General features: G+C 54.0%; 3 protein-coding genes across 8 annotated transcripts; all 3 read left to right on the plus strand.

Annotated features, from left to right (window-relative positions):
* The first annotated feature begins 1,543 nt into the window (after positions 1–1,543).
* Positions 1,544–35,577, plus strand: CFAP65 (cilia and flagella associated protein 65). 6 transcript variants are annotated; one of them, XM_046642936.1, is made up of 35 exons: positions 1,544–1,609; positions 2,432–2,477; positions 3,403–3,453; positions 3,766–3,995; positions 5,893–6,092; positions 9,322–9,424; positions 9,939–10,105; positions 10,302–10,501; positions 10,786–10,931; positions 11,441–11,663; positions 12,039–12,304; positions 12,741–12,941; positions 13,129–13,488; positions 14,967–15,104; positions 16,531–16,776; positions 17,314–17,538; positions 18,488–18,646; positions 18,874–19,024; positions 19,438–19,566; positions 20,724–20,937; positions 21,246–21,374; positions 25,554–25,730; positions 26,034–26,100; positions 26,248–26,358; positions 28,366–28,557; positions 28,661–28,819; positions 29,962–30,105; positions 30,704–30,817; positions 31,019–31,126; positions 32,402–32,446; positions 32,676–32,878; positions 33,334–33,462; positions 33,990–34,478; positions 35,141–35,278; positions 35,394–35,577. In XM_046642936.1, the coding sequence occupies exons 4-35, from the start codon at positions 3,834–3,836 to the stop codon at positions 35,524–35,526; spliced, it is 5,628 nt and encodes a 1,875-aa protein (XP_046498892.1). In that variant the 5' UTR covers positions 1,544–1,609; positions 2,432–2,477; positions 3,403–3,453; positions 3,766–3,833; the 3' UTR covers positions 35,527–35,577. The 6 variants fall into 6 exon arrangements, with proteins under 6 accessions (XP_046498892.1, XP_046498895.1, XP_046498896.1 ...); XM_046642939.1 differs by having other exon boundaries at positions 5,893–6,077; XM_046642940.1 differs by lacking the exon at positions 35,394–35,577 and having other exon boundaries at positions 33,990–34,496; positions 35,141–35,276.
* A 9,988-nt stretch (positions 35,578–45,565) lies between these two features.
* CRYBA2 (crystallin beta A2) lies at positions 45,566–48,339 on the plus strand. Its single transcript, XM_046642727.1, has 4 exons — positions 45,566–45,726; positions 46,512–46,653; positions 47,771–47,913; positions 48,192–48,339. The coding sequence occupies exons 1-4, from the start codon at positions 45,566–45,568 to the stop codon at positions 48,337–48,339; spliced, it is 594 nt and encodes a 197-aa protein (XP_046498683.1).
* A 4,795-nt stretch (positions 48,340–53,134) lies between these two features.
* On the plus strand, positions 53,135–56,744 carry FEV (FEV transcription factor, ETS family member). The gene is made up of 3 exons (XM_046642928.1): positions 53,135–53,354; positions 54,088–54,162; positions 56,158–56,744. The coding sequence occupies exons 1-3, from the start codon at positions 53,303–53,305 to the stop codon at positions 56,742–56,744; spliced, it is 714 nt and encodes a 237-aa protein (XP_046498884.1). The 5' UTR covers positions 53,135–53,302.
* Positions 56,745–68,720: the final 11,976 nt, after the last annotated feature.

The following is a 68,720-nucleotide window of genomic DNA, read 5'->3' on the forward strand; positions in this document are numbered from 1 at the left end:
AGGGGGACTTCCGAAGCAAGCCTGGCTTCCTCTCCCTTCCTCAGGCTCAACCCCTTGCCACGCCCCTTTCTGTGCTGTTTGTCTCCTGGGGCAAAGTCCAGCTCAGGCCTCTCCCTGGGAGTCCACGTGAGTTAAGGTCACTCACACCAGCAGAACTCAGGGAGGCGGCCAGAACTTCACAGAAGCAGAATCCACAGGACCCCTACTGAGAACCTCTTTTCATCTTCCCGAGCCCAGAATCCACCAAGAGTTGGGCATGCCCGGTCCCTGGAGAGGCATTCTCTCAGGGAAGAGGCACTGGGATCTGTGGCTCCTTGCATGAGCTCTTCCTTCTCCTTGGGGTTTTCTTGCCAGGATTCCTGAGGCCACTACCAAGTCTTGCCCCCAGAGTCACTCCTCCCTATTTCTTTTTGGCCTAAGAATGGACAAATAGGTCCCTTAGCCCCAGTTGACTTGGGCTGATCCTTTCAAAAAGAGCTTAGGGGAAAACAAACAGAAAATCATTACAGGAATGACAAAAGGCATAAAAGTCATCATGTCCAAAGTACAGGTTTCAGATGCTGAGAATGACGTTAAAACCAGTGAAAAAGCTCACTGAGTCCCACATTCTTCAGTCCCAAGAAAACTCCAGACCTAATCGTGCTGGCAGAAATTAACGGACCCCTTAGTTTCCCCTTCCCTCCAGTTCAGCCAGCCTCTGGCCACGTGGTCTCTCAGGACACTTTGTCACCAAAGGCCATCTTTCACCTTTCACAAGTAAACTCAACTTTCCCAAAATGAGAATTTATTTTCTGGGTTTGCCCCTAAACTCACAAAGGTCTCGCCCCCTAACACCCTCCATCGCTGTCCCAGAGAGGGAAACGTCTTTCATTGTCCATGAACGAACTTTGAGACTTCCAGTTTCACCCATGGAAGGAGCCTTCATCAAATGAGACCCTTCCCCCAACACACCCACACACGGACAAACGGGCTCCCCCAAATCCACATTATGTACAGCAATGCCTTCTTCACACGTTTGCCTCAGGTCCCTAAAGAGTTAGCTTTGTGTTGGGCAGGAGGAAATGCTGGAGAAAACTCCAAGGACGCATTCTCTCCCATCAGCAAAAGGAATCTATTTGCAAAGCAATATGCAGATAAGAAATAAGTACGGGCTGCTTTTACGTTAACAACTGCAATCACAGAATGAAGCTCCGGTTGAGATTCTGATCCTGTGTCACCAAAGCATGTCGGGAAGGAACAGGATCGACTCACTCAGGTGCCCAGTCCAGGTCGTCAACTAAAGTCACGATTGAGGGGACGGCACGACAAGAGACTATATGTACCATGCTAGGGGACTGGGAGACTATACATACGATGCTGCGACTGACCGAAGTCCAGTTACTACTAGCAGGTAAAGGCGGGAAATAAAAATTGAGGGTAAAGATTAAAGTTGGGCGGCGCTTTCGCCTTCTATGAATCGTGACTCCTTCGGGTTGCCGTCGTTGCCCTGGGATACCAGGGGACGCCGGCCCTGCGCGTCCTGTATCTATGGAGACGACAACATGGCGGCGGTGTGAGTTCTGAGCGTTGATCCCAGGGACCCAGGGAGCGGCGCGAGTGGCCGGGGAAGGTATCCTTCCCGGGAGACCACCCCCTCGGGAGGTGGCCAGGGGACCCCCCATGTCCTTCAGAGAGCCTCGTGGGACTGAGACTTGGGCGAGATCAATCATACCGGCGATTCTGAAGAGAAAGGAGAAACCGCTCTAAGTCTATTTTTTCTCTTCATTTTACCTATTTCTTCCTCCCTCGACTTTCCACGAGGACCTGCCACTTTTTCCATGGTCATCTTGGGAAGTTTTAGGTTGGAAATTAGGCAAGTAAAGGATGCTGATGAAATATTTTTTCTCAAGTCCTCGAGATTAGAAAATTGGATTAAAAAGCACCAGTTCCTTGCCCGGTGTCTTCACGATAATTCCAGAAGGGGGTGTCTTTTGGAAGAGTAGTGCAGGCTGGTGTGGGAGGTATGATTGGTAATTATAGTAACATAGGTTTGTCTAGGGCTTTTTCAAGTCCCTTATTTCAACCGATCTTCACCTCAGCTTGGTGAAATAGGCAGGGTAACTCTCATTTCACAGGCAAAGGGCCTGAGGCTCAGCGTTTTAGAGAGACGTGCCCATCTCAAACAAATCTGAGCAGCTGCTGGAAGCCAGCTTCCCTTGCTCCGGGGTCAGCGTTCCCTCCCCTGAGCCCTAAGACCTAATCTGGACCAGCTTTCTACCCCATCATCTCTCATCTCTTCTATGCACTCGCCGGGACGTTTCACATGTTGATGGGAGACTGTTTCAGGGCCCTGGGGCAGGGGCTGTATGTAGAATCCCCTGAGGTCACGGGCAGGACTCCAGAGCCAATCAGTAACAGACAAGTAATGGGACCCTCCTCCCTGTCTCCCCAGCTTGCATTTATTTGATTCCACCTGAACGTACACTTCACAGTTGAAGGTAGGGGCCTTGTCTGTCTTGTCCGGTGCCTAACAGGAACTCAGGAAATTGTTTGTGAATGAATGAATTACTGAATGAGTGGATCTAAGATAGTCCCCTTCAGAAGCCTTGGAGATGTTGCCAATTAGGAAAAACGGAATCAACAGAATCTTTTGCTCTAGATGGATGTGGGGAAGGGACGGGAGAGTGCGTGGTGGACATGTGTAAATTTCTAACGAGTGACCATAAAATTGTTTGCTAAAGCATAATGTGTTATAATAAGGCACTGACTCCAAAATTTGAAAAGAGTTCATTTTAAGCCAAATAAAAGGCAATTCGCATCTAATCCTAAACTGCTGTAAGGACTAAAATACATGTGAAGGCCTTACAACACTGCCTGGCCCATGATAAGTTCGCGGTAAACGTCAGTAGAAGTTACTTATTTTTGAGATTGTTATTCGGTGGAGAAGGGTACTGAGTAGTCTGAAAAATATACGTATGTTCAAAAAGGTATTGATGCTGTCCAATATGGTAGCCACCCCTGGGTGTCTGCTAAAGGAAGAGAGGATTTGAGGAGATGGAGCCAGAGTCAGTTTGGGACATTGGTGTGTCCCCCTAGGGCAGGGCCAGGCACCCTTTTGAGCATTTGGTGAAAGCTGTGGATGCTCTCCCTGGAAAAGAGTACGTATCCATACACATGACATTTTGCATATAATTTGCCTATAACATTTGCATGTATATTTGCATATGATTTTCAGCTGCAGTCCATCCACGGATCCCTCTGCTTTAGAGGGTGATTCATTTGTTCTTGGATTGAGTCATTATTTCAGTGAATGTTTCCTTTAAACCTCAACTATACATTGCATACAGTTAGAGGAAACCCAGAAGACTAAGAGCCCTCCAGTCTCATTTGCCTCTTCTTCGCCCCTTATTCTTCTTCTCACAGGAGGCAAGACACGTTCAGAGGAAACAAATAGAGAGTAAAAGCCAGATAGAGGTAATGCATATGCTTCAGTAGCACTCACTGGGGGCCTGGTGAGAAATGCCAAGTGTGGCTGTGGAGGGCCTGGCCGCATGGGCCTTGTCCCCAAGTCCCTCCTCTAAGTGCCTTTCCTGAATGCTGAGTCTCTAGGCTCCTGAGCAAAGCCGTGGATCTTGTATCCAGGCTTGTTCCTCATGGTGCCACCTCATACCTGTTGCCAGAACTCCGAAGCAGGCACTCCTCCGTGATAATGATGGCCATGGAGAGTCTACTCCATCAGCCTCTCTTCTTCATGTCCCTCCTGTCTCCCCTCTGGTCTCTTCCCAGCTCCAAACTGGCAGGAACTCCTGGTAGCCAGAGGAGTACTCCCCTTGGAGTTGTGTTCCAGGTGCCCGATGCTCTTCCAGGCAGCCCCAAGCCCCCTCAAGAGGACTAGGGGCAGCGGGGACTATACCATGAACTCTGGATCATGCCAAAGTACCAGCACGATAGCCGTTCCTACCATTGTTGGCAGCAGTGTGGCCATGAGTGCCTGCAGCAGCACCGTCAGTGTCCGGGTGAGGATGTGTTCAGGGTGGTGGAGCAGGGTGCAGCAGGGTCAGGGTGAGGGGTGGGTGGCAGGGCAGGTGGGTAGAAATCTGAGAGGACCGGACTCTCCTGTCTACACCCCAGCACTAAACCCTGCATAGATAGAGCACCAAGCTGACCAGAGCGGTGGTAGCAGTGGTGGTGACCGAGGTGGGAGGAGAACTCAAGGGCGGTGTGAGTCGGAGACTAATGGAGTGGCCGGGAGTTCTCTCTTCCTTCAGAAGCTCTTCTGACCTTGACCACTAGGACTTTATGTTTGACCAATGCATGGATGTTGCTTCCTTTTTGCAGCCCTGGGGGTTCTCTCTCAGTGGCTCTGCAGGGCTTGCGGGGGGGGGGGGGGGCCTGACTGTCTGGGGTGTGATTGTGGGGTACGACTTTGTGTTTGGTGCAGCGCGTGTCTGTGTTGTGTGAAGATGCTCATGTCTCCTTAGAGGCGAGGGTGGTTGCATTCGCCTCCCTGTGGACCGTCTCACCCTTCCATCCGTGCCATTTCGGGCCTCTTTGCTCTCAGATTCACGCACGGCCCTTCCCTGCTCTGCTGTCAGCTGGCAGGAGATTGGAAGGTGGGAGGAAGGGAGGAGCCGGTGTATTTTTCTGTCTCCTTCTTTGCTTTTGACAGTGTTTCTGTCAGCAGCTGCATCTCCCGGTGCCTCCAATCTCCACCAGACAGGCCTCTGGGCTCTGAGAACCCTCATCTCCCCTAACCTAGATGTGGTGGCAGCTATTTGATGTTTCTAAGTTTGGGGTTACTTCACTCTCCCCTGGTTGTGCATTAAATTCCTTGTTGAAAACCCAGAATGGCTTCTGTTTTCCTGGTTGGACCTGACTGATGCACCAACTGATATTTATAATAAATTACCTGGCTCACCCATGTCACCCTTTCTCCATAAGCAAATCAAATACTGTGTTGGCCATCTGACACTGTAAATATTGAAACTGAGAGTGTGAGCTCAGAGGGAGAAGGGATTTGTCAGCCTTGTTCACTATTGTAGTCCTGGCACCTAGCACGGTGTCTGGCACATAATAGGTAGTCCACAAATATTTGTTGAACAGCTGAATATGGCCTTATGTTATGTAACAATATAAAAGCAATACTTGGTCAAAAATAAAATAAAATGGCAGTGAGTTGAGCATTCACAGCAATGACTGTGGTAGGAAGAGCCACCTGGTTCCTACTCCTGTGTTCACCTTGCTGCCCCAGGGATCTCCATCCACCCCCTCTCCTCAGATAGAGAACAGTTAGGGATCAGCCCACAAAAGGATGTTCCATTATAGCCGGGAAGCATTGGTACATTGCACTTCCAGCATCATCAGGAGCAGTGCCTAGAATGGCCCCAAAGTCAGGGCATGGGGTGGGGTTGGTTGTAGGTGAATTGGCTCCTTCCTCTGCTCCACCAGCCAGATGAGGGATGGGAGACCAAATGGCGGCGTATCCATGTATCTGGAAAAGTACCTGGGATAGAGTGCCCCAGCTGGGGGGTGTTATGTAATGAAGGGATAGGACAAAGAGGAAAAGGAGGAGGAGGCAGCCCCTGAGGGGAGTGGTCCCTGAGGGTGCACTGAGGAGCAGTGCAGGCCGGCTAAGATTGCTAAGTGTGCCAGATGGAATGGCCAGATGGGGTGGCCCAGGGAAGGCTTCAGGGGCAGGGTCGCAGGAAATTTAGTTGGAAAACCATTCCAGTGAATGGTTTTTGGAAGAGGTAATGTCCAACTCCAGAGCCTGCCTGCTCCTCACCTTCTCTCTCCAGGCCGTCCCCCAGGGGCGATGGGTGGTGTAATTCCTTACTTTCTGGAGGTGGGGAGACCTTTGTCCCCTCGCTAATGCGTTCTTTCTTCTCCCCCTTCTCCCTGCCAACTGAGCAGCCCACCAGTGACATGGACACTCAGATATGTTTCCCAAAGAAGCAGGACAAAGTGAGGAAGAGGGTCGTCTGGGGCATTGAGGTGGCTGAGGAGCTGCAGTGGAAAGGCTGGGAGCTTGGGAAGGAGATCACCAAGAACCTGGTTCTGAAAAATCTATCCTTGCAAATCCAGAAGATGAAGTACAGGTACCAGTATGAAGGGTGAGAGACCCAGCCCCTGAGCCCTTGAGCCCCCAAAGCAGGCACTCTTTAAAAAAAAAAAAAAAGACTTTTAAAATGGCGTATAAAACCAGAAGAGTGTATAAGACATGTATGCTTTGGATAATTATTGAAAGTGGAACCCATGTGACCAGATTAAATAATGGAAAAATTAGAATGTCTGAAGCTCACCTTCTCCTGTTATGTGCCCCACCCCTATTGGAACACCTTCCCTACCCATAAAGGTCACTACTATCCTGACTTTCATGATAATGATGTCCTTGCTTTTCTCAATTGGATTGACCACCTATGTTAGCACCTCTAAATGACATAGTTTAATTTTACCTTCTTGCGAACTTTATGTAAGTGGAATAATATGGTATACGTTTGTCATTCTTTTATTTTGCTCAATTATGTTTGTAAGACTCATCCATATGCAGCTATAGTTCATCCTTTTTCACTGCAGTATAATATTCCAACATATGCTTGTATTATAATGTACTCATTCATTCTTCTGTTGAGGGATGTTTGGGTTGTTTCCAGTTTGGGACTGTTATCAACCATCCTGTATGCATCTCCCATTGTGCAGGTACAAGAGTTTTTCCAGGGTTGATACACAGGAGTAGAATTGCTGTGACTTAGAACATGTGCATGTTTGCTTAGTGTAGATAAAGCCAAAGTATTTTCCAAAATACTTGTATCCATTTACATTCCCACCAGCCATGTATGCATTCCCATACAAGATTTAAAATTTTTGCCAATAATGATAATTTGTTGTGGTTTTAATTTGCATTTCCCTGATTACTAATACAGTTGGATGTCTTTTCATGTTATTGATCATTTCGTTTTGAAATTCCTGCTCAAATCTGTCCCCATTTTTCTGCTAGATTACCTTTTTTTTTTTAAGTAGAGGTTCTTATTGTGGATACTAATCCATGTCAGTTATGTGTTGTAAATATCTTCTCCCACCCTGTAGCTTGTCTTTCTTCTCTTGATAGGTCTTTTGGAAAAGAATTTCTTAATTTCAAAGGAATCAAATGTATTGATCTTTTTCTTTTGTGGTCAAAAATTTCTCGTGTCTTGCTTAAGAAGTCCTTCTCTACCCCTCCCCTGAGTCATGAAGATATTCTTCTGTAGTTTCTTCTAAAAACTTTATAATTTTCCTTTCATATTTGTTTTTTGTCTATGTGGAATTGATTTTTATGAATGGTTTGAAGTAAGGATCCAATGACATTTTTTCCTCAACCTAATGTCTAATTGTCCCAACACCATTTATTGAAAACTTCATGCTTTCCCTGGTGATCTCCCCACCACTGATGTATGTCAAGTGTCCATATATGTTTGGGGCCATTTCTGAGCTCTCTGTTTTCTTCTCTTGATCTACTTATCTCTCCCTGAGCTAATATCATCCTGAATTAATTATTAGAGCTTATAGTAAATCTTGATCCCTGGTAGTATAAGTCCCCCAACTTCACTCTTATTCAGGATCGTCTTGGCCCTTTGAACTTGCATACAAATCTTCAAATCAGCTTACACATAAAAAACTTTTTCAGATTTTGACTGGGATTTAATTGAACCTATAGATCAATTTAGGGAAAATTGACATCATTACAAACAGTCTTTCAATTCGTGAACATGATATATGTTTATATGTATTTACATTTCTTCATGTCTCTCTCAGTAAAGTGGAAAATTTTCTTCGTAGATCTCTCGCACATCTTTAGTTAGCTTTATTCCCAAGCATTTATATTTTTGGCGATGTTGTATACAATATCTTTTACAGTTGTTTCATTTTCTGCGTGTTCCTAGATTTTTAGAAAGTCATTTTTTAAATGGATGTTTTGTACAGAGCCTTGTCATGTCCAGCAACCTTGATAAATCCTCACATTAATTCTAATAATTTGTTGTCAATCCTTTTTTTCTGTGTGCACACTCATATTTTATATGGAAATGGCATTTTTCTTTCTTTCTTTCCAATCTTATGCCTTTTCTCTCTTGGTCTTTGCTTGCCGTTGAACAGAAGTGGTTATAGAAACCATCCTTGTTTTGTTCATGATCTCAAAGTGGAAGATTCCAACATTTCACCATTAATTTGGGTGTTTCCTGTAGTTGTTTTGTTCCGTTTTGTCTTTTTAGACTTTATCAGGTTAAAGAAATTCCCTTCTATTCCTAGGTTGCTGGGAGGTTTTCTCATAAACATGTGTTGAAGTTTATCTAATATTTTTCTTTATTGAGATGATCATTTGACTTTTTCTCTCAATTTTTTGATGTGGTGGATCGTGTTAATTGATTTTCTATGTTAAACTAACTGTATATTCCTAGAATAAGCCCAACTTGGGCATGATTGAACATTATTTCTATATATTGCTAAATTCTTTTAGCCAATATTTCGCTTATGGGCGAGATTGGCCTGTAATTTTTGTTTCTTCTTCTGCCTCTGTCAGGATTTGGTAACAACATTATGATGGATTCACACAGAATATGTTGGGGAGTGGTTCCTCATTTTTTATTGTCGGGAAGATAATGCTGGAATTATTTTTTATCACATTCTTGGTAGGACTTGCTGTGAAGCCACCTGGCCTAGTGGGTTTTTTTTGGCGGCGGGTGCCGGGGGGGAAGATTTTTGACTACTTATTCTATTTCTTTGATGATTTTAGGTGGGGAGGCCATAAAATTTATTGTATAATTCTTGAGTCAGTTTTGGAAAGTTTTATTTTTTCTAGGAACGTGTTTATTTCATCTGAACTTTAACATTTATTGGTATAGAGTTGTCGGCAATATGGTCTTATTAATATATTTGAAGTCTGAAGGATCTGTAGTTTTGACCCACCCTGGAGCTCTGCAGCTCTGCCGAGGTCTCTGCTTGGAAAGGCAGCCCCAGCACCTCTGTTCTCAGCCTTGGTTTCCCCCAGCTAAGCTCTCAGGCATTAGGTTACATCAGGGCCGCCTTCCCCATTCCCATCCCCATCAACCCCCACATGCACCAGAGGTACCAGTGCTGCTTCCTCACCCCTGCGCCTTTTAGTTCAGTGTTCTGCCATCCTGGAGTGAAGGTCTGTGAGAAAAGTTATAGGATGAGGGAGACAGGTCCTCCCGTGACAGAAGCTCCATGTTTCCCCCTCCACGGTCCCAAGAACTCAGCCCTCTCAGCTTTCTGGTTCTTCCCTAATCTTTCTCCCCATTCCATTTTCTGAGCCCCGATTCTGAACTGCTTATGCCCTCTCTCCTGCAGGCCCCCCAAGACCAAGTTCTTCTTCACGGTCATCCCTCAGCCCATCTTCCTGAGCCCGGGCATAACCCTCACGCTCCCCATCATCTTCCGGCCTCTGGAGGAGGTGAGGTCCGCCATGGCGAGCAGAGGGTAGGGAGGGACACAGGCACAGTGACCTTGGAACAGGAGGCAGGGCAGAGCAGCAAGGAGCTCCCCACACACACGTCCTGCCAGCTGGAGCAAAAACGCCAGCTTGGGAAGCCTTGGAGGGGCTCAGATCCTAAAGTCACTAGACTTGGAGTGGTTCCCAGTTGGATGTTGGGGGGTAATGGCTGTGCAACTGAATTGGCCATCAGAAAGCCCTAGGTTCTTTGGCCTCTCTCTACTCTCAAAACATTCCCCCAAATACTTTGTTCCTCGCAAAAGAGGCCCCATATCTCTGAGACCAAGACAGTGTTGGAGCACCGGTAACCTGCCCGCTCCTCAGAGACCAAGATGGAAGGCCACGGCCCAGCCCACCCCTCAGTGGTTATGTTGGGGGGATGGCCAAGGGCTGGGGTGGGGTATGTGGTCTCTGAGTACCACCCAGGTACCACTGATCAGCAACTGCCTCTGCCCCCCGGCCCCCTGTACTGCAGAAGGAGTACATGGACCAGCTGTGGTTTGAGAAAGCAGAGGGGATGTTCTGTGTGGACCTGAGAGCCACCTTGCCTTGCCACAATCTGATCTGCCCACCGTCTCTGCAGTTGCCCATGTGTGCTGTGGGGGACACAGCCGAGGCCTGGTTCTGCCTGGACAATGTGGGGTGAGGGGAGTGGCTGAGGCTTAGAGGTGGGGACAGCAGGAACCATGAGGAGGGATCCTGGGAGCAGGAGAGACTGGCACGTCTGGTGGGGGAAGATGATGGGGGAGGAGAGGGAGCTGCCCAGCATCTCAGTCTTTCTAAAGCAGGGGCAGTGGTCAGAATGAGCCCCATAGTTCTGACCTCCACCACCATGCAGGGACCTGCCCACTTTCTTCACCTGGGAGGTCCCCAGCCCGTTCCAGATGCTGCCCGCCATGGGGCTGCTGGAGCCAGGCCAGGCCTCCCAGATCAAGGTGACCATTCAGCCCCTTATGGCTATCATCTATGAAGTTGAAGCCACGTGCTGGTACGGGGAGGGCAGCAAGCAGAAGAGCAGCATCCAGCTACAGGCTGTGGGTGAGGCCCGACCTCTCACCTGTCCCCAGAGCCCACCTGCCGCACCTCCCTGGGTCTCAAAGCCTCAGTGTGCCCCCTTCCCCACCTCCCGCCCTGGCACCCGTGGGACCTCCACCAGCCTCCCACCCTCCCTCCAGCCCTGCAGGCTTGGCTTTTTCTTTGCCCTCTTTGGTGTCACAGACCTGTGTTTCCTTGGGGACACCTGCCTTCTTCAAGGGGCTGTTCAGCTGGGGTCACAGAGGCCTTAGTGGGTTTCTCCCCAAGAGCCCCCATCTCTGCCACAGCCAAATGCGCCCAACTACTAGTGAGCATAAAGCAGAAGCGACCGGAAGACCAGGATGTTGAGGGCTTCCAGAAGGTGCTGCATTTTGGCTCCGTTGCTGTGGGCTGCACCGCTGAGAGGCAGATCAAGCTGTATAACCCATCAGTGGTATGCATCCTGTGGATGTGGGGGGCGTAGGGGGCAGGACTCAAGGACCACAGGGCTGGGTGGTCTGAAAACTCACCCCCTTTACAGCATGTCCCCTTTCTCTCCATACCTCTGGCCCCATGCCTCCCATAACCTATGTCTGATGATGCACACACGTGTCAACAGATGTGCCCCTGTCCCTCAGCTAGAAGCTGGGCTGGGGTATCCTTTGACCCCACAGAGCAACCCCAGGAGCAGCCCTAAGGTTGTCCTGACTCCAGAACCCCAGCCAGCCTTTACGGTACCTTTGGGAAAAGAAAACGGTGCCCCATCTGGGTGGTCCCAGTGCAGGGCACACAGCTTGGCCCCTTACTTTCTCCTGTTGGAGGTGGCTTTGCCCCACGCTCAAAGCTGACAAGTAGGGTGCAGGCTGGACACCAGCTGCCCTCACTCCCTCAGCTGAACACCTTGGTAATGACAAACTGCCTTACCCTGTGACAGACCCTTCCTGCCCCGACCTGGCCCCACAGGTGAGCACCCCCTTCAGGATCGAAATGGCCCCAGACATGCTGGCCAAAGACCAGGCCTTCTCGTGCCCCACGGCCCATGGCATCGTGCCCCCAGGAGAGAAGAAATGCGTGTCGGTGTTCTTCCACCCTGAGACCTTGGACGTCAGAACTATGGACTACTTGTTCATCATGCCCTCTGGCTGTGCCTCCCAAACCCTGCTCAAAGTCGTTGGTTTCTGTAGAGGTACTGGCAACCCCGGGACACAGCAGTCCCCGTGGGGACAGGAGCAGCCCACACTTAGGGTGGGAAGTGCTCCTTATCTGCTCCTAGGAGCCGATGCCTCCTTGCCCTTCAGCCTGGGTGTCTGCTGCCCCCTGGTGGGCTCAGTGAGGAATCAGTCATGGACACCTGGAGATAGTGTTGCCCTCACCTCTTCGTGGTGCTGGAGCTCTGCTCAGGCTACTGGGGCTCTTGGCCTTTCCAGCCTGGCCTCCTGTCTCTAGGCAGCACCACCTCCAATGAGTGGGACCCTTTCTGAGACATCCTTGAGGAGGCTGGTGCCCCAGCCCCACCAAGGTAGCAGGGCCCACTCACAGGGACCCCATCCCCTATGCCCAGGTCCTGCCGTGTCTCTGCAGCACTACTGCGTCAACTTCAGCTGGGTCAACCTCAGGGAGCGCTCGGAGCAGTCCCTGTGGATTGAGAACAAGTCGGACTGCACGGCCCACTTCCAGTTCGCCATTGACTGCCAGGAGAGCATCTTCAGCATCAGACCTACTTTTGGGACCCTGGTGGGCAAGGCCCGCATGACCCTGCACTGTGCCTTCCAGCCCGCTCACCCCATCATCTACTTCCGGCGGGTGGCCTGTCTCATCCACCACCAAGTAAGTGGTGGGGGAGAGGGGAGGAGGGGCTCCCCTGGGAGCTGGAGGGGCCCATCTGAGGCCTAATGATAAAGACAAGGGTTGGTGCTCACTCCTTTATATTCTGGAACTTCTGGGGCTGTCTGCTTGGGTCGTCGCCTCCAGGGCCCCAGCCCGGCTTTTGGAGCCAGAGCACGGCCAGGGCACATGAAACCCTCTCTGAGCCAGGTAGATATGTCCATCTTGCCTGACTGCTGCCAGGCCAGGGACTTTTCTGCTGCTGCTGGGCCAGGAACAGGGAGGATTGGATCTCACCCCACACAGCATGTGCAGGGCAGTGAGGACCCCAACCCAGGGCCCTGGGCAAGGTGATACAAATGGTGCCCCGACCAGCTGGTGCCTGGCCAAGGTGGTAAGCGGAGGCTAAAATCTAGCCCCACACGAACAAATATCACAGGACCCGCTGTTCCTGGACCTGATCGGGACCTGCCACTCAGACAGCACCAAGCCGGCCATCCTCAGGCCTCAGCACCTCAGTTGGTATCGCACACACCTGGTGCGAGGGCTGACCCTCTACCCTCCTGACATCCTGGGCATCATGCTGAGGGAGAAGAAGCTGGAGCAAGATAGGAACGGGGCCCTCATGATTCCCACTGAGGTATGGTGACCTCTCTGGGCCCCCGGGGGAGGGCGACCCTCCTCACGTGCATGCTTTCTTCTCTAGCAATTCTTGGGCAGTCCTGTGCCTCCATTAGTAGTTGGAGTGACCTGTAGCCTTTTCCAGAAGGGAGCGCACAGATAAAGGGCAGCGTCAGGGGGAATAGCAATTGGTCTCTCCCACACAGGACCTGGAGGACATGCCAGCCCTGCAGTATCCCTTTATCCCCCCCATGACTGAGTACTTCTTCGACGGCACCAACGACATGGCCATCTTCCCCCCGCCCGTCAGCATAGAGCCTATTGAGGTGGATTTTGGTGCCTGTCCCGGGCCCAAGGACCCCAGCCCTGTCCCCCTGTGCCTGGTGAACCACACCAAAGGCAAGATCACCGTGGTCTGGACGCACAGATCTGACTGCCCCTTCTGGGTGACCCCAAACACCTGTGATGTGCCCCCGCTCAAGTCCACGGCCATGCGCCTGCACTTCCAGCCACCTTACCCCAACACCCTCTACGCCGTGGAGCTAGAAGCCTTCGCTGTCTATAAGGTGTGTGCAGGCAAACGAGATGGGGGAAGGTGGGGTCCCTGCCCTGGAGCCTGAATGGCAGGGTGGGGTTGGAGGGGGTGGCAGATGGCTGCAGTTGGATGCCTCCTCTGCCAGGCTCTTCTCCTTGGCTAGACAGCAGCCTTACTGGTTTGCCTTCTCCCAGGCTCATGGCCTGCTTTGGCTAAGGCAATTCTTGGCCTGTCTGATTATGTCTCATTCATATGTGGCCTCCCACACCCTTCAGAGGGAGGACTCAGATGGGGTCAAGCCTTTTGGGAAAATTTGGTGCACAGGGAGTAGCTCCCTGGGGCTCCTGGCTAGGGGGATTCCTGGCTTTTCTTAGTCCTTGCAGTAGAAAGTGGTCGCTCTTTTAGAGCCATGGGTAGGATCCAGAGCCCGGGGGACAGAGTCAGGAGCGCCGATAATTAAACATGTGTGGGGAAGGGCTTCTGGTACAACTTCCTGTGGCCAGGGAGCTCAAGCACATGCTGTCTCCAGCCCAGCCTCATAGTCGCAGACACAAGTCACTCCCTCCTCATCTGTCAGTCCTCCTCCTTCTCTCCCTTCTCGGCTCTGCCCACCCTGCCGTTCTTTCCCAGTGGCCGGGGTCCTGGGGCCGAGAGGAGTAGAGCGGTGTAGTCAAGATCAGAGCCCTTCACCAGCTGTGTGACCTAGGGCAAGTCCCTTAAGGTCTCTGAGCCCTGGTCTTTTCGTCTATAAACTTGGGGTCACATCCAAGCTTTTGAGAAGTCTTTCCAAAGCTGAGTCTTTCATTGCCTGCATTCCAATACCTCGGCAGTAGCGGAATGTGAAGGTTTGTGGGAATAAGGCTGTGGACCCCTGACCTGGCTGAGGCTCAGCCCCTCAGATTTTCAGGCTACAGGCTCTAGCCCTGTGCTGTCCATAAGGCGGCCACCAGCCACATGTGGCTTGTGAGCACGTGAAGTCTGGCTAATCCAAACTGAGATGTGCTGTGAACCTAAGTGACACTGGATTTCCACGACTACGCACGAAAAGCATGTAAATATCCATGCATCATGTATATATTGATTAGATGTTGAAATGATGAGATTTTGGATCTAATGGGTTAAATAAAATGTATTATTGAAATTAATTTCACATGTTTCCCTTTGTTAATGTGGCTACGGGAACATTTAAAATTTACGTCTGCGGCTTGCACTTGTGGCTCGCCTTCTGTTTCTATTGGCCAGCGCTTCTCCAGGCGCATTCCTGCTGGATGAATGTGGCTTTCACAGCCCAGCCCCAGCCTCGTCCTAGCTGTCGTGAGGATTAGGGAGTGTGTTTGCCGGGAGCTCAGTGTTGGGCTGTGATGACTTGTTCTCCACATCGTCTTCCCAGGGAGCCCCTCCCCTCTGTGCCCAGTGCAGGACTCCTGCAGTACAGGGGGGCAAGCTGGGAGGCCCCATGCGGTCGGACACAGGACCCTGAACTCATCCATGGGTCTGGCCCCCCTGCAGGTCCTGCAAAGCTACAATAATATCGAAGAGGACTGCACCGTGTGCCCGTCCTGGTGCCTGACACTCCGGGCTCGAGGCCACAGCTACTGCACCGCCTTGGAGCACCACATCCCCCAGTGTTCCCTGGACGCCCCCAAGGTGAGTGTGGCCCCAGCAGCAGTGGGAGGTGAGACAGGGGAGCCTGGCTTCTTCCTGGGCTGCAGATCCCTCTCCCCTCTCTGATGGCCTCAGAAACACATCCCAGCACCCTCCCCGGCGGTCCCAGTCTCCCCACCACCAGCCCCGGGCCTCTGGGCCAGTGTAGGACTCTGGCTGCTCCTTGCTCCGTCTGAAATACTCTCCATCCTCTCACACTGAGGTTTAAAACTCTCCAGTTCCTTCATTTGTCCTGTTTACTGGGCGCCTGCCGGGCCCCAAGTTCTAGACCAGGCCTAGGGATGTGGCCACGCATGCCATGAGCCCCTGTCCTGGGGGACCAGCCAGGCCTTGGGGGTCAGGGAGCCAGCCCCTTGGTTTAGCCCCTTCCTCAGGGAGTCGTAATTCCCAGGCTTCTCTGGAGGGCTCCTGGTGGCCCTGTCTGACCTGAGCAGCAGGATGACCTAGGGCTTAAAGCTCTGATCCTGGAGCCAGAAGGCCAAGTTCCAATTCTGGTTTCTCCCTTGGTGCCTCTTCCCAGCTTCCGGTACCACTGTCAAGCTTTTCATCCGTCTTTACTACCCCTTTAGCTCGTGTTCCTGGGGATGTGCCACTTTTGGACAGTGTGCTTGGGGGTGATCTTGCTCCCCCCACTAGCTGCACTTCTGCCCTCCAGCCCTAAACCTACTCCGCCCACGAGGTTCAGCTCAGGGGCACCCTTTCCCGAAGCCCTTCCTGACCGCCTAGGGTTCCCCTCGCCGATCCCCTGTGCCTTTCCCTTGGCCAGTTCCTCCCAGTGGTTTGTGGCCTCTCCTGCGGTCCAGCCCATTCTGGGCCCGTGTCGCTACCCCGCCGCCTCACACAGTGCACGTGCTGGATGGGTGGGGCGCCCTGGTCAGCGATTTCAGGCCCGGAGTTTCATAGTCTGCCCGGCTGTTAGCCTGGTACTGGCCACATCCTAGATGCTTAAGGAGCATTTGGAAGCTGGGATTGTGGGGCTTTCTCTTTCTCAAAGTGGGGTTCCCCTAAGCTACCTGCATGAGAATCATCTAGAAGGAGCTGCTTACCCCAGAGCTTCTGGACCAAGATCTCTGAAAGCGGGTTCTCCCAAGGATGATTTGAGGGCACCCTAAAATGACAGAACTTCTACTTATCCTTGAGAAGGGTCTCAGAAGGCTGACTTTCCAGGGGCCACTTCCTGGGGCCACCTCGTCTCGCTGTCTGGAGGTCTCTGGACGACAGAAGCATCTTTTGGTGCCAGGCTTTGGCCTCCCATCTTTCCCTGCTCCCAGGGCCTTGGCTGGGATGCGCGGAGGCATCTTGGATCTCCTTGCAGACGGCCCCACCCAAGCCCACATAGACTTCCCTGAGTGTGTGTTGGGGGTGGGGTGTAGATCTGAGCATGAGTCCCTCTTCTCTTGTACCCCAGCTATTTCCTGCAGTGTCAGCCAGCGAACCCTCCTACCGCAGCCTGCTCCTGATCAACAGAGGTTCCATGTTGCTGACCTTCAACCTGGCCCCCAAAAGCAGCTCAGACATCTTCCTTCGGCCCAGCTCGGGCCTTGTGGCCCCCGGGGCCCACCAGATCTTCCTCGTCTGCACCTACCCCAAAGGAAACGCCTGGAAGCAGCATATATTCTACTTGCAGTTCAATTTTTGCCCCCAGTATCTCAAGGTAGGAGCCAGGGTCCTTGGGAGTGGGACACAGTCTGGTGCTTTCCTTTTCAAAGCCACGTTCTGGGGTTGGCCTCTGAAGCTGCCCTACAGTGACCAAGGGCTGCTTCTCTTTCGGGAAGTGGCAGAGCGGGGAAAAGACCCCTTGGCCACATTTGTGAATAGCTCTCCCTCAGGGCCCTGCCCATCCACTTCAGGGAATCTGGGACTGGAAGAGGGGTGCAGAGGTCCCAAGGAAGGAGTGAGGGTAACAAAAGACTGGCATCTGCAGGTTGTAGAGGGTGTTTGGAGCCAGGCCAGGGCCCCAAAGTAGTCTGTACATCTTCTCTCAGTCCCTGAGTTCTTTTCAAGAGCCATCTTCTGGGTCAGTCATTCCTTACTCTGCCTTTGACAGAAGCTGCCCAGGCCCCAGCTGGCAGAGGGCCTTTTCCTGCCCTCTCCAAGGGGAAAAGCTGCCCACCTGTGGCTTCCTGGACATCAAGGGGAGCCAGGGCTGTGGGGTGAGGTCAGTGCACTGCCCTCTCTCCTCTGGCCCCAGGAGGTGAGCATGCAGAGCCGAGAGGAGCCACTGCAGCTGAAGCTGGACACCTGCAGAAGCGTCTTCTTCAAGCCCACCTGGGTGGGCTGCTCCTCCACCAGCCTTTTCACCTTCCGCAACCCCTCGCGTCTGCCCCTGGAGTTTGAGTGGAGGGTCTCCCAGCAGCACCGAAAGATGCTGGCCGTCCAGCCCGCCAGGGGGCTCATCCAGCCCAACGAGAGCCTCGTGAGTGCCCTGCCCTGCTCTGAGGGCTGGAGGGAAGGATCCTCGCCATCCTCACCATTGCCATCATCTCTTACTCCTGCCTATCAGGGCCCAGGCTTACTATGAGCACCCTCCCATTCAATCCTAGTCACCTCCTTATGAGGAGGTACGATTGTTACCATCATCAGTTTACAAAGAAGAATTGAGACTTAGAGAAGAAAATGCTGCTTATAAAGATTATAAATTAGGAGGCGCAGAGCTGGGACTTGAACAGGGTTTCTGATGCCAGTGTCCAGAGGCGAGTCCACTCTCCATCCACGGTCCCCACAGCTGTGAGGCGGCTGGGAGGTGGTGTGGAGCAGCTGGATTTGGGGCCAAATTGGTGGCTATCATTAAGGAGTAAGGAAGGGGACTCCTAGAGGTCCCAGCAGCAGCCTAGAGGGGGCATGGGCTGGGACCCAAACTAGGAGACCCCCACCCCTATACGGTCTAGGGCCTTATAAACTAGCTGGAGAGGCCAAATTTGGGCCAAGAACCACCAAGACATGGTGTCTGTAAGAACCCAGGGATAGTAATCAGTGAGGTGAGAGAGTACACAGACTCTGGAGTCAGTCATGAGAGTTCACACCTCATCTGAACTGACCTCATGTGAAGTCAGTTCATGAGAGCTCCCACCAGGTGGCCCTCACCAGCTGTGTGACCTTGGGCAAGTTACCCCACTTCTCTGAGTGTCCAGGTTCTCATCAGAAAATGAGGCACTAAAATAATACCACTTACCTCGTGGGGATAAAGGATTGAGGGGCTTAGGGAGATAACATAATATGTGACATGTGTGCAGTGCCTGGCACAGCGCCGACACTCATAAAGAGTCACCATAGCTTGATATCCTGCAGTGGGACCTCAGATGGCCAGGAACCCGGGTGGGGGGTTCCCAGAGACTCCCATACAGGGATAATCTCTGGGACCCCAGACGCTGACGTGGACCTTCAGCCCTCTGGAGGAGACCAAGTACCTGTTCCAAGTGGGGATGTGGGTCTGGGAAGCCGGCCTGCCCCCAAACACCAAGCCCCCTGCCACCACCCACTACATGCTCCGGCTGGTGGGCATGGGCATCACCAGCAGCCTCTCTGTAAGTGGGAGAGCCCTGGCGGGTGGGGGCGGGGCCAGGGCACAGGTGGGAGGGAAGGCCCCAGGGTGCCTGACTCCAAGAGGGCAGGGGATGGGAGCCCTCTGGCCCTCCGTTCCACACCTCTGCACCTGCCCTTCCTGGGGATTCTCTGAGGCCAGGGGTGGGAAAGCTGGCGGCATGGTCCTGGGGGAGCCCCTCAGCCTAGGCTGGCTGATTCTGGCCCTCAGGCCAAAGAAAAGGAGCTGGACTTCGGGAACATGCTGGTGAACAGCAAGCAGTCCAGGCTGCTGGTGCTCCTGAACGAGGGCAGCTGCACCCTCTACTACCGCCTCTTCCTGGAGCAGGGCAGCCCCAAGGTCGTCGGCGACGATCCCCTCGGTACACAGTCCTGGGCCAGGGCCGGGGCTGGGGCTGGGGAGGAGGGCCGTGGGGGGCACTGGTTCAGACTCGTTGACCATAGCATGGTCTGGGGCCAGGCAGAGCACTTGGTGCTTCCGCTTTCTGGATGCTTGGCATTGGGTGGGTGACTGTCTTCTCTGAGCCTCAACTTCCTCATCCGTAAATGGGGCTACGGGTGAAGCAAAAGACGTAGCAGGTGCCAGTGACACAGAGACAGGTCCCCTCTGTCTGGGTCTGGGAGGAGGGACTCTGCTCCCCATTTTCTGGCTCAGGGCCTGCTCTCTGGCCCAGGGGAGGGTGTCTGGGAAGGAGCAGGAGGAGAGGCCAGGCCGCTCTGGCTTTCACTGAGGGCCTCCTCTGCCCTTGACTCTACCCGGGTCATCCCTGAGCAGCTTTGCAGCTGGACCGCATGGAGGGGAGCGTGCCACCCCGGTCCCAGGACACCATCTGCCTGACTGCCTGTCCCAAACACCGGTCCCAGTACTCCTGGACCATCAGCTACTCTCCCCTCTCCCACAGAGGTACCTGGGCCATGTGTCACGGAGAGTCAGGGCCAGGGAGGAGAGGGGGAGGGCTGTGTGAGCAGGACTTGAGGTGGGAGGATGCTGAGGGTCCAGGCAGCGCTGGCAGCATGAGTGCAAGTGTGCCAGGGTGTGCCTTTGCGTATCTGGTGTGTGTGCCTCTAACTACCCACGTCTGTCTGTGGGCGTCCATGTATGTGTGTGCCTGAGCTCTCGAGGACTCAATGTGAAGAACTTGGAGCTGTGCTAATTTACTGCGGGATCTTAGACAAATCCTCAGACACCCTGGGCCTCACCCTTCTCCTCTGTAAAATGGAGTCATTACCAGCGCCCCCGAGGCCAGCTGGGAGGAATCCAGGGCGGCACAGAAGAGTGACTGAGAGTGTGGAGTCCAGCCAGACTGCCTGGGCTTGGACCCTGGCCCCAGTGCTGATTAGCCATGTAATCTAAGTACGTTGTTTAACCTCCCTGTGCCTCAGTTTCCACATCTGTAAAATGGGGATATTAACGGCGCACAGGCAAGAAGAAGGAGTGAAGTACTGAGACATGCTCTCACGTGGATGAACCTTGAGAACGTTACACCCGGCGAAAGAAGCCAGTCCCAAAAAGCCACATGGCGTATGATTCCATTGATGTGACGCATCCAGAATAGGCAAATCCACAGAGACAGAAAGTAGATTTGTAGTTGCCAGGGGTGGGGGAGGGGTGATGGGGAATGACAGCTACTTGGCACCGGTTCCTTTTGGGGTAATGAAAATGTTCTAAAACTAGGTAGTGGTGATGATTGCACAACTCTGTGAATATACGAAAAACCGCTGAGTTGTATGCATTAAAAGGGTTAATTTTATGGTATATAGATTATACCTCAGTAAAGCTATTAGTAAGAATTGCTAGTCTGAAGACAAATAACAGAGAACATTCAATACAGTGGTGTAGGGGAGAACCCAGGACAGGGCCTGGCACGGAGAAAGTACCAGATGGGGTCGGCTACTGTTGGTTATTGTTGGAAACATCCCAGAGCCTGGGAGACACCTGCTGCTCCCAACAAGGGTCCCGGGGCAAGTGGCCCAGGGGTCCTGCCCCTCAGCCTGTGCGCCTTGCTCCGAGGGGGGCTGGGAGGTGAGCTCACTCCCCTCTTGCACATCCCTTTCCCCCAGACAACAAGGTCGGGGAGAAGCAGGAGCTGTGCCGCGTCTTCCTGACGGCTGTTTACCCCTTACTCTCCGTCCTGGACGCCTGCTCCATGGGCAGCGCCGAGGGCATCACCCGGAAGCACCTATGGCGCCTTTTCTCCCTGGACACGCTCAACAGTTACTTGGAGCGCGACCCCACGCCCTGGGAGCTCACCTACAAGGTGCCCACCCGGCACAGGTGAGCTGGGCCCGGGCGACGACCGGGCCTATCTGGAGATGTTCTTGGAGCTTTCTGCCCACACATCCAGCATCAGGCCATGTCCAAGAAGTGGCTCCCTATCTCCCCTCAAATTCTTGCCAGTCCCTGGAGGGGCCCCGAGAAGGCAGGGATTGGCTTGAGGTGGGAAGTGCCAGCCTGCCCCTCCCCTGAGGCCCAGAGTCTCCAATTCCCGCCAGAAGGGAGATGAATACCAAGCCAGCCACCCCTGGGAGGGCCCCATCCTGTCCCCATCCCTGTCTCTGAGCCCGTTTCTCTGTTCCACACAGCACAAACCAGATCCCCCCCGTCTTCACCCCTCTGAAGCTCACCTTCAATTTTGGGGCAGCCCCGATAGAGGCCCCACCCTCTGTGGTGCTCCTGGCCCTGAAGAACAGCGGAGTGGTGCCCCTGGACTGGTATGGCTAGCCGGAGGGGCCTGCCGGGGGGCCCGGGAGGCAGGTGCTGGAGGCTTTCTCTTGCTGGTGGTAGGCCTGGCTGCCTGGTGTCTGGAAAGAATGGGCCCCCCATTGATGGAGTGTGGAGGCCTGGGTGGGACTGGGGTCGCTTAGCTGGACACCAGAGCTGTCACTGGCTGAGACCTGTTAATAGCCTCAGCAGTGGTGGAATCACCCTGATGGAGGCTGGCACGGTCATGTTAGTAGCTTCCTGAATGAGAAGCAGCCACGGAGCATCTGCTCGTGCCAGGCACTGTTTACAAGCCCTTTCTCCTCCAAGCCTCACCCTAACATGGTAAAACATCCTCCTCTGCTGACTTTCCTAAATGGGAGGCTGAGGACTCAGCCAAGACCCCTCAGCCATTAGCACGCAGAGGCAGGTTCAAATCCAGATTTGCCCACCTCCAGAGCCCCAGCCTCCACCAGCTAGTCAGCAAGATGGCTTCAAACTGCGGCTGCGTACCAGGCACCACGCTGGGTGCTGGGGCACCCCTGACGGAGCCCCGGTCCAGTGGGGGCCGGGCCTGCACGGGGGCGAGTTGAGGGTCTCTGGTGAGGGACGACAGGGATTTGCTGCCACTGAGCCCGTGTCAGGAAGGATGGCATGGCTGAAAGAAGCTGCACGGGGCTGTGGGAAGGGTCGAGGCTGTAGGGCAGGCAGCACTTCTCCAGTCACATGGGGCCCCGGCCTGGAGACCTGAGGCCGCCACGCTTGGCCCTTCCTGTGCTCCCCTTTCCTCCCACTGGGGCCCCGAACTTGTGCCCAGTAAGCATCTCATTTCCATGCCAGGGCTTTTTCTTGTGCTTCCTCCCTACCTCCACTACACACCTTGATTTCCTAGTTGACTTCTTTTTGATGACTTCCAACTTCACTTGGCTAAAGGGAGGTGAGAAAGATGTGTCCCCATCTGGGTCAGGCCTGGGAGAGAGAGCTGGGGGCCCAGGCTGGGCATGGCAGTGGGTGGATGGGAGTGAAAATACGCAGCTGGGGGCAACTGTAATCTCAGGAACCTTCCTGCCTGAGCAGAGTCTTGGCGTATCCGGGGTGGGGGAGAGGTGGGGTGGAGGCTGCATCATCAGGGGTACTGTCTGGATTGTCCCACCCCTCCCCGTGGTGGAGGGCGCTGGGAAAGCTGCCTCCTTAGGTGGCTCCTGTCTGAGACGTGCTGGCCCTGAATGACTGAGGCAGCTTGGCAAGCAGGGCAGCCGGCCGGTGGGGAAGGCCAGGGCCCGCCTTGAGCTCCGGACCCACCATTCACTGGGCTCTTTGAGTGGCCAGGAGCCAGGCCCTACAGGGGTCGGGGGTGGGGGCAGGAACGGCGCGTTGGCCTGCATGCCGGCGTGCAGCAGGGTATTTTAGTGGATTGTGCGGGGGTGTGTTTGTGTAGGAGCAAGCCAGCTCACACTCTCCATGGAGAGGGTCCAGGTTGCTGGAAACGGAGGCAAGAGGAAGCCCAGGCAGAGTGCCCGCTGTGCCGGCCCGTCCGTCGGGGATCATCTGAGGTTCAGGAAGGCCGTCCGTGCTGCCTCCAGGATGCCAAGCGCGGGCAACCTTCCTTGGAAGGCCCGACTCTCCTAGGCTTTATGTGTTGTTGTGTTTCCTTTCCATTTCTTAGAAGGCTATTTTTGAAAATTCTAACCGGTCTCTGCTGAGCTCATAAAGAACAGACTGAAGGTTTTATTCCTGCCAGAACCAGTAAGAAATGGGGAGTGTGGACTTGGCCTGGAGGCACGGCAGCAGGCAGGATGGAGTGAGAGCCCCAAGTGGGAGGGAGACCAACAGAGGAAATAGGGCTGCCCCACCCCCTCCAAGCCTTCTCCTCAGCCTCCGCCCTTGGCCCAGGGAGTGTAGGGTCTTGCCTTTCAGCAGAGATTCCTTACAGCGTCAGATACCGATACTGGGTAATGGCATTTGTTCCCTCATGCACTCGTTAAGTCGTTAGCTAAACATTCACTGGGGGCTTCCTAGGTGCCAGCTCAGGCTTGGTCCTCAGAGTAGAAATGGTGAGGAGCCCAGGTCCTGCCCTCCAGGGTGCCGGGTGATGTCTGCTGTGAGAGTGTGTGCAGCACTCAAGGCCACTTCACTCCATCTTGCCAGGGATGGTGGGGGGCATACCAGAAAGGCTTCCTGGAGGAAGCTACAACTAAGCTAGACCTGCAGCCTAGAGAAAAGAGAAAGAGAAGCTGCGAAGGGCCTTCCAGACAGAGGGCCTGGCATGAACGTGGGTAAGAGAAAAGGGCCTTCGTGGCTGGAGTGCTGATCCGGGAAAGAGAAGAGTCTAGGATGCAGCTGGGGAGGCCGGCCAAGGCCAAGGCATGCAGGGCCTCAGACTCCTCCTCCTTCTGAGAGTGTAGACTTCTTCCTGAGGCATCGACGGGATGGGGGGCAAAGACATGATCTATTTCAAGAGCTGTCACTCTGGTCTGGGGTGCAGGGAGCGAGGAGGGAAATGGATTAGCAGCTTGAGGCAGAGGGACGAGGTGGCAGGGCGGGGGGCGGGGGGAGGGTCCCACAGTCCCAGATGGGGGACCGCGCCAGAAAAGGAAAGGGGGTCGGGAGTATTTGGAGGGAGACTGACTGAGGGCCACAAAGGACACAGAGGGGTTGAAACTACCTGGATGACCCCAGAGGAGCAAGATCTCTAGTTTTGCCACTGATCCATATCCGCAGGTAAAACGACAAAAGCAGTTTATTTACCTGTAACAAGTCAATGAAACAAGGGTGATGGGAGAGAAGTAAGAAATGGCCAGCCCCTCTCCAAGCCCGCTGGGTGTGGTGATGGGGGATCAGCGTGCGCTTTACTCTCAGCCCTCACACAATGTAGACACATGGACGCAGCCACGGGGTTACCCTGTTTCTCCTCATTTTTTCTGACAGTAACGGCACAATACTATACCTATTACTTCCTGCTTAGCATTCTGTCAATAACATTTTCACTCTGCATTATACCAATCACATTCCCTTTAGGTCAATACAGATCAACACACACACACATCTCAATCATTCTTTTTAATAGTCACATAATATTCTCTATTATGAATGGACCTTAAGTTATTAAACCACTCCTTTATTGGATGGCGTTAGTTGTTCCCAGTGCTTTTTTTTTTTTTTGCCACTACAAGCAAAGCTGTGATAAACATCCTTGTGTCTGCGTGAGTGTGTGTGTGTGTGTGCACACATGCTTGCATTTATTCTTGCAGATCCCCCAAAATAGAATTTCTGAGTCCAAGGGCATATACATTTTTTATCCTAATAGATGCTGCCTAAATTCCTACAAAAGTGGCAGCAGGTCCTTCTCTCCCTTCCCATGTTTGAGGGTGTCTGTTCTTTCTAAACTCACTGGCATTGGATGTAGCGATTTTTTCAGGGTTCTGACCTGATCCGAGCGAGTTCCCACTTGCATTTCCCTGACTGATCGTGCCTTTTCCGATGTGTTGGCCGTTTTCTTTTCCCCTTTTGGCTGCTCCCTGTTCATACCCTCTGCTCGTTTGGAGGCCAGTTCTGTGCCATCTCTCTGAGAGTGAAGGGCCATCCTTTTCCGACTGCGACCTTGGGACCCCTGTGTCACTTGTGTTGTCAGCTTTTTGGAGGGCAGCATTTGCTTCACTACAGCGTGAGGCATTTCAGGGGCATTAATTCTACTCCAAGTCTTGCTGCAGTTTCCAGAGTGCTGGCCCTGCTGGGGTGTCTGTTCTCTGCCCTGTGCCCAAGCTGGCCTGGACACCTCCCTCTCAGGGACCCCTGGTTGATGCTGCTGGCATTCCTAGATGCCTCAAATGGCTCTTCCTAAGGGCTTTGTCATAGAAACCCCTCCCGGGTTAGTGGCCAGCTCAAAGTGACCCACATATACAAGCACCCCCCTCAATCCTTGGCACCCACTGTGAGGGTCCTGGTCTCCACTTCCCTTGTAGTCACTGTGGCCTTGCTCTGTTCCCAGGCTTTGAGGCCATTATGGAATGAGAATCCACGACAGCCACATTTGCTCAGCCATGCATAGGACAGCTTGCCAAATGGGGGGATGAAGTCGGGGGGGGGGGGCATGGAGGAGGGCTCCATCTGCCCCACCCAGGGCCTCAAGCTCCCCCCTTTCTGTTCTGACTGAGGGGCTCCACTCCCCCTGCTTTGTGCCCCTCTCCCAGGGCCTTCCTCTTTCCAAGTGACCAGCAAATCGACCTGGAACTGTGGGCAGAGCAAGCAGAGTTTGACGCCACCGAGCTACACCAAATGCGCGTGCAGGACAATTGCATATTCTCCATCAGCCCCAAGGCCGGGAGCCTGAGTCCTGGGCAGGAGCAGATAGTGGAATTCAAATACAGGTGATCCCCCTACCACCTGGCCTGCCCTTCTGGTCCCAGAGACCTCCTTTCCCCTGGTGCCTGGAGAAGACTGGCCTTGCACCGTGTAACCCCAGGGTTCCCTGAATGGCCACCACCCTGGGAGAACCCCAGCTTCCCACCTATAGGGGAGGTTTAATTCACCTCTTGCCCTATCTCAACTAAGGGCTTTCCGCATGCTCCCAGAGGCTAGCCAGCTCAAAGCCACAAGCATGCCTGACCATTTGTTCTCCGGCTTGTACCACGGCTCCATAACTCATCTCAGACTTGTCTCCTCTCTTCCAGCCACCTGTTCATCGGCACTGATCGTCTCCCAGTGCTCTTCAAGGTGTCCCACGGCCGGGAGATCCTGGTGAGGCCTAGCACCCTGGTCCCGTCCTGGACAACAAAGAGAGGAGCAGAGAACCGAGCTCCCCACAGAGCTGGGGTCCAGATCTCTCTGCTAGGTGCTTCAGTTCCCCCCAGGAAGGGGTGCTACTCATGGGCTTTCTATTTTCAGCTGAATTTCATAGGTGTGACAGTGAAGCTGGAGCAGAAGTACGTGCACTTCACCTCTACTAGCCACCAGTTCACCCCTGTCCCCATCGGCGATACACTGCCCCCAAGGCAGGTCAGTGGTCGACATCGTCCTGGTCACCAAGAGGCTTAAGGATCAATCTCCCTGTGTCTGCACTTGCCCTTGACGGGGTGACAAAGACCCTGCCATTCAGCAGCCCTCACCCCAGGAGGTGGGGCTGCAGATTGAACCCCGAGATTGAGCAACTGGGAGACACCAGAGGCGAGAAGCTGCAGCTTCCTGTGCCTGGTGCTAAGCCCTGTGCAGCCTTCAGTGCCTTTCCCCTGGCACAGGGCTCTGCAAACTTCTTTGACTGCGAACCACACTAATGTATTTGGGATAATAACCCAGTACTTACATACACATACAACCAAAACAAAAGTATCACAAATCAATATGTACGCTACTACATGCAAAGCACTCTGATGTTTTCCTTTTTATTTTATTCTTTTCTGCTTTTAAAATGCTGGACATGACCCACTCGATTGGTTTCATGACCTACTCACTAATCGGTCTCAGCCACTGTTTGAAAATCACTGCTCCAAAATCAGACACTGGAATGGGAAAAACTGGAATGTGAATCCTCATGAAGCTATAGAACTTTCTTTATTAATTGGAGGGAATCAATTTCCTTTGCTCTGAAAATGTGCATTGGAAATCTCCAAGAAGGGGACATGGTGTTTTTCCAAACATTTCTTAGCTCTGAAATTTCCCACTTAGAAGTCCTTGTGTTTCTGGGCAGGAGTCTCTGGCCATTCAGCCTAGAGGCAAAGGAATGGACCTTCTGGACCTGAGAGGAGGTCCCCCAGCCCCGAGGTCTGTTCACTTCCCTACACTACCCTATACCACCCTTTACCCTGTGGGCTTCGCAGAATGCCCTGGGGCTGGCCATTCCCAAGCCTGCAGAAGCCCAGACTCTTGAAAAGGAAAGCAAAGACTCATGTGCCCCCCGGAGAGCTTTCCAGAGAGACCAGACCACTCCCCTGTGGCCCTGAACATAGACAATGGAAAATGCCCCCAGATCCAGAGCCAGAAGACCCAGTCATGCCTCCAACCAAACTCCACAACTGTGGCCAAGCTTCCTCTGTCATTTTTGAGATGATGACACATGGTGGCTTGGACCTGCAAAAGGTCGGTGGAAATAGAGAGAAGTGAACAGATGTAATTTACATTCTGGAGGCAGAATCATTGGGACTTGCTGGGGATTGGATCTGGGAAGAAAGAGAAAGGGAGGGATTAAGGATGTAGTGGATTCCTAGTTGGATCTCCTGGGAATATGTAGTACCTTTTGCCGAGAGGAGATAAACTGGGGGTAGGAATAGGTTTTAGAGTGAAGAGTTTGGTTTTAGCCAAATTTGAGATGCCTATGAGACAACCAAGAGGGGTTGTCAAGTGGAAGTTGGATACAAAGTCTGGAGCTCAGAGGATGGTCCAGGCTAGAGAAATTAGTCAGCATATTCAGTGCTGAGAAAGATGAGGGGGCCAGGCCTAAATCCAGGTGAAGTCTTTGTTCCTTCTGGCTTCCATTTTCTCATCTCTAAAGTGGAAGATTGAACCAGAAGATCTCTGGTTTCTTCCAGGACATTCTGTTATTCCCAAACTTTGGAGTTAGTCTCGGGACCTCAGACCTTCCTCTGCTCCCTTATCTACCTTCAAGCAGGACTGCCTCTAATGGCAGACTTGGAAAGTGGCAGCCTCATGGGTGATTAGAACAAGAGCCTAGAAAGCGATGAAGGGTCTGGATGGTGCGTGCATGGACATTTCCGTAAATTCCAACACTAGGGACACGAGCATTAGTGTCCCCTTATACCTTGACAAAGGTAAGTTGAGAGCAAATAAAATAAGGGTTGTAGATTATCCTAAAATGTCACAGCCTGAAAATACAGTTACATCCTTCTTGGATGATCAAGCCATTGGGGAAATCAGAGGTATTTGGGAGCTCTGGGACTGTAAAGGTGACATCGTGGAGCTCAACCTGTCCCACAGTGGACATGGAACCCAGGCTCTCTGCATTGCAGCTCTGAGCTGGTATGGAGATTTCCCCATTCCTGCCCTCTGCAGATTTATGAGCTGTATAACGGTGGTTCCGTGCCCGTGACATATGAGATCCAGACCAACATCCTGTCGCAGGTTCAGGAGAAAAATTTCAATCACCCCATCTTCTGCTGCCTCAACCCGCAAGGGGAGATCCAGCCAGGAACGACGGCTCGGGTCTTGTGGATCTTCTCGCCCATTGAGGCCAAGACCTACTCCGTGAGCAGCAGCCTGGGCTAATGTGGGGATGGGGGGTTGGAGTTGGCCTTCTCAGCAGGCCTTGCTCTGACCAGTTCCTTCTCCTAACCTCCCAACTTCCCAGGTGGATGTGCCCATACACATCCTAGGATGGAATTCAGCCATCATCTGCTTCCAGGGAGTGGGCTATGACCCCCATGTCATGGGGGACACAGCCCCATTCCACAACATCTCCTCGTGGGACGACAGCTCCATACCCTCTAGGCTGATGGTTCCTGGACAGGTAGGGGGAAGGGAGCTGGGAAGGCCTGAGGCCTCAGAGGAGGCTGAGGGCCCACAGTGGCCAGTGCAGAGGGATGGGGAGGCTGAGAAGGAAATGAGATGGAGATGAGAAGGGAGGGATGAAGAGGGGAAGCCTGGACCAGCCCTCCTCCAGATTGAGGAGGCAGCACCAGCTCCATGAGAGGCTTACCCTGCCACCTAGTGCCCACAGCTGTTCCTTCTCAAGCCACGCCACCTGCTTCACGGTCCTCTAGCCACCCTCTTCTCTGGGCATTGGGATGAAGGTATTGGAATGAGTATAAAGAGGCTCCCCCATTCTAGGGCTCTGACGGATTATCTTCATGCAGAATAGCCCCTCTCTTAGACATATATGGGTGGTGCTGAAAGATATCTAGGGTCGACAACACTACTTTTAGTTCACACACTCCTAACCGTTGGGAGATCTGATGCGTTCCCCCCATCCATCCATCCATCCATCCATCCATCCATCCACCCACTTCTCCATCTATCTTTCTGTGTGCCTATCCAGTCACTATCCACCCATCTTTCACCTGGCCACCCTTCCACTCCTACCCTCGTTGGACTTCTACTGCAGGATGAGCACTGTGGAGGTCGTGAGGACACAGACGAGAGCCAGACAAAGCCCCACTCAGTGGAGGCACTCAGGACCTGGACAGAGAGAAAGTGCCCCTTCCATGTGGGCTCAGTCTTTCCAGACACGTACAACACAGCTCCTGTTCTGTGCCCAGGGAGGATGCCAACAGCCCATCACCTATTAATTTACAACCATCCTTCAGGCACTCAAATTATGTTGGCTTTTTTTCTGTCTTTTCTAAATGAATTCTGAGTTCCCATTTTAAGGTCAAAATCATAGGCTTTAGAGTGAGAATGTCTAGCTTTATCCCAGCTGTGCCTGTGAGAGATCTTTGGAAAAGTTATTTATGCTCTCTGAAACTTAGCAGCACATCTGTAAAATGAGGATAAGAATAGGACCTATGTCATAGGCCACTGGGAGCCTCAAATGCATGTAAATTGCCTACTGTGGTGCCTGGCCTGTTGAAAGTACTCAGTAACTGGTAGTGGTTGCTATGGTTATTATTTCTTCACCTGTTGCTGTTGCTGTTGTGTTGTCTCCAACAACAGAATGTCTTCCTGTCCCAGTCTCATATCTCCCTGGGAAACATTCCTGTGCAGAGCAAGTGCAGCCGCCTGCTATTCCTCAACAATGTCTCTAAGAATGAGACAATTGCCTTCGTCTGGCAGCTGAGGCCTCTAGATTTTGGGGAGGTAAGAGTCCCCTGTGTCCACAGAATCAGAACCTCCATCAGGGCTCCAGACCCACCCCACCCCATTACATTGTATTCCATCTCATCCCATCCCATCTCATCCCATCCCATCTCACTCCATCCCATCCAATCCCACCACATCCCATCTTACCCCATCCCACCCCATCCAATCCCATCTCATCCCATCCCATTTCATCCCATTCCATCTCATCCCATCCCATCTCATCCCATTCCATCTCACTCCATCCCATCCCATCCCATTCCATCTCATCCCATTCCATCTCACTCCATCCCATCCCATTCCATCTCACTCCATCCCATCTCATCCCATTCCATCTCATCCCATCCCATCTCATCCCATTCCATCTCACTCCATCCCATCCCACCCCACCACATCCCATCTTACCCCATCCCATCTCATCCCATCCCATCTCATCCCATCCCATCTCATCCCATTCCATTTCACTCCATCCCATCCCATCTCACCCATCCAACCCCACCCCATACCACTGCATGCCATCCCATGCCATGCCATCCCATCCCATCTTGTCCCATCCCATTCTTATGAAGCTCTAGAGTCTCCTTCCCCAAATCAACAGGTGTCTGTGAGTCCTATGAGAGGGAAGGTGGCTCCTGAAGAGTCAGTCCCATTTGTGGTGACCTTAAAGGCCTCAGTGCATGCCAGCTTCTACAGCGTGGACCTGGTATGCAAGGTAAGATCAGCCCCAGAGAGAAGCTTGGATGGAGCATAACTCCCAGCCCTGGGGGTGGGGATAGGCTATAAGATCCCCAGACCCCCAGGGAGAGGCAGGGGCCAGCCCCTGGAAGAGTGAGGGGCCCATGGCACAGGGCCCGGACAAGGCCTGGCTACAGGCCCACCAATCCTTGGTCTTTCTCCTTGTCCTGGGCCACAGGTGTACCAGCATGAACTCCTGAAGCAGTACAATAAGGAGCTGCAGGAGTGGAAGGATGAGAAGGAGCGACAGGAAGTGGAGTTCACCATCACAGATAAGAAAGTGAAGGTGAGGAGGGCAGAGTGGGCCTTGAACACTACAGATCCTTCTGACTCACCTTACCAGAGGGGACAGAGGTGGCGATCCAAGGTGGTCCTACATGCAACACTGGCCAGCCTGCCGTAAGAGACTAGATTTCTTTCACTAGATTAAGCATAGCATCTTCCCAGGCGACTCTGGATACAGAAGGTGGCTGACCATCGCCTGCTTCACGTATTTAAAGAGTTCGTACTAAGTGCTGGGCACTGAGGGCCCAGGGAAACAAGGCAGAGCTCACCTTCCGATGGAAGGCAGTGTGGTATAGTGGTTTCTGGTGTAGGCTCTGGACACAAATTGCCCGACTTTGATTGCTGGCTTTGAGGATTTTTAGTTCTGCGATCTTGGCCAAGTTATTTAACCTCTCAGTTTCCCTCAACTGTAAAATGGGGGTGATATGACCCCTGGGCTTGGCTTCAAGATGATCCAGAGTGGGGGCATAGACGAGACAAGCTTCACTGGGAGTTGCTGATTTTTGGAACTGGATGGTGGGTTACAGAGGATTCTTTGTAGCCATCTCTCCACTTTTGTATACATTTGAAATTTGCCATATTAAGAAGGTTAAAAATAAAAGTTTTAAAAGTATTTTTAAACGCAAGTCAAGTAGTATCTGCTTCATAGAGTTGTGAGGATTAAGTAAGCTAATACGTGTGTCTACAGCAGTGCCTGGCACCTGGGCATCCACGAAACATGGGCTATTAGTATTTGTGGGGGAGACCAATAACAGACATGAGATAAAGCATCCGTATTGGTCCCCCCTACTCCCTTTTCAATATATCCCTGTGGATATTCTTGCACCTTGATCACCTCTGCATCCACCACGCTGAAGCCCCAGGGAGGCACCTCTCCCCTCTGAGGCTCTGGCCCAGCTGTGAATGCAAATCAAGCCTTGAGGGGATGGGAAAAGGGATTTTCAAATTAAGTCTTAATAAGGAAGGCTGTTTCCTTGTCAAACCAAACCACAAAGCTCCAGGACACAAGCTCCAGGGCATTGGGGCAGCCTGTACAAGTCGATGGCATCTCCTTCTCTTTCCTTCAGTTGGGTAACCACATTTTCCTTGTCTGGGGGCAGCAGTTCCATAGGGAAGTTTCTGGAAGAGGGTGTGACTGGATTTGGGGCAGGAACAAGAGGGCAGCAGGTCCCAGCATTGGCTTCAGGCCCTCTGTGGGCCAGCAGGAAGGGTAGGAAGAGGGGAGTCCCCCCTCAGGCTTCTTGTATCCTAAGCAAGGGTCTCTTTGCTTCCACAGAGAAGGGCCTATTGCGCAGCCTGTGAACCTGTGAGGAAGTACAAGGTGAGGCCATAAGCCCCAGGCCTATCTCCTTGGGATAACTTGAGAGAGCTCACTCTCAGAGATGCCTCCAACCCCGGGGAGAGCCTCCTGGAAGGGAGGGACAAAAGTGCCAGTGGGTGGGGTCACACCCCTATGTGGCCCAAAAGGAACTGGTTGGGGGCTAGGGACCCATCGGTGATAAGAATATGGTCCCCAAATCTTGGTCCTCCATGTCTCTCACATCCCAAAGACGCTGCCCCCCATCAAGAACCAGCAGTCTCTCAACCGGCCTGCCAGCTGGAACCTTAAGATCCCAAAGGAGGAGACATCCTGGCCGTGCCCCCAGCCACCCTCGCCAGGCATGCTCTGCTTGGGCCTCACTGCCCGCGCCCATGCCACCGACTACTTCCTGGCCAACTTCTTCTCTGACTTTCCCCGTCACTTCTTGCACCGGTGAACTCTCAGGGAGGGAGGGATCTCCTTCCTCTGCTTTCTGCCCCCTCTCCTCCTCCAGAACAGGGGCTGCCCAGACCCAACCCTTGCTGAAGGCTTGGAGCAAGTGCAGTGGTGATGGGGCTAATGGGGCTCTGCTGGGCCCAGGATGTCCCCATTACTGCTTAAGCCTTTATGAGAATGGGGACAAAAAGCCAGAGCTCCCTGGGGAACCCACTTAGGCCTCTGCACACCTCACTTCCTCCCATCTCCAACTTGGAGCCTCTCAGGTTCTGCACTGACTCTGGGGGTTGGGCTTGGTCCCCTGAATGCAGTAGCACTACATATAGTTAAGGCTGGGTCTGCCCGAAACTCATCTATGTCCTCATGATTGCACGGCCATCACCATTGCTTGTGCACCCAACCCCAGCATGGTGGCTTGCCCAGGCTACTCAGAATGTCATGGCCTTCCCCAGGGATCTGCCAAAGAGGAAGCAACCCAGGGAAGAGTCAGAACCTTCTGAGGAAGAATCTCCTGACAATTGGACCCATGTCTCCAAGCAGAAGAAGCAGCTCCTGGTTGACTGTCTCACCACCATCATCAGGTGACCCTGCACCCTCATCATCACCCGCCCCCCATGTCTCCAGCTCATTCAGTCAACTCTGGGTGTACCCACCACCTCTGAAGTCCCAGCCCTTCCTTTCCTGAAAAACAGAACTTCCTTAAAACATCCTTCCACTGATGACCCCAGGCCCTCCAGGATGGAGCTGATTGGAGGGATCCTCAGGGCTGGGTCTGGAGTTCTGCCCTGTTCATGGCGGGGAGATCAGGTCTGGAGCCAGTTCACTGTCTCCCCAAGCCTCCTGCCTTTCCTCTGTGCAACTCTCACCTCCTGGCTCCACCTCCACCATATAATGTTCACCTCTAAGACTTCATGGGGCCCAGAGATGCCTTCCTCTAAAGAAGGGTTGGGAGGGGCAACTGACCAACAGCTCCAATCCATCCTGCACCTAGCACCTGTTTGTAGACACACTAGGCAAGAATCACCCTTTGGGGTACCCCAGAGCCAGAGCCCTACAGGAAGCTGCCAGGCTTCTCATCAAGGATCTTCTCCTCCTCCCTGCCACCCAGGGGCCTGCTGGAGGACAAGATCTTCCACGAGGCTGTGGACCAAAGCCTGGTGGAGCAGATACCTTACTTCTGCCAGTTCTGGAGTGAGCAGTCAGCCAGGTTCATGGCCAAGAACAGCAGCCTGCACTTAGCGCCAGTCCTGTCTCCGTCCTCCAGTAGCTTTGAGGACAGCAGGAGCAAGGAGCAGGAGGAGGACAAGCTGAAGCCAGGGAAGAAGGAAGCGGGGGAAGAAAAGAAGGATGAAGAGGAAGAAGAGGCGCTGGAGGAGGAAGAGGAGGAAGAGGAGGAGACGGAAGAAGAGGAGGAGACGGGCAAGGAGGAGCTGGAGGAGGAGGAGCTGGAGGGGAACGAAGAGAAGTTGGGCTGGGTAGGGGTTGGGCCCACGATGCAGCCCATGTCCCAAGAATCCCTGAAATGGCAGTGGCAGCAGCAGCTGAAGGTCATAGTGAAGGAGGAGCAAGAGCGGGAGGAGAAGGAGGCCATCAGCCGGTGAGCAGCCAGACCCAGGTGAGGGTTTGGAGGGGGGCTGCGTGCAGAAGGATCCTGGGAGGCATTGGTATGCTGGGGCCAGCCTCTGCCTGTGTGCTGGTCTCTTCCCATTGACATCGCATTTGTAGCTTAAGATTTCCATGGGAGTATTTACAGAATGGCGATCTGAGCTTTAATTTTTTCTTCAAGACCCTGCTATTGACATTTACTAGCACACCACTTCCAGGAGGATAGGTATAGTCTTCAAAGTCTCTTAAATGGGTTTCTAGAGTCAGGAGAGAAGTACCACCTTGCCTTGGGGCTGTTCTGTCGTCGCTTTCTGTCTGTTGGGATTCCTTGGGCCCCACCCAGTACCTTCTGCACCCACTCATCGCTGGATCGATGCCCTTCCCCAAACCTGGCCCTGGGATGGGGACTATGATTGCTTGGGTTCGAATCCCACCACTTGTACCAGCGGCTTGAAGTTTGGCAACTGGGTCTCTAAGCTACAGTTTGAGCGTCTGTAAAATTGGAACAAGGATGCCTCAGAGTGTTGGGAGGGCAGGAAGTTAAATGAGAATCCACGCAGAGCACGCGGCACAGGCTAGAGCACAGAGGAGGCCAGCGGAGAAGGTTAGCGCGCTGGGTGGCCGCGCTGACACCGGCGCCCCTGCCCGCCACAGGCTCCCAGCTTTCGCCAACCTGCAGGAGGCGCTGCTGGAGAACATGATCCAGAACATCCTGGTGGAGGCGAGCCGCGGGGAGGTGGTGCTCACCTCTCGGCCACGCGTCATCGCCCTGCCGCCGCTGAGCTTGCCCAGGTGGGGGCGCCCGGGCCACGCGGACGACGCGGGAGGGGCGCGAGGGGCGGCATGGGCATGCAGGCTCAGCCCAAAACCTCGCCTCCACCCCTACCTGGGGCTTTCTGTCTTCCAGCGTTCCGACTCCCGACCCGCCGCCGGTGGCGCCCCTGGGGCCGCAGCAAGCGGAGGCGCCCCACCCGATGGCGCCGCCCCCTACCGACTATTTGCAGACCTCAGGGCCCAGCCGCTCCGACTTCCTGCCCTAGGTTCCGCCCGGCCCTCTCTCCACCTCCCCGCCAGTAAATCATCTAGCCTTTTTGTTATATCTGCCTTGACTTTATTTCCCCAACGCGGTTGGAACTCGCGCGCGCTCTCAGAGGGACAGATGGTGGAAGAGGCCGAGGTGACCGCAGCGACTCATTGAAGGTTTAGGGGCTGGGAGGTTGCGCCTCTTGGCTTCACACCGCAGCTGGTCTGGAGGTCTCGCTGCTCGCTGCCAGAATCCAGTCTGGCCAGTGGAGGGCGCTGCGAGCGGGGCCTGGCTGGCCTTTGCCCCAGCGTAGCCTGGTGGACAGGAACTCAGTGCCAGGCCTGGTCTGCGCGGCAGGTGGCCACCCCTCCCCTTTCTCTGCTGCGCCGCGGCGCCCCCACCGCCAGCCTTTTCTTTCAGCATCTGCTGAGTTCCCTGGACTCTGCTAAGAAGTTGGGAAGGAAGGGAAACCGAGGCACGTCGCCGAGGGCCAAGATCTAGACTCTGGGACGCGGGTAGAGGCCACCGTTAGACAGCAGACCACAGACCCTACTAAGCGACTCTCATCGTGCATCTGAATCCCCAGACCAGGGATGTCCCGCCCTCCCTAAGATACTCACCTCCCTGCTCCCCCTAACCTCCACCCGGGAGCCTCTGTCCTCTGCTCCTCGGCTCCTCCCCCTCAGAGGCAGGTGGGTGGAAAAATGACATCTGGTGTTGTTCCAGAGGGCCCAGGTCCCCTCCACCCTCCCTCCACCCCTGCTGCCAAGGCCTGCGAGGAGCTCCGGCCCCAGAGCCCGGGCGCAGGCAGGGAGAGGGTGGGGGGCGCTCCGCCTCCTCTGAGTCAATATTTGCCCCGAGCAAACGGGCGCCCGGACAGGTGTGAGTGTGTGTGTGTGTGTGTATGCGTGTCTAGGGGCGGGGACTGAACAGGCCGTATAAGAGCGCGCTGAGCCCAGGCTCCGGCACAAGCTCCGGGGCGGGGGCTGGGGACGAAGCCAAGCAGGGCCAGGCCGGGTGGAAGGTGGCCAGGAGGGGAGGGGCGGACCAGGCTCGCACCTGTGGTGGCCGCCGAGGCCGCCGACGTGTCAGCCGCAGATGCACGCAGGTGAGGGCGGCGGCTAGCGGAGCGCTGTGCGGCACTGCGCTCTCGGAAGACCAGGACCCAGTGATCGCCGAGGGCCACAGCCAGTCCCCGGGCCCTCCGCTCCCGCCCCGCGACGAGCCCCTCGCACAAACCGGACCTGAGCGTTTTGTTCGTTCGGCTCGCGTGAGGCAGGGGCGGCCTCTCAGCACTCGCCCGGGGGCCCGCCCGATCGCCACGCAGGCACCTGCCACCGCCGCCGCCATACGGGTCGGAGAGGCTGTGCGCCGCTCCCAGGGGAGATCCGGTTCCCATCTGGCCCAGCCCGCCCTGCCTTGTCCTGCCCGCAACTCCGGGGCAGCCTGACTCGATTCCGGGTAACAGGGGCCGGCCGAGCAGGCTCCACTAGGTGGTATAGGGGCTGTGGCCGGAACAGGGGCCCTTCTGGAGGTGGACAGCCAGCTTCCAGTCCGGCTCTGTCCCAGCGACTTCTGTGGCCTTGGGCAAGTCATTGCCGGGCCACTCCTGGGTTTTCCTACTTGCACAATGAAGGGGGTTGGTCTGGCCACCCTCTCCTCCTCAGTTGCCAAATCTTGGTTTCTGGGCTTCTAGCAATACGTTTGAGCCCCTCCCCCCAAACCTGACGGGAAGATGGAGGTCCCCAAGGGGTTGGAGCAATAGCTGTGAGGGGTGGAAAAAGGGGGGGGGGGGGGGGGGCTGGAACCAGGATGGACAGCAAGTCCTCTCCTCCAGGTCTCTTTGGTGCTGACATCCACAGGGTCCACTCCCTGCCATCTCCCTGGCCCTCTTTCAGTCTTCCCATGTCTGAGACAGACAGACTGTCAGACTGACTGAAAAGGACAAACACAGGGTCTGGGGGAGCCCTTGCCTGTTGGGGTCCCCATGCACAGCGGCTTACCACCTTTCCCGAACCTCATAATCCCAAAGCCTCTTGTTTCAGCGAGCTAGGGTGGGGGTGAGTCTAAGTGGCCCTCAGCTCAGGCAGAAGTCCATGGGTTATTAGCCACAACCCAAACCTGGGACAGATCATCTCGCTTTCCAGTGACTTGGATCTGACAAGGGGGAGGGGGAGGGAGATTACCCTAGACCCCTGGCCTCTGGCTGGGAGAGCCCAGAACTGAGGGCTCCCCACAAGGGCTGGGGTCAGCTGAGCCCCTAGCTGAGTGCTCTCCTGTCACTCCAGGTGTCCTTCATTCCTCCTCCCAAAATTGATGGTGATGCTGAGCCAGCCCCAGAGGGAGGGGCCAGCTGTAGGCTGGGGTGGAAGGAAGTCTCCTTGGACAGCAGTAAGAGCTCCAGTTTCCCCTTAGGGTGAAGAAGTGTCATGGGGAGGGGCTGTACCCCGCCCCCCCCACCCCCGCACACCCAGGCAGAGGGAGCCCCCAGGGTGATGGGAATGAGGGTTAGGAGTCACTGGCCGCCTCTGGCTCCAATGTGGATGTTCCTAGAGGTGCTGTTTTGTCCCTTCCACACCTCCCCCCACTGCCACCCGTCACCCACCTACCCCAGGCCCCACGGGGTCTACTGAGCCCTTGGTACAGAGAGAGGGAGGGGGAAGGGATGAGATGGCTCTGACAGATCCCAGGCAGGTCTGGGGAGAGGGCGGACTGCAGGTGGGATCTGCACGCAGCAGCCCTGGGGAGGGGGGAGATCCATGGGTCCCGGGGCTTGGGTGTGTGCAGCCCCCATCCTGGCCTCCCCGACCAGGCTTCCGTCGTGGCCCAACCCTGTCCTCCTTGCCTGGCACTGAATGATTTGCCTGTCAGGGGCCTGGCCTGGCGCTGGCCTGTCTCCCCTGTGTCTTTGAGGGCTTCCTCTCCCTTCCGCCGTCAGGGAAGGGGGCTAGGGCTCCCCCTCTCTGGCTGGGATTCCAGATCTTGGGGCTGCACAAGGAAGATGCCTCCCTGGAAGGACCCCTCACAAGCACATGCACCCAGCAGCCCTTGGTGGGGGGAGGGAGAGAGGAATGAGGCCATTGTTGGGCTGGGGTCTGCCCCTAGGACGGAGAGCCACTGCCCCTTCCCCCCAGGGCCTAAGTTCCCCAGACCTCCACACCCCCATCCCCAAGGCCCCACATTTCCTGACTGTGGCCAGGGTTTGGGCCTCTCCTCCGGGTCCCTCCTCCCCTGCCCGGCCAGGGGCGGAGTCTCCAGGCGCCAGGCAGGCCTGCAGGTGTGGGGCTTGGAGGGGGGGGGTGCCCAGCAGCTGGTGTTCGAGGTGGCCCCCTCCTCCCTCCCCTTCCCGCTGAGCCTGCTTCCTGTCATCCCTGTCAGCACCCGGGGCGGGGGAGGGACAGGTAGTAGAGGAAGCAGAAAAAGGGACTGAGCAGTTGGAGTGAGGGCAGTGGTGTGCCCGGGAAGCAGCCAAGGAGAAATGGAGAGAGGAGAAAGATGAGAATGAGGGTGGAGAACACAAGGACAAGGACAGAGGGGGCAGCCCAGAGGGGTGTGAGAGCCACAGGGAATTTCAGGGCCCGGAGAGGCTGCAGACCCCTTCCCCCAAGACAGTGAAAGCAAGAGCGAGACACCAGAGACAGGCAGAGACAAGATGCCAGGGTAACCGAGGTGGAAAGCACAGTGTGTGTGGAGGGAGGTGGAAGCCGGGTGAAAACAGCCTCCACCCCACCCCACCCCACAGTGGGATGGGGAAATTACCCCCAACGGAGGAGAAAGAGGTGGCTTCTGGGTGGGCTGTAAATGGGACAGCCAGGGCTGGAGGAGGGGGGCATAGCCCTATCTTGGGAGACCCATCTCTCCCCTTTAAAGGGTAGAGGTGAAGAGGGGCACAGCTCAGGCCCCAGGTGGACACGGGGCTGCGAGCAATGAGGGGCATGCAACTGACTCCATCTCTCCCTTTCTCTCTTGGCCACAGCTGGACAGACGGACAGGTGTGCCAGCTGCCCTGCCCCACTAATTCTAGCCCAGCCTTGGAACTTCTGCATGTGGAGGCCACTCAGGGTCTATGTGAGAGTGGGGGGGCTCGGAAGTGGAGGCCCTGGGGGGAGCTCATACCCAGGTGCTAATCCCCATCCGGCCAGGGCAGAACCAGGGCCTCACTGACCTTCTTGGAGATTAGTCCCCATGGCGACAGTGGCAACTCGCCCCTTCACTCTGGCTCGGCCAGGTGTGTGTGGGGGAGCAGGCAGGCAGAGGCTGGGTGGGGAGGGGAGGGAGCCTTCCTGAGGCATCACAGGATCACAGGAGTCGGGACTGGGAGGCTCCCCCAGGATCAGCAGTTAGCTTAGTTTATGGGTACATAACCGAGGCCCAAAGAGGGGAAGTGACCCTCCCGAGGCCGCATATGAAGCCAGGAGCATCACCAGGACCAGAAGTTAGGCCCTGGGTTCCACTCCCAAGGGTCCTTTCCAGGAGAATAAAGGAAATTGGGATACCTCACCCCCACCCCTGACCTTCCCAACCCTCCCAAAGTGAGATCATTGGCAGAAGGGCTCAAATGGGGTGAAGCAGGAAGGTTCCCCATCCTGGGTGCTAGGCTGGCTTCCAGAGGGCAAGTGGGGAGGGGGATGCAGACCCCAAAGCTGTGCCAGTGGCCTGACTCCTCCCCCGACCCAGCCCAGCCCCAGGTGAGTGGAGAGAACCACTGGGCAAAGCCAATTATAAGCACAACCACAACTACAGTAATAGCCAAAATGTTTTGGGCGCCTACTGCAGGCCAGTTTCACATGCACTTAAATCTTCATGACAGTTTTTAAAACTATCATACCCATTTTACAGAGGGAAAAACTGAGAAGTAGAGTGCAAGTTCATCCAACTCATAAACAGTGGAGCTTTGATTTGAACCCAGGCGGCAGTGTGACTCCAGAGCCCACACTCTCAACCCTTTGCTGTCTGTATGCTCATGGGTGGGTGGCTGAGGCGATCCTCCTTAGGTGACCATGGAGCGGGCTGTGTGCCCGTGAAATGCATGAGGGCATACTCGTGTGTGACACCAACACCAAGCACCGTGCCTGGCACATAGTGCATCTTATTAAATGTTTGAGGAATGAGTGAGCAGATGGCTGCCCGTAAATGAGTGTGATGCTGAGGTGTCTATGGAATCCTAGAGGGAGACGGTTCAATGGGGATGCATGCAGGACCGTCCTGGTGCCTGTACTGTGTGAACGTGTGTATGTGTGTGCCCTCTCCCTGCTTCCCTGTGCCAGCCCCGTGTCTGGGTGAGTCGGTGGGGGTGAAAGCTGCCTCCCATGCCCCTGGATGGTGGTCAGTCCTCCAGCCCCACTCCGGACAGAGAAGAGGGGCTCTGCTTATAGTGGGATGGGACAATGGGTCTGTGCAGGTGGGGCTCCCACCCCCTCAGGAGCCACCTCTTTCGGGCCCAGCTGTCAGACCCTGCCTGAGCTGAGCTGGTCTCTCACCCGCCTTATCTCTGTCTCCCAGGAGACCAGCCCTCACAGCCCCAGGGAAGGTGCTCCTCTGCCTGTTCCAGGCTCCAGACCTGGAGTGGGGGCGGGGAGTGGAGGAGCAGGGCTGCAAAGGAGGGCTGGTGATGGTACCAGGGTGGGGGAGGGTGCCATTCACAGAATTTGCATCTTCAGCCACCAGAGCCCTGGCTGATTTCCCAGTTAAATGAGGGGTGAAGGGTGGGAGCAGGCCAACTTGAGGAGAGGACACTGGCCACTGCGCACCTCTCAGCTGCCCAGCAGTACTGAGAAGGTGGGCTGTTCGTGGGCTGGGGCTCCATCTAAGGGAGAGGTCATTTCTCTGGGGATTCTCAGGTCCCTTGCCTGACGTGGAGACCTGGGGATCCGCATGTCCTCCATATGGGATAGGGGTCTGAGTGGGATCTAAAGAAACAGGACTGAGTCGGAGGGTTTCTCTGGGGGATCTTAGGGTGCCCTATGGGGTGGGCATTTTGGTAGAATCACTGGGCGGTTCCTGAGGATTTCTCTGTGAGACCAGAGGTCCCTATATGAGATGAAGGACTCTATGAGGTCTAGGGAGGGGGCATTCTCTGAGGGTGATGAGACTCCTATGGGATCTTGAGGTCTCTTGGAGCTGTGGATTTGGGGATGCTGTGTGTGTCTACCTCTACCTAACTCCCCGCTCCACGCCCAAGGGCCGAGGCTGTGAATGTGGAGCAGGTAGGGGTGAGGGCGCTGAGCTGGCAAACAAAACCACCTGTGCATCCTTCCTTCAGGAAGCTCAGAGCCAACTGATCTGGGAAAACAAACAGGACCAGCTGCTGGGGGGTAGGAGGGGGCTAGAAGGGGGTTGGGTAAAGGGAGGCTGGGAGGCTGGAGCTGGACCAGCCTGGTGGAGAAAGGAGGCTGGGAGGGTGTCCATAGTACAGAGAAAGGACAGGGATCCCGGGGTCTCATTCTGGCACACCAGGAGGGCCTCCTGACAGCCCCTTCCCTGCCCCTTTCCTCAGTGGCTCCTTCTTCCCTTTCTTGGTGACTCAGGGGCGCAGAGCCAGGGAGGGGCTTGGGGGTGGGGGGACTCTGAGAGAGGTCTAGAGGTCCTCTGGGAAAGTGGCTATTGTCTGTGTTGGTGAGTGTGCCCATTTCTGAGAGAGCTGGTGGAAGACAGCCAGAACTATAAGCCATGACAAGACTGCGGGGGCGGTATGACCCACACACCATTGTCCTGATGAGGAAACTGAGGTGCAGAGGAGGGGAGAGGCTGGCTAGTGCCACACGGCTACTTAGTGCAGAGCCAAAGTCAGAATTTAGGGCTAGAAGAGGCCCTGCTCACACTCAGGGTCTCCATCCCAAATCCAAGCCGGACTCCTCCTAATTTGGATCTCGGCTGTCCTACCTCCCCACTTCCCCCCAGCCTTAGAACACACACACACACACACACACACACACACACACACTCCCCTCCTGCGGATTACGGTCCTCTGACCAACACCTGGACTGGAAGCTGCCCTCCCAGGTGGAGCACCGGCCCAGACCCCCAGCCCCAGCTCCCACAAACACAGTGTCCCGCTTCTGACAAGCCCCTGCACCCATGGGACGAACACCCAGCGTCCGCGTCATGGACCAGCGCAGACGCACAGCCTGACGCACTCCGCACCCGCGCCCGCCGCCCCTCCAGATCTCAGCCTCCCACCAACTCCCCCTCCCACGCAGCCCCACCGCGCCGCTTTCCACCCAGCGCGGCCTGCCAGCGCCCACTGGTGGCCGAATCCAGAACTGCCGGAGAGAGACGGGGGAGGAAGGGAGAGGGGACGGAAGGAGAGATTTGGTTCCTCACCTCCCACTCCGCTGCCGCAGCCCCGACTTGTGAGACCAAGGCCAAGGACCAGGACGCGAAGAGTCCAGGACTGGCTTTTGCCTCCCTCCATAGTTTGTATTTCCCCCTGTGGTTTAGGGGAAATTATATCCTACTTGTGGATGTCCAAACCCCCGCTAGGGTAGGGAGTCAGGGGAGTGGGCATGGTTCTGACCCCATCCCCAGTCAAACCTGGTTGTCCCTGCTCTGACTCAAACCCTCCTAACTTGGGCTTTACTCCCCACGTTCTAGGGCCCCATACTTTTGGCCTTCACCTTCACACACGTCATGATCCTCAACAGCAATTCCTCGCCCGTGAAAAAAGAGACCCAATGGAGGCTCTGGCTGCCCCCAGTGCCTGTTCTCAGCATCCCAGAATTCAGGGGTGGGGAGGTTGGTAGGATGGGCAAACCGTCACCCCTCTCATTGGAGAATTTCCTCAGTCTCATTGGAGAATTTCCTCTATCTTCCCTGCGCAGGGACATGGAGCTCCAGCTCACCACGTGCGGTTCACTCACTCATTCAAGTTTCATTGAGTGCCTACGATGTGTCCAATGTGCCCTGTGTGAGGTTTGAGGATAAAGATTGAGAACAAGGCTGACACAGCCCCTCTCCCCTTAAACAGAGCTGACGCTCTGGTATAAAGAAAGACACTCAGTACACCCTTAAACACCCATAAACAAAAGGTGAAAAAGAACTTTATAGAGTGATAAACAATATAAAGAAAGCAAGGTGATATCATGGACGGTAAATGCCAGGAACAGGGTCACCCAGGAGGTAATAAAGGAGCCAGCTGTGCCAAGATGTGACTGAGACACTCCAGGAAACGGGAAGAGCAAATGCAAAGACTCTGAGGTGGGAGCAAGGTCAGTATTTGGGGGAAAAGATGGAAGGCCACCTGGCATGGCTAGACTTCCAGGAGCTGGAGTGCTGCCTGCGGTCTGGGAGTCCTTTTACTCACAGGAGGTTGGGTAACTAGAGCACTAACTTTGGAGTCAAAGGTCTAAGTTCTAATCTTTTTCCAGCACTGGCTAGCTATGTGAATTTGGACAGGGCCCTGCACCTCCTTGAGCCTCACTTTCCACATCTGTATACCCAAACCTACCTCACTAGACTGTTGTTGAGTCTATAAGGAAAGCATCTGGCTCATGGGAACAACAAAATATTAATTCCCTTCTCATTCGCCCCTTCCACTTCTGCCGGGAATACCTTTTCCATTAAGGAAAACTCACACTTTTGCCAAAGGCTTTTGTGTCTGGAAAATTCTGCACGTTATGAGGAAATGTCCTCCTTGGAGCTTGCCTGGGAGCCTCAAGCCTTTCCCCCTCTTTCTCTCCCCCCCCCCCTCCCCCCCCCCCCCCCCCCCCCCCCCCCCCCCCAACACACACACCCAGCACTGGGATTGGGAACAGGAGCCTAGGACCTTCAGTCAAAACAGAAGCCCAGGTTCACATCTCAGTTGGGCCACTTCTCAGCTGTGACACCTCCTCGCCAACGTTCCGGAACGCTTCTGGGTCGCCGCATCTGTGAAATGCAAGGCAGTCGCGGCGCCTGCCTCATCGGCTGGGGGCGAGAATGAGCCGAGCGCACGCACGTAGAAGCTCTGAGCAGAGCGCCTGGCCTGAACTTCAAGGCGCTCAGTGATCAGCCGCCGGCTCTCAGCAGACGTCGGGACCGAGGCCCCCAGACCCTGGAGCTCTATCTGGCGGCTGGCAGCGCCGCGTTCCGGCCGCGCTCGGGTTGAAATGGTCTCCCTAGCCACGGTGGGGAGCCACTCCCTTTGTTACTATTATTCCTAAACGATTTGTAAACCCGCGCTCTGCCTGGGGCGGTTCAGGTTTCCTGCGCTCAGCGCCGCCTTGCGGGAAGTCCTGGTCCTCGCTTCCTCCCGGCCCCTCCACGACGGAAACTCCGGGAGCGGAAGCGCAGCGCAGGGTCTGTGAGGAACGGGGCTGCGATGGACCGATCCTCCAGGAGAAGAGGACTGAGGGGCTTGAGGAAAGTGGCCTGCGAAGAGCCTTGTCTACCTCCGCTCTAGCGTCTCCCCCTCGACCGACCTAGGGCTGAAGGAGAGGTGTTGTTTAGACGCTGGAAAGAACTTGCGCGCGCCTCGAGCTGGGAATGCGCTGTCTTAGGCCCCAGAGTGACCTGGTACCTCCGTCCCTGAGGGTCTGGGCCAGGGAGAGCGCTTTCTGTCCCGAGGTCGGGTGCGCCTTTCCTGGGTCAGGCCCCTAAAAGAAAAAAAGCGGAGTCAGCCTTGGCTGCGGCAGGCGTGGGACGTGTGCCTCAGCACTTTCCATTGTAATCCCCGAGGGCTGGGGCCAGATCGGCGGCTGCGGGAAAGGCCTCTGGCTCCCCAGGGGACACCAGAGCTGACCGCAGCCAGCCCGCTGACTCAGCTCCCCCCACCCCAGCGGAAGAGGGTGCGGGGAGAGGGGCGAGGCCTGGTATAAAGGCCCGCACGCCTGGCCCGCGCGCAGCCTCTCCATTTTCCTTCTGTACCGCGCTCACCCACCTGGTGAATACGCAGTGCTTGGGAGGGGTCTTTTCGGGGCGGAGGAGGGTGAGATGAAGGGGAGCCTCTAGCAGCCCAAGTCCAAGCCTGCCCGGGTCCAGCGTTCTTTACCCCCGACCCGCGTTGGGCGGGCCTGGGCCGGCGAGGGGGCTCGCTAGACGCTGAGCACTTCGTCCGGTCTTTCTCGCCCCGCAGCGGCATGAGCAGCGCCCCCGCGCCGGGCCCCGCGCCCGCCTGCCTCACGCTCTGGGACGAGGAGGACTTCCAGGGCCGCCGCTGCCAGCTGCTGAGTGACTGCGCGAACATCGGCGAGCGCGGAGGCCTGCGCAGGGTGCGCTCGGTCAAGGTCGAAAGCGGCGCGTGAGTGATCGCCCCAGCGAAGCTGGGCTGGTTGGGGGGTGCCGGGCTCCCCTGGCCCAAGCTCCTAGCCTGGGACCTCAGCTCCCAGCTCTCCGTTCCCCAGACTGTAAGCCCTGTGAGAGAGCCACCAAGACGGAAAAGCCCTTGGTCTCCCCCGAAGTCCCCAGACGCCGCAAGACAAATCATGGGAAAGAATGTATCCTCATGTGAGCTAAAGAGATAAAGATGAGGGGCGATCGTTTGCGAGTCTCCTGTGGAGCCAGCCTGAACTCCGAAGGGGTTCCCAGTGTAGTTTTGTCCTCCCCAAGTTTTTCTCTGTGCAAAATTAGATAGCTCTGCGCCTCGTTTAACAAAAGAAGCCAAGTCCCTTCCGCTCTCCCACCCTGGTCTCCTAGAGCCCAGGGCCCTCGGGAGAGCTGAGGCCGCCGAGCCATTGCAAGTTGCTACTGCAGGCTAGAAGGCTGCTGCATGTGCCTTTGCAGGCACCTAAATCCTTGAGGTAGGAGCGCTTAGTGGGATGATCTTCATTACCTGAGAAATTCTATCCAACCTGGGGGCCCTGAGCTGGAAGCCTCGGCCCCTCAAACTCCGGATAGCAGCCAGTTTAGGGTCTTTAGCCTCTGGAGGAGCTTGATTGCCATGCAGTGGGTACATCAAGGGAGGGGCCTGGGGTTGGAGAAAAAGACCAATTTCTCCGTTTTTCCAATCACAGCAAGCAAGGGGGAGAGGGAGGAAGGAATGAGGCTGAAGCAGATGCCTCCCCAGGGCCCCTTGTCTTTCCCCAGTTGGGTGGCCTTTGAGTACCCAGACTTCCAGGGACAGCAGTTCATTCTGGAGAAGGGCGACTATCCTCGCTGGAGCGCCTGGAGTGGCAGCGGCGGCCACCACAGCGACCAGCTGCTGTCCTTCCGGCCAGTGCTCTGCGCGGTGAGCACAGCCCTCCTCCTCCCCCTCTGCCTCCCAGCTCTTAGCTCCAGACCCTGGCCCCGCCACGGCGCCCCGGGAAGGCCGTTCACCCACTGTGTAGACACAATTCCTAGATGGGTGGTAATGGCATTACTTCCCAGAACCAGAAGGGTCTCGGAAAGTGTGGAATGTGGGCGTGAGCCAGGCGCGGGGAATCAGCACCACGGACAGCGCCGAGACCACGCCAGGCCTGAGCACCATCTGTTCCTCATGTCCAGTTGTCCACACGCATGAGCGAGCGCCACTGTCATCACGCAGCCCTGTGAGGTCGGGGTGGCTGCTGGTAGCCCCATACACAGGTGTGGAAATGGGGCTCAGAGGGGCAAAGTGACTTGTCCCAGGTCACAAGGGTTAACATGAAGATGAGAAGAGGGTCAGTCATTGTGTGTGTGTGTGGTGGGGAAAGGACTGGTAATGAATCAAATACACTGGAGGGGAGGACCTCACTTCCCATTTGTGCTGGCTTGGATACCGTACTGGTGAGGCCTGGGCCTAGGGAGCAGAGTCCAGAGAGTAGGTGCTGACTGGGCCCAGCTTCTCCATTCCCTCCAGGAGCCCTGCAGGGGGAAGGCCCTAGAACTATGGAAGCCTGGACCCAACCAATACTGATGACCTGACCCATCTGTTCTGACTCTGCCATCCAGCATCCCTTGGCTAGGCCCTACCCTGTGAGAGGCTGTGCCCAGGGTGCGGGGCAGGGGATTGGGTCGTCAATGAGGCCCTTAGAGAAACTGCCTTGGTGAATGGACCAGATTTCTCTCAGGACCTCGAATCTTCCTCCTGCAAAACAGGTCCATGTTACCAGATACCCTCTAGCCCTGACCTTGGAAGGATCTCTGGGAATCCCCGACTCTCACCCCTCCAACCAAAAGCCATAGAAGGGACCAGGCTGGGGACCTCTGAGCATTTCAACTCCCCAGACTGATGGAGCTGAAGGAGTGAACCCTGAGAGTGCTTTTGGAGCTTAAATGTCTGCACAGCTGGTGTGGGGCAGTGAGATTTGGGGAGTGGGGCTGAGAATGTATCAACATCTCTTTGGAGGGCCTGATCTGTCCATCCCCACCTGCCTATGCCTCAGAACCACGGTGACAGCCGCGTGACACTGTTTGAGGCGGACAACTTCCAGGGTTCCAAGTTTGAACTCACTGATGACTACCCATCCCTGCCCTCCATGGGCTGGGCCAGCAAGGATGTGGGTTCCATCAAAGTCAGCTCTGGAGCGTGAGTCCTGGGGCTGGAAGAAGGGAAATGAGAAGAGCAAGAAGGAAATGGGAACCAGGGAGGACGGAGGGGAAAGTTCATGGGGGTGCTAAGAGACATGTTAAAGAGAGATTTGGAAGACCTGGAGCAGTGGGCAGGGCAGGGAGAGATCCACATGGGGAAAACTGAAGCAGTGGTTTGGGGCAGAGGGGGGAGCTGAGAAAAGAGAACTACTAATGGAGAACAAAGGTGGGAGTGGCGCAGAGCCTACTTACCACCCTGTGCCTTCACTGGCTTAGGTGGGTGGCCTACCAGTACCCAGGCTACCGGGGCTACCAGTATGTATTGGAGCGGGACCGGCGCAGTGGGGAATTCCGTACCTACAGCGAATTCGGCACTCAGGCCCACACCGGGCAGTTGCAGTCCATTCGGAGAGTCCAGCACTAAGTTCCACGGCCCCAGCACCTCCCCAGAGGACCCTCAATAAAGGCTCCTGAATCTGCCTGCCCCTCTTGCCTGCTTGGTGTCTTGCTTTGTGATCTCTATCCTCATACTTCTGAGGGTCCCTCCCTGCCAATCTGATCCTCCCCTCAGGCTCCAGGACCTTTGACTATAGAGCATAAACTGGCTTAGGATGTACGTAGTTAGACTCTGATGGAGCTCAGAGGAAACTGCTGGTAAGAATCTCAGAGATCGGGCTGGCTTGTGGATGGTGTAGCAGTTAGGTTCGTGCACTCCACTTTGGCGGTGTGGGGTTCACTGGTTGGGATCCTGGGAACGGACCTACACCTCGCTCATCAAGCCATGCTGTGGCAGCCATCCCACATATAAAATAGAGGAAGTTGGGCACGGATCTTAGCTCAGGGCCAGTCTTCCTCAGCAAGAGGAGGAGGATTGGCAGCAGATGTTAGCTCAGGGCTGATCTTCCTAAAAAAAAAAAAAAAAAATTACGAAAAAAAAAAGACAGAAAAATGTCTCCAGGATCCTGTTAAATAGAACCAGTTTCAGCCCTCTCCTTGGTAAAAGCCCATCAGCTTGGGGCAGGGGTACTGCCAGCCCAGATGGCAGCTTTGCCATCCTTTAGTTGGGGTGCACACAGCCACACAGCAGGCTTATAGCTGAACTGCAAACTCTGCACCCCCCCCCAGGGCCAGGCACAGCTGGGCAGAGCCTTCTTAACTCTATGCAGGAGCTCTCCTGGGTTCCTCTCTCACCTCCAGGGCATTTCCAGCCTTTATCTTGCCCCTGGTTCTCTATCCAGCCCTGGGAAGTCTGTGCCCCTTTCCCAGCTTTATAGAATCTCTGCCTTGAAGAGGAGCAATGGTGTGAGAGGAGGAATTAGTGCAAGGTCCCTCTGCCTCCCAGGGCCCTCTGAGGGGGAAGACCAGTACCTTTCCTGTCTCTGAGCCAAGCCTCCAGACCTTTTGGCTGAACTATAACAATCCTTTACACAGTCTCAAGCTCCAGCTTTTGCAAAGCATTTTCATACCCCTCCTCTCAGCTGTTCAAAACAACCTCCTCTTCAGTCTTCCTCTCCTTCCCTAGTCTTCAGAGGATTAGTGAGCTGGAGAGTTACCACTCAGCCACTGACCACAGTGAGCCTGGGTTCTGGGGGAGGTGGCAGAAGCCCACAGCCATGGCAGGGCTGAGTGGTAACAGCCAACAGAGCCCCTGGCACCAGTGTAGTTTCTTCCCATTTCTTTCTTTGGCCCAGTTAATGATACCCTCATTCCTACATGGGCGTGGCTTCCAAGGCCCTGGGGGTCCCTTCATCCTGTCCCTCAGGGATGTTTATGTTTTCAAGCCCCCAGTGGACCTATCAATGGGGAGAGATGGCCCAGATCATCGCCTCAGCACAGGGGAGGCAGGACCATGTTGGAGAACAGTTGGACTTGGACCTGGAAGTCCCCAGGGGCCCAGTTGTGCAAAGTCAGGCAGCTGCTCCCTTGGGAAGAGCCCTGGATCAGAAGTCAGAGAACCTGGGACCCAATCACACAGCACCCTGAGCCTCAATTCCCTCGCTTGTAAACTGGGGCTACTGATCCCTGCCTTGTCTATCTCACAGGATTGTTGTGAGGATTCAACGAGAAACCCCTGAAAATGCTCATGGTGTCATGGAAAAGCACTGGGGCTGTCAACCTAGGGCCCTCCTTCCCCAGCCTCTTCCCGTGGATCCTGAGGTTGGGTTGGGGGACCAAGGGACAGAGCTCTAGGTGGGAAGTGAATTCTATTCTATACCTGGATGGGTTTGAGAGCCCATGGCCCCTGTTGCATTTGATCTCCCTAACATCTTCATACTTCAGCCCTTTCGTCAATGAAGAAACTGGGGCTCCTCTGAGAAGGAGAAGCCTTGATGAGGTCATACACTTAATTTGTGACAAAGCCAGGACTTGAACATGGGGCTCCTGACCCCAAATCCAGGCTGTTAAGTGGAGGCTGACCCAAGCTGTGGCTAAAAGCCTCAGGCCTCAGCAGAGCCCCAAACCATTGTGGGCTCCAGAGGCACCTGGGGTTCCTGCCTGCTCACAGACTCCTAACTGTCCCTTTGGGGGATAATAGTAGCAATAGCTAAAGGCACAGAGCCTTGTCTGAGCACTCAGAACGCCTTATGTAAGGCTTATAATTCTGTATGGTAGGTACCATAATCCCAATTTTATAGATGAAGAGATAATGTACAGAAGTTATGTAACTTCTCCCAAGGTCACACAACTAGGAAATGGGGGTGCCGGAGTTGAACCCAGAACCCAGAAAAACTAACCTCAGAGTCCAGCAGCCCATCTCCCCACTGCCTGCTCTGGCGGGTGGGCAATGGGCAAAGAGAAACGTGGTGTCTGCTGTGTTTGGCTGAGCTGCCCTCCCTCCAGAAGGATCCGTGGCTGCCTAGAAGAGTCAGCAAGTTGACTTCGGGAGCTGGCAGTGTGACCCTGAACAGGGACTCCCCCATCTCAAGGTCTCAGTGTCCCCACCTGTACAACAGAGGGGTTGAGGGAGCTCATATATACTGCAGCTTTTGCCAGCATGAACCTTCTAGGTTTTTCCAGACTAGGAAGTTGGATTCTACTCCCCACCCTGGCAACTAAGGAGTGGAGACACAGATGCCAGGCTGGGCCTGGTATTTTCACCTTCCCATCCTCTTCCTATTCCTGGCAGGCTGATGGTCTGCAGAACCCTATAGGACTTGCATCCACCCAGGTAGGGGGAGGATGGAGGCAAAGCTGCCCGGGACTCTCCCGTTGGCTGCACTCAGCCAAAAGCCAAAGGGCATGGAGGAGGTCGTCTCATTTCTGGCACAGCCAAGATCCAGGTAGGGTTGAGGGGACACTCCTCACCCCCACCACAAACTCTTCCTGGAACCCACCCACCCCTTCAGCACCTGAGTCCTCAGGGAGGTGGGGGCACAGAGCTGTTGATCCTTCACCTGTTCAGAGCCGGGATGTTGGATGGATTCCGCACTCTGAGCGCCTCTCCCTTCTTCTGCATCAGCCTTCCACTGAGAGCATTAAGTGGGTGCACCTCGCTGCCTCCCCATGCTCACAGCTCTTACATTGTGCTCCTCTTTTTCTGTCTGGGAAAGCGATAAGAAGGCACAAAGGAGAGGGATTGGAACCTTGGCCCCACCCTCAGGGACCTCCCCTCATGGGAAACCCTGAGTTTGGTCCCCAGGGAGCATCCTAACCTCTTATCTTTGCTCCCACCAGATTCCATGTCATCTTGAAGCCTGCATCCCTGTCCCTTTAGGATCTTCTGGGGTCCTGGGATCCCCTATTTCCCCCTAGACCCAGCCTCCCACACTCCTCCTTGGCTTCACCAGCAAGGACAAACTCTCCAGTAGTTACAGCAAGTAAGGAATGAACCTGGGCCCTGCAGAAGGCCCACAGTTGCACTTTCCAAACATCTTCAGTCAGGCTCCCCCAGGACCAGGGTCGTACAGGAAACCTGCCCACTCCAATGCATGTGCCTGGAGTCCCAGGCCTCCTCACCTCCTGGGCTGAAGCAGTGGGACAGAAAGGCCTTGAAATGACCAATTCTGACAGTAGCCACCTGGTGCTGCATGGTTGCAGGTGGGCTGCAGGCTCAGAGCCTCATCTTCAGCTAGCATCCCTCCTTAGCCAGCCTCTCCAGAACCAGGAAGCCCTACAGGTACCCAGAGACTCCAGGCCACCTGGGAACCACTGTGTTATTGCTAATAACACAGCCAGCATCTTTGCCCCTTTTTCAGAGTGGATTTCAGCCTCCACTCTCCCTGGGTTGGGGGCTTTGGACAGTACACATTTGTATTTTAACCCTTCTACTCCTGCTGGAGCAAGGTGCCAATTGCAGCCTGGTTAAAGGCCACTCAGGGTGGGAAGTTGTGATGGTGGGTAGTAGGCTGGGATGACAGGGGATGGGGAAAGAAGGAGAGCAATAGATGCGGGGCCGGGGTGGGGCGGGGGGAGTGGAAAGGAATATGCCACAAATTAGTGGGGAACAAAGGAATGAGAAAAGGAAGGGAAGGAGCCAAGTAGAACAGAGGAGAGAGGAGACAGGAGAGGACGTCGGAATAGCTGAGACTGGATGGAAGAAGCAGAGATCTAGAAAGGAAAAGAGGGGCAACCCACTAGAAGTTGTGGGGAGACAGGGAAGGGGATCGTGTCTCCAGGGAAAAGCGGAGAGTGGGAGAGGAGGAGGGAGAAAGCGAGGCCGGGCGGAGATAAAGGGAGCAACGGCTGCCCGGCCGGAGCGCCGAGACGGGCGAGAGGGAGGGAAGCGGAAATTTAAAAGTGAAGATGCAGATAACGCAGCCTGGAGACGGGAACCCGGGTGGAGGTGGGGGGAGAAGGGGGAGGAGAGCAGAGCGGTGAGGGGAGCGAGAAGGGGCGGGAAGGAGGGGGCTGTAGCCCCGGGGGTCTGAGGTGGGGCCGGGTACCCCGCCCGGTCGCTGTTTGCTGAGAGTCAGGAAGGCGGAAAAGAAACGCACTCCCGACCGGTATCAGTGAGCGAGGCCCAGGCCCATCCCCCGCGCGTCTCCCGGGCTGCGGGGCGCGGGGGGCTGCCGGGTGCGCTTGGCTGCTGCGCTGCTCGTCGGAGACTTTATTGCGATGGGGCGATAAGAGGGACGGGGGCGGGGTCCGGGGGGCCGAGGCGGCAGCGCTTTAATTAAAACGGAAATTGCGGCCCCTGCCCGCGCTGGGGGCCGGAGGGTTCCAAGCAGCACGGTCGCTGGGAGCATCGCTTCAGGACCCCCTCCATCCCCCGCCACACCCGGGCTGCCCCCTCCCGCCAGGCCCTACCGGACCGGCGCCGTCTTCTTCTCCCTGTCACCCGCAGTCGCCTGGGGCGGGGATCGGTGCCCCGGAGCGCAAAGCCTGACGCGTCCCCCCCCCTCCCCCCCCCCCCCCCCCCACCTCCCACCGCCCAGTCCCTGGCTGCGATGAGACAGAGCGGCGCCTCCCAGCCCCTGCTGATCAACATGTACCTGCCAGGTACCAGGGACCAGCCGGGGGCTGGAGGCAGCAGGACCCGGGGCGGGAAGTCTGGGTTCAGGCGTGGGAAGGGGATGCTGGGGTCTAAGGAAAGGAGGTGCGGTCCAGAGACTCGAATTGCTGGGAAGACTGAGCAGTTTAGGGCATTAAGGGACCTTAAAGGCAGAGGGAGAGCTTTGGGGTTTTAGTGTGGGGTCTAGAGGACTCGAAGTGAGCAGATTGGGAGGCCGAGAGCGCCGGCTGAGGGGCCAAAAGAGCGTGGTAGGGGAGCGGGGGTGTTCTGAGTGGCGGGGCATTCAGTGCGCCTGCAACGTTGGGAGGCTGTGGTCCGCCGGGCGTCGCCCCTGCGCCCTCGTGGCTCCTCACCTCTGTGTTCCGAGTGTTCCCACCGGCCCAGCCCTCCAGGCACCCTCCTATCCTCTCCTCTCCGATGGGCTCCGCGCGCTCCCGCTCGGCTGGCGCAATACTGGCTCGGCTTTATAAGGCTCCCGCCGGCCCGTTCAGAAAGCGGATTTCCTTTTTCCTGGACGCGTTTCCTGACTTAGGCGTTATGGAGGGGCTCCGCGCGGCGCGCGCCCGGCCCAGGCTCCAAGAGGAGGAGCTGGGCGGCTCGGGCTCCCAGCCTCACGCTCGGGGACCAAGGCACCCGCGTCGAGCCTTGGCTGGGGGCCCTTTCCGTCAAGGCCACAATCTCCGCCCGGGTCCGCCTGACTGTTTTCCCCTGCCGTCACAGATCCCGTCGGAGATGGTCTCTTCAAGGAAGGGAAGAGCCCCGGGTGGGGGCCGCTGAGCCCCGCGGTACAAAAAGGTGAGCTGGCCCGAGGACTAGGGGTGGGGGCGAGGACAGTGGACAGGGGGCCAGGGCACCCACCCCAAAATGACGGGCACCACCACCGCCCGGACAGAAGGTGGAAGCGATGTGCACCCCGGCTCTGGGAAGCGGCGGGTAGGGCATGATTCTTGGGAGACTGGCCGGGAGGGACATTCACCTGGCCTTTGGCTCCTGCATCTTCTGAATCCCAGGGCTGGACTTGCAGGCCTGGGCGGATGGAGAGGATCATTGCTGCAGCCCTTTTCGGGTGCAAATGGTTTTCCCCGCTGTGGGGCCGGGGCTGAGATGCCTGGCTTCCTTTCTCTGCTGGCAGCAGGAGTGCAAGGCTGTGGCACCGTCAAGAAAGGGGACCTGGATAATTACTCCCTGGCCACTCCAAGCACTGTCACCACTAGCTCCGGGGCCAGCACCTTCCTGCCCCACTGGCCCACACCCACCGGGCTCTGTGGGCCAAGTCTGCTGGCCAAGCCACTGCAGTGGCTTCCCAGGTTCACCGCCGGTGCTCTCAGTGTTGCTAAATTACCCTCGGCTTTGCCTTGCTGGTGACGGAGCCTGGCTGGCCTTTCAAGCAAAGCCTCCCCAGAGCCCCATACCCGGCCGGCACCCTAGATCTCACCAAGTTATGGCAGCAGTAAAAACAAGGTCATCAACTGCTTTATCCAAAAGGGACCACGAGGCCCCACAGGAATGGGTCTCCAAGCCTCTGATGTCGCTCTCAGTCGGTGCCAGCTGCACATTTTTACCCAAACCTTCCCTTGCTTCTGACCCTAAAACTCAATGCTCCCAACCTGCCGCCGGGCAGCTCCTCGCTGGGCTGGTGTGGAAGGATTGGGGTTGCCATTATGGTGGAGGGCAGCTTCTGGGTTCTGAGTGAAAAAGGAAAAGAGGTTCACCAGGGCGGATTTGAAGCAATGATCAGACAGCTTCGAGGAAAAACCATTTTATTCTAAAAGAGAGTAGGGAGTGGGTGGGTAATTGTATCAAGATTTTTCTCCACTTGTCTGATTGAGGCTCTAAGACAGGGAAGCGGGAGTTCTGGGGTGTCCCACTCTCTCACCAGCGGCATATCCAGGAAAACCTCCTTGCCGCCTCCAGCAACCCCGAAATCCAGATGGGGCAGAAGAACCTGGAGATCAGCCCAAGATGGGAGGAGGCAGGGAGCCAAGCATGGCCGTTTCCCCATCTCATCTCCTCTGCTCAGAGCTGTGCATCGCCCCCAGGGAAGCATGACACTTTCCTGCGCTGGAAATCCCGCCTGTTCCGAAAAAATAGAACGAACCCAAGTAGCGCCAGCGCAGTGCCCTGCGCACCAGACAGTGGCAGAGGTGGGGAGCCTTCAGAAGCTGCCCTTCCTCTTCCACATGGGGGGCACTGTCCCCATCCCTGTCTGACGTGGTGCAGCAAAGAAGCCAGCCACTACATCTTCTCCACCTCAGGCGGGCCTGTCCCGCTGTATGCCTTTGGGGGTCCTGCTGCATGCCTGCCTCTTTCCTCTGGACCTCTGGATGTGGTCCAGCTGGCATGTGGCGGTCCAACCGCCTGCCCAGGCTACCCTGTGGGGTTGTGCAGGCTCTGTGCTGAATAAGGGCGCTCAGCCGCGGTGGCAATAGGGGCTAATATCCAGCTCTTGCTCATCCCTGAGAGCCGTGCGCTTTGGTGCTCCGCTGCCGCCGGGCAGAGGAGGCAATGCTTCGCCCTCTGCCCACAAGTCTCACAAAGCCAAGCAACTGTGGGGTTGTGTCCTCCTAAATGGGAGCCGTGTTTCCATTGTACAAAAGCGCAGTAACGGCTAGAGACAGCTTTGCCTTGGCCAGCCGCTCCAGCTGCGCCCAGCTACACTCCTGGATGCGTCCTTTCCCTCCCCCGCCTGTGGTTCCCGCCGCCGGGCTGGGTGGGTCTCCCACCTCACCTCTTTCCCCACCTCCAGCCTCCCCTCATCCCGCCTGTGGCTGACCGCCCCCCTCCCCACAGGCAGCGGGCAGATCCAGCTGTGGCAGTTTCTGCTGGAGCTGCTGGCGGACCGCGCGAACGCCGGCTGCATCGCGTGGGAGGGCGGCCACGGCGAGTTCAAGCTCACGGACCCAGACGAGGTGGCGCGGCGCTGGGGCGAGCGCAAGAGCAAGCCCAACATGAACTACGACAAGCTGAGCCGCGCGCTGCGCTACTACTACGATAAGAACATCATGAGCAAGGTGCACGGCAAGCGCTACGCCTACCGCTTCGACTTCCAGGGCCTGGCGCAGGCCTGCCAGCCGCCCCCCGCGCACGCCCACGCCGCCGCCGCTGCCGCCGCCGCCGCCGCTGCCGCCCAGGACGGTGCGCTCTACAAGCTGCCGGCCGGCCTCGCCCCGCTGCCCTTCCCCGGCCTCTCCAAACTCAACCTCATGGCCGCCTCGGCCAGCGTCGCGCCCGCCGGCTTCTCCTACTGGCCGGGCCCGGGCCCCGCCGCCACCGCCGCCGCCACCGCTGCGCTCTACCCCAGCCCCGGCTTGCAGCCCCCGCCCGGGCCCTTCGGCGCGGTGGCCGCCGCCTCGCACTTGGGGGGCCATTACCACTAGGCGGGGCGGCCGGGTGCCGGGCGGCCTCCCCCAGACGCCAGGGCCTCGCCCAAACCCATCCCCGTCCCGGGGAGGGCGCCCGGAGCCTCCCTCACTGTTCCTCTGACCTCAGATTTACTCCACCCGCCGCGCCCAGCCCCAAGGGAGGGACCAGAAGCCTCTTCCATCTTCCTTAACACTGGATTTCCTCCGCGTCACCCCCTAAGCCCCGGAGGCGAGGGGGTGAGTGACTGTGGCCTCCCCCCACCCTATTCTTTAACCTCCATCTGCTTCTCGGCCCCAGCTCCCTGAAGGGGGGTCCCGGACCTGCCCTGTCTTTTTCTCCCCTCCGCCTGTACTTTGGCCTGGCTCCTGGAAGCCCCCTCCATTTTGACGCCACTTTTTTGAATTCCAAACCTTTTCTCATTTTTTCTCTCTCCCACGGAGCTGCCCCATCCCGGTATGGTGGAGGCCTGCCCAGTCCCCTTTCTTCTCCCCGGCACCTCAGCTGGCTTGGTTAAGGGCCACTGGCCCCCATGACACATGTAGGTAGCTTCCAGCCCCCTTCCTCCCGCCCCCACCTTCTCTCCCCCACCCTCTCGCAGGACGGCCCGGCCAGATGTGTCCCTATTCCTTTCCAGACCCATTAAAGCTCACGAGCACCCCGCTGCCTCCTCTCTCTGTTCTTTGCTGCACCAGAACCTTTTTGAAAAGGGGGAAAGAAGTGAGGTGCCCAGCTCAGGCTTGAGCAAAAAGGCCTGCCAAGTAAGAGCTGGAGAGAATGAGGGCAAAGCGGGCTTGGGTGATGCTGGAGGGGAGCAAGGAGCCCTGGTGGGTGGACTCAGGCGACACCATCCTGCCTCACCTTGCCTTCCACCCGCCCCTCACCCCACCCCATCCCATCCCCACTTCCATCTCCCCGCACCGGCATCCCACCTCCCCCCATCTCATCATCCTTCCACCTGCCCCTCACCTCATCCTAACCTCCATCCCACCTTGTCTCTTTTTCACACCATCTCAACCTTTCCTCAGTCTCTCCATTTCATCCTCTTCCCCGCCTCCCCTCCCCTCTCCTTTCTTCTCTCTTTGAGACGTTCTCACAGACTGCCCTCCCCTTCCCCAGCATCTCCATCGCTATCTTTTCTCTGCATCTGCCCCCTCGTTTCCCGAAGGAGGGAACCCCCACTTCCGCGCCGGCTGCTCCCAGCCAGGCCTTCCTGCGGCACTTTCCTCTCGCGGGTGGCGCGCGCCCTCTGCTGGTCAGAGGACGGTAAGCCAGGGCCAGGTTTTGCCGCTAAGCCTGGGAAAGCTTTGACTGGTGGAAGCCCCGGGGTCTCGCCCGACCCAGGGCCGCAGGACCTCGACGCTTCCAGGCCTCCTTTTGCCTTCAAAGAGGAGGGAGAAAGGAGGAATCCCGGCCTTGCATCCCTCGGGAAGTCCGGGAAGTGGGTCATTCCCCTGGCGCGGCCCTCTTCTTCACCACCGGGAGGCCCTTCTGAATACTGTGCCCTTAGGGACCACAGCCCTTATGCTCTCTCTGCGCCTCTTTCAAAGTCTATTGGCAGGAAATCTGCCTTACACACGTTCCGTTAGCCGGAAAGAACGCCGGGAAAGGTGCCTGAGGGGGTAGCCGCACACTCGACAAGCTGGGTGTTCGCCCTCCCCGTGGTCCTGCTGGTTCTCTCCCAGGGGCACAGATCTTTCTGCACCAAAGGTTCCTCGCTGACTGGTAGGAGGATGCCTGGGCCCCGCAAGCAGTTGAGGAGATTTCCCTGTGCCCAGTGGGCAGAAAGGGGAAATGCAGGTGGAAGGCGGGGCAGTTAAGTGCAGGGAGGGCTGAACGCCCCTGCCCTAGCCGTGCGGATGACGTCATCGAGGTCGGCCCAGGGAAAGAGTCTATTCCCGTTCATTTATTTTGCTTTTTTCCTGGTTTTCCAGATAACACATACGCAATATAGAAAATTTGGAAAATATGCACCTAAGGCCTCCATTAAATATTAGCTGGATGAAGAGTATACTGAAGCACGGGAAAAATCATCCATAATCCCATTAACACAGAGGCCACTATTCATAACTCTGTTCTAATCTCCCTCCTCTTCTCTATGCCTTTTAGAATTTAATGGCATCCTGCTTTAGTCACCGAATATCCTGGCATAAGCATGTGGCATGTCACTATGCCCTATAGACATCATGGGGCGGGAGCGGAGCTCATGTGTTCCACCCAGAAGATGAGCCAGGGAGGAGTGTGGCTTGGTGAGGGCCTCAATGACTTGGAGAGGGGCAAAGGGCCTCTTTGCAGGCGCCAGGAAGCTGGGGTTGAGAAGGGATGCACTGGGGAGACAGGAACCAGGTTCCAGAAATATCTGGGCTGCTAAGAATTGTGGGCCAAATATACAAAGATAAAATTTCCAGGCAAGGAGTGTGAAGCCTTGCCTTTAGATCTTTAAATGAAAGAACAGGACACCAGAGAGTGAGGCGTAGCTAGGGTGGGGCTCAGCAGGGCCTATGTGGAAATTAGTGGTGTCTTAGTCAACACAACGTTAAATGGGAACCTAGCGGGTGAAATGCAGAAAAGTCGGGATGTGAGGATGTATTGATGGTGCTAAGGCACCTAGGATGAAGGAAACGACCCCCGTGCTCTAATGATCGTGCCCCCAGCATCTTGTACGTGGTGTTAGACACCTTCAGAAGACCAAATGGAGAACGCAGAGTAGTGGATCCGGGAAAGGGGCACGGGAGTTGTCCTCGCTATTCAAAGAGCTGTCCTGTGGCCGAGGACCGGGATGCGTGGGACTAAAGTCAGTACTGAGACATGTGTTGGGAGGCGGCAGTAGGAGAGATATGTCAACTGATCCAGTGGAGAACCTTCTGCTGCGGAACACGTCAGAGGAGGAGTGCTCTGTCATGGAACCTCAGCAGAACTTCCCTGGGAGCTGCAAGAGGCGGTGGACTAGGCAACCTCTCCAACCTTGAGACTCTTGAAATCCTGGGAGGGAGTCAGTAAAGGAGGGATTTCAGTCATCACTGGGCGTCTGGGGAGGTGGTGTTAGATTAGGGGGTCTTCTTACCTACAAAATCACATCCTAAAAGCTCACCCCACCCCTTTGTTCTCTCCTGCACACAGAGCCAGTTTGAGAAGCTAGAATACAGGACTGGGAACCAGAAAACCAGAGTTCCGGTCCCAGCTTGGCAAATAACTTGCTATGTGACCTTCAGATAATCTTCTCTCTTCTCTGGGATTCCATTAGCTGACTCTACCCCACCCAAGCCCTGAAGAAGCCACACTCTACCACACTTAGCTTCCTGATGATCCAGGCCCATCCTCATTGACCCTGAACCCTTTGGTCCTTGGCCCTCCAAGGTATTGATCCCACCGTCGCTTCCCTCTCCCAATCCGGGGTCCAGCCCCTCCTGCATTCCCTGAGGTTCTGAGCCTTTTCTCTATCCTCACTCACGTCACTGGTGAAAATATGGCTCACTCCCTCGCCCCCTGCCATATGCTTACATGACAGAGTTTACAAAATGCTTTCACATCCATTGTTTTATTGATCCCCTCCAAGGTCAGGGGGAAGACAGGGCAGAATTGCTTCATTCACTTGGAGGATAACTAAACCAAGGCCAAAGATGTTGAGAGACTTGGCCAACGTCTCAAGGCTTATTCTAGGACCTGTGTCTTCTGCTTCCTCTCCCACGCCCTTTCCCACTGCTCTGAGTGCTTTCTCCACAGTCCTGAGCGGTCACTGGGTTTATAGAATCACACCCTCCCCAATCCCATCCGCCCCTGCCAGGATTACACAAACTGCGTCTCTAGGAACATGTGCTCCTTGTGACAAAAGTCTACTTGCCTTCACTTGCAGATGGAATCAGAAGCCTGATCAGCATGTGGCTTGGGGACATCTGTGTCCACACTGCCTGAGACATGCGTAGTCACAGATCAGTGATGCCACCTAGGGCACCGAGGCTTGCAGAGCACTTTCTCCTACATTAGCTCATGTGACCGTAGACAGACATCAAAATGAGCTGCTGTGATGCACTTTTCTCAGAGCCTTTTGCTTTTCTGGCTTCAACTTTCTTTCAACGTGTCTTTAAAATGCACTTAACTTCAGCTTGTTCCTCAACCAGTTTATAATTCATATCAAATAGACCTGCTGGTAATAAAAATGTGCATTACCATTCATTGAACCTGACTCTGTGCCAGGCACTGCCTAATGCTAATGCTTTACGTGTGGTATCTCCTCTGACCTGGCCACAGCCTTGCCAGGGATGGGCTACCTCCATTTTCAGGTGAGGAAACTGAGGCTTGGAGAAGTTGAGTGACTGGCCCAGCCTGTGACCTCAAATCCCGAGTCCTCACCATCACGCCAGACCCCCTCCTGCTGGGCCTTCCTGGAGAGCCTCTGCCCCAAGCACCCATTTCAGGCGCACACTGTCTGATTGACTGATTATAGCAGAAGATGCTCAGTTATAATGGACAAAGTGACGGCTTATCTTAGGAGCATCCTAAGTTAGGGCCCCATCGGATAAAGAACAAATCAGACTGTTTTGTTGCTCCATTGTCTTGCAAGCCTTCCTATTCCTAATTGTGTTCCTACAAGCTTGGAGGAGATCACTGTACTCTGGGGAGGAGCTGGGGGTCTGACTGCACTTTGACTTTGCTGGCAGTTCCTACCTCAGTTTGGTCACTGGGATTTCTCCCTGACTTTCCTCTGTCTTGGGATGGTGGGTCTCATGTCTAGAGACAAGGGGCCCAATGTCCCATTGACTGGGATTTTTTTCTATTTCTGAGAATTCTCTTCCACTGGATCCTGTTTGCTATTTCCTTCTTTCTTTGTAAACAAAAGGCAATGTAGCATGATGGCTAGGAGCAAGAGCTCTGATCTGAACTTCCTGGAGTCAATTGCTGGCTCTGTCACTTGCTAGCTGTGTGATTTCAAGCAAGTTACTTTCCTTCTTTGTGCCTCAATTACCCCATCTATAAAATGGATATGATAATAACAGAATCTACCTCATAGGGTTGGCCGATTAAGTGATTATATAAGTACCTTGGTACACATACCAGTGTTTCCTATTATTGGACAACAAACAAAAACAACACCAAACACGGCAAGCACCTGCTCCTTCCCTCTTTAGTCCTAATCAAATGCCATCCATGTGCCCTGGGGAGAAACTTGACTGGCTACCTCCAGTCCACACCTTGTCCTCGACCCACCTAGTGAGCTTCACCAAGAACCAGCCTCTTGACTGGTTATGGGGCCAAAACCACCATCACAAGGGTCAGGCTTCTATACTCAGGGCATCCTCCATTTCTTTACAGGGTAACAAGAGAGTGTTCTGAATTTAGAATTATAGGATCTCAGCTAGTCACCAGCTGTGCGACTTTGGGAAAACGTCTACACCATTTGAAGACTTCATCTTCACCTCTAAAATGTGGATAATAGTAATGCTCCCTTCCCATGGCTATTGTGTGGATTAAATAAAAACAATATTAGCAATAGCACTTAACACACTTCTCACACTTAAAAATACCCAAACAATAGCCTAATATTATTTCTCTCAAGGTGGGAGACACAGTAGATCTCCCCACAACTGGCATGCTCCTCATTTCATATGGTAGAGTTGCCACTGGGAAGTGATCGTCCAGCCGGGGTCTAATTTCCCAGCCTTCCTTGCATGTTGGTGGGAGCCTTGTGACTTGTCTCTGCCAATGGAATATGAATGGAAATGACGTGTTGCTTCCAGGCCAAGCATTTAGAAGTGGATGTGCCTTCTTCATGCTCTTAATTCCCTTTCTGCTACCTTGATTTAGAGGAGGACTAGTTCCTAAGAGATGGCAGAGCTAAATATGGAAGGATTCTGGTCCCTAAAACATCGTATGGAGAGAAGTCATCCATGATCATGTGTTGGACTATTATGTGAAATTTGGTGGTTTCTTGTTACAGCAACTAACATTGCCATAACTAATACTGAAATCACTCAATCATTACAACTTCCTCTGAAGTAGACAGTATGATTTTCCCCATTTAATAGATGAGAAAACTGAGGCAGAGAGGGATTAAGTCTAAAGTCACATGGTGATAAAGGGCAGAGCAGAATCTGAACTCAGTCTGATTTCAGAGGCAGTGAGTTCTCCTAACGACTAAGGATGCGAAAGAACTTTATAAGCTAAAGCCTCCTAGAAGTAATCATAATAAGGGCTGATACTTATTGAACACTTACGAACCAGGCACTATTTAAAGAGATTTACATTCGTTTAATCTTTACAACCCACTGGAGCTGGTTCTAGTATGATTCCCATTCTATCGATGAGGAAAACTGAGGCACAAAATGTTAAATAACGTGTTTGGGGTCACAGTGCTGCAGGTGTAGAGATGTAATCCAGATCCTGGCAGGCCACCTTTCCCTCCCTTCCCCACTCTTTATTCCCTCATCATCTCCCATGAAGGAATGAGCCGATTAAGTGACAGGACTATATCCCAAACCCCAGGCTGACCCCTAGACAGGTTCCCAATTCCAATTCTCACCATGAGTTCCAGACAAATAACAGAGCAAGAAATGCATTTTCTAAGTCTCGTGGCCAACTGTGTCCTTTGCGTTTATCTTAAATGTCATTATGGAGTAAAAGGAGCCCACGTGGACACGGGTTCAGATCCAACTTCTGCTTATTCGCTGTGGGACTGAGAAGGCTACTTACTCTCTCTGAGCCTCATCTGTAAAATGGAGATGCTGATTTTATCCATCTTGTTGGTTTGCTGCAAGGGCAGAGCATGTACCTAGAGAAGCCAGCACAGAAGGCTGCCCCATAACTGTCGTTCCCTCCAGCATTGACCAGCCCAGAACAGAGACCTGCCCTGTAAGCTCAAACCATCTCTTCCCAATCTAATCCTCCATCTCTGCACCCCACTTCTCCTTCCATGAGTCAGAGAAGCTCCTTCCTTGAGTTTTCCCTGAGGTTGGGGGAGGAGGAAGTAGCTAAAAGAGGCTGGAAGGCCAGACCCTGAGCACCGGGTTCCTTTTTCTGGAAGAGGAGGCCAAGTTGCTTAGCAACACAGCAGGAAGTTGTCAGGGAGGCTCCAGGCAGCTCTGTCCTTTTTTACACTGCAGCATGGAGTGATCTGGAGAGATCTACACTAGATGGGGAGATGAATAGGAAAAGAGGGGAAGGGTCCCAGGCTCTGATGGTACTCTCTGGGCCTCACCCTTCTTTCCTGTGATCGTCTTCCCAATCAATCCCCCGACTCTTTCCCCTTGGTTTTCCACCTTTGACACACAATGGCAAACTGACAAGTTCTAGGGTCCATCTTGCATACACATCTGTGCAGTGATCACAACTGTGACCATGCATCTAAGGGCCAGACTCAGGCCACCTTATATGTGTACTGTGCTTCACAGCTTAAAAAGCTCATCCATACATATGATTTCACCTGATACTTACAACAACCTCTCTAATTCCTATAAAAAAGATGAGGGAAAGAAAAAGGTTCAAGGCCCCATAGTGAGGAAATAGCAGGGCCCAGATTTCCTATAAATCTCAGTGCATTTCCACCATATGTTGCAGCATGGATGTTAGCATAGGCATTGACACACACGCGTGCATGCACTTCCATGTCCTCACAGTTTGAGGGTTCATCATGCCTAGTGTCCCAAGATGCACCCCTGGTCACAAAGCAGCTGAGTTGTGGAGGCGGAGTTCACTTGTTCTTCCCTGCTGGCCCCAACCATGCTGCAGCAGGGGATTCCTGGAGGGAGGTGTCCCAAGAGGGACCTGGGCTGCTGGCCCAAAGACCTAGACTCAGAAATGCTGCTGTGCTGGGCCAGGCTGGCACAGCTATCTGTACACCAGCACCTGAAGCAAGCCCCCTGGCTGGCATTCCAGAGAGAGCCGCATGAGCCCCACTGGGGCCGAGGCCCAGCAGCGAGGAGTAAACACATGTCACCCAGGTCACAGAAAGCTCAGAGGAGGCCCAGGCCTCCATGGCTCCCCGCTGCTGCAGGGGTTGCAGGAGAGCTGGGCAGAGCAACCCAGGGCCCCATTCCGGACTCTGTGCCAGGCCCTTAATCCCTCTGTTAACATTTATTACAGTGCTGACTACCATAGCAATGGTTGGTACCCCAAGAATAGTAATACTGTCATTCCTATCATATAGATACAGCAAATGTGAGATCCTTGTTTCTATCTGATAGATGAGAAAACCGAAATTCAGAGAGGTTGAATAGCTGTCTTAGATCAATAGCTAGTAAGTGGTAGCGCAGGAACTCAAACTTCTGACTCCTAGTCTTTTGTTCTGTACATCACATGACACTGCCTTCAAATGTCAGGAGGAGAAAGGAGTCCCAAAGAGACATTCAGCCACCTGGTTGTCTATCCTCAAATTGCACATGCCCAGGACCACATAGGCTGACACGGCTCAGCTGGTGTTCCACACAGAACAGGCAATTGTAATAATTATCTTGATTAAAGTTTTATCAACTTCCAAAAAATGATCTGAGATGCCTTACTATATGGCAACATACATAAAACAGAATATTCAGTTTTAAAAGACAAAAAGGTAATTGGTGAATGTGAGAAGCATTCCCATAAGTCAGAGACAAGGCAAGGATGTCTTTTTTATCTCTTCTAACCTTGTCATCATTGCCACCACTGAACATTCTACTGGAGGTCCTAGTCAAAGCGATGAGACAAGAAAAGATACATGCTATATGTAAATATTGGAAGTGAAGATATTAAAATGCTATTGTTTGCAGACAATATGACTGCCTACCTGGAAAATCCAAGAGATTCAACTGGAAAACAATTAGAACTAATGAAATTAGTATAATGAGTAAGATACAAGATTAACATACAAAAACTTATAGTTCTTCCATAATTCTGTAAAAACAAGGAAAAGAATTGGGAATAATTTATGTATAACAGCAATAAAAATATGCCCCCATTCCAAAAGTCCCATGCACCCCTATGTTCATCGCAGCATTATTCACAATAGCCAAGTCATGGAACCAACCTAAGTGCCCAGCAACTGACGATTGGATAAAGAAGATATGGTATATATATATATATATACACACACACACACACACACACACACACACACACACACACACACACAATGGAATACTACTCAGCCATAAAAAAGGACAAAGTCGTCCCATTCACAACAACATGGATAGACCTTGAGGGTATTATGTTGAGTGAAATAAGCCAGACAGAGAAAGACGAACTCTGTATGACTCCACTCATAGGTGGTAGTTAACATATAGACAAGGAGAACTGATCGGTGGTTACCCAGGGAAAGGGGGGGTGGGGGGAGGGCACTAGGGGTGAAGTGGTGTACCTACAACATGACTAATAACGATGTACAGCTGTAATTTCACAATGTTGTTAACCATCATAATCTTAATAAAAAAAATATATCCCCCCAGATAAACCTAGTGAAAAATGTAGGAAACATCTAAGTGAAGAAAATTATAAATTTTTAATGAGGAACATAAAAGAGGACCTGAATAAATGGAACACTTAGAATGTTCCTGGGTGGAATGACTTAATATTGAGAAATGTCAAATCTGTCCAAATTGATGTGTAAAAATCATTCAGTCCCAATGCAAGTCCCTAAGGAATTTTGTGGGAATTGACAGGCTTGGTTCTAAAGTTCTTTGGACCGTGTTTGAGAACAATGAGCGTGCTACAAAGCTACAGTTATTAAAGGTGTGGTTCGGCACAGCAAGGGTCAAGTAGACCAACGGAACTGAGTAGAGCCTTGAAATAGACCCACATATCTGTGGGAATTTCATAAAAGATAAAGATGTCATTCATTGGGGGAAAAGGAACACGGTTCAAAGGTTGGTACAACTTGCTACACATTTGGGAAAAATAGTTCTCTCTCTACTTCTCACCGCATAGAAAAATCAATTCCAAAATGGATTAAAGAATAAAACAAAGACACCGTAAAAGTACCAGAATAAAATAAAAAACAAAACAAGACAGAACCTAACCTTCAAACCCAGCGTAAAACAAGAACATTCAGAAAGAGAGGAGAAATATTAGACATCTAGGAATAGTTACCACAGCTGTGTCCTGACGGTATGTATTTAGTTGCACACTTATTGACAACCAAGACAAACATGGGAACTGTCACTATTTTAGTTCATTTATCCATTTCCCATTTATTGAGACTATCATATGCCAGGCACTGTACTTGTTCTCTTTGTTTAAAGAAAGGACATGAATAAGTTAATGTGAAGAGAAAAATTTCCCCTAGCTTTATTATTTGAATGAGGGACAATGGGTCTTCTATGACAAAAGATAGAGAAGTGTCCTTTAAAAGGTCTTGGATGGATCCTTGTAAGAGTGTGTACATGTGTGTGTGTTCATGCTTTGTGTGTGTGCATGCACCGTGCATGTGCTGTGTGTGTACACACACATGCTTGCTGGGCTAGATAGGGGTCTAACTTCCCTTGTCCAGAAGGGACATTCTTAAACCCCAGAGATCTGGAAACATAGAAAGAAGGGGAAAGGAGTGAAGAGACTTTGGAGATGTGTGAGAGAGGAGGGGGCAGCGTTGTAGATGTTTTTCTCCTCTTCCACACACTGTCCACCCTTGCTTTTTCCCTCTTCCTTTCTTCCTTCATTTTATTCTTTCTTTCTGTCTGTCTATCTTTTTTCTTTATGTTTTTTTTTTCTTTTTTAGGTAATAATATAATTCATTGTAACCAACTAGAAAACTCAGAAAAGTCCTAAGAAGAGAGTAAAGCTGGTAATTTAAAATCCCACCACTTAGAGAAAGCAACCTTTAACATTTTAGTAAACGTCCTAAAAGTTTCTACTGCTGCATACACACACGCACAGAGACACTCATTCAATATATGTCTATTGACTGCCTACTGTGTGCTCAGCACTATGCTAGGTGCGAGGAATCTAGCAGTGAACAAGACAGACCTTTTATTGAGAGGATACTAAATAAATAAGTAACAAAAAAATTATCAGGTGGGGACGAATGCTATGAAGAAAATAAATCAGGTTTGTCCTGGAGAGTGACTGTAGGGCAGGTTGAGATGAATTCATCAGAAAGGTGGCTATTAAGTTGAGAACTGAATGACAAGAAAAGGACAGCTATTTAAAGATCTCTCTGTTTCTCCCTCTTACACAATTGGGACCATATTATATTGTTTTCAATCTACTATTTTCACTTTGTCATTCTTCATGTCAATGTAGATTGATGCATCATTTTTTAATGGATCACAGTATCCTAATGAATATTGATTTATCACAATTTACTTAATCTCCTACTGATGTTCATTCAGGTTGTATCCAATTTTTTTATTATTATAAACAATGTTATGATATGCATCCTTGTGTCAGGTCTTTTCCCACTTATCTCCTTAGGGCAAATTTCTGGAAATGTGGTATCTAGGTCAAAGATCATGCTGCCTTTTTTTTTTTTTTTGATCCAAAGCCAAGTAGCTCACCGAAAAGACTGAGCTAACATATATGTCTACAAACAGTGCAAGAAAGTACACATTTCCCTCGTGTTTTTACTGTGGTTGGAATTTTCTATTTTTATAATCTTTTTCAGTATAGGAAATGCAATATCCCATTACTGTTTTGACTTGAATTTCTTTGGTCAATAGTGAAGTTAGGTATCTTGTTACGTATTTATTGATTATTCACATTTTTTGTGTGAATTACCTCTTCACAGTTTTAGCTATTTTCCTATTGAAAAATACATTGTGTTGCAAATACGTTCTCTCAGTTTGTCACTCGTTTTTGGATCTTGTTTGCAGTTATTTTTTTTTTTTCTCTATTTCTCTAACGTCCCAAAGCTTAAAAGGGGTCAGATGAATCAATCTTTTCCTTTAAGGTCTATCTCTCAAAAGATGTTTTGTACCCAACCCAAGATGCAATAATGACAATAATAATAAATAACCCATATTTTCTTCAAGTATTTTTATTTAATATTTGACCGTTGTCATATGTTAATTACTGTTTTCTAATTATGCAAACAA

Source organism: Equus quagga, chromosome 17, assembly GCF_021613505.1.
Source record: "Equus quagga isolate Etosha38 chromosome 17, UCLA_HA_Equagga_1.0, whole genome shotgun sequence".
NCBI classification, from domain to species: Eukaryota; Metazoa; Chordata; class Mammalia; order Perissodactyla; family Equidae; genus Equus; species Equus quagga.

Coding starts and splice junctions, on each gene's coding strand:
- FEV (XM_046642928.1), top strand. CDS start 53,303: ATGAGACAGAGCGGCGCCTCCCAGCCCCTGCTGATCAACATGTACCTG. Junction 53,355..54,087: donor GATCAACATGTACCTGCCAG/GTACCAGGGACC, acceptor CTGCCGTCACAG/ATCCCGTCGGAGATGGTCTC. Junction 54,163..56,157: donor GAGCCCCGCGGTACAAAAAG/GTGAGCTGGCCC, acceptor CCCTCCCCACAG/GCAGCGGGCAGATCCAGCTG.
- CFAP65 (XM_046642936.1), top strand. CDS start 3,834: ATGCTCTTCCAGGCAGCCCCAAGCCCCCTCAAGAGGACTAGGGGCAGC. Junction 19,025..19,437: donor CGTCGGCGACGATCCCCTCG/GTACACAGTCCT, acceptor ATCCCTGAGCAG/CTTTGCAGCTGGACCGCATG. Junction 33,463..33,989: donor TGTCTCACCACCATCATCAG/GTGACCCTGCAC, acceptor CCTGCCACCCAG/GGGCCTGCTGGAGGACAAGA.
- CRYBA2 (XM_046642727.1), top strand. CDS start 45,566: ATGAGCAGCGCCCCCGCGCCGGGCCCCGCGCCCGCCTGCCTCACGCTC. Junction 45,727..46,511: donor GTCAAGGTCGAAAGCGGCGC/GTGAGTGATCGC, acceptor GTCTTTCCCCAG/TTGGGTGGCCTTTGAGTACC. Junction 46,654..47,770: donor TCCGGCCAGTGCTCTGCGCG/GTGAGCACAGCC, acceptor CCTATGCCTCAG/AACCACGGTGACAGCCGCGT.